General features: G+C 40.5%; 4 protein-coding genes across 20 annotated transcripts in view; 2 read left to right on the forward strand and 2 right to left on the reverse strand.

Annotated features, from left to right (window-relative positions):
• The window catches only part of Ppm1 (PP2C family serine/threonine-protein phosphatase Ppm1), an 11,957-nt gene extending 7,160 nt beyond the window's left edge, over window positions 1-4,797 (reverse strand). For 6 of the 7 annotated variants that reach the window (XM_022850099.2, XM_022850096.2, XM_022850098.2 and 3 more), the window contains exons 1-4: window positions 4,297-4,797; window positions 994-1,090; window positions 357-514; window positions 63-154 (exon numbers count right to left, since the gene is read on the reverse strand). In XM_022850099.2, the coding sequence (XP_022705834.1) occupies window positions 63-154; window positions 357-514; window positions 994-1,062 (319 nt within the window). In that variant the 5' untranslated portion in view covers window positions 1,063-1,090; window positions 4,297-4,797. Of the gene's footprint in view, window positions 1-62; window positions 155-356; window positions 515-993; window positions 1,091-1,381; window positions 1,521-4,296 lie in introns of those variants that run through there. The other variant, XM_022850095.1, reaches the window with a different exon arrangement.
• Window positions 4,798-8,384: 3,587 nt separating this feature from the next.
• Window positions 8,385-23,126, reverse strand: LOC111270074 (signal peptide peptidase-like 2C). Of its 8 annotated transcripts, XM_086972354.1 has the most exons (12): window positions 22,826-23,126; window positions 21,768-21,884; window positions 17,349-17,482; window positions 16,244-16,453; window positions 15,159-15,354; window positions 12,188-12,327; window positions 11,234-11,354; window positions 10,794-10,942; window positions 10,035-10,267; window positions 9,455-9,638; window positions 9,026-9,176; window positions 8,385-8,460 (listed from the first exon to the last, which is right to left on the reverse strand). In XM_086972354.1, exons 2-12 carry the CDS (start codon window positions 21,832-21,834, stop codon window positions 8,408-8,410), a joined length of 1,638 nt encoding a protein of 545 aa, XP_086828480.1. In that variant the 5' UTR covers window positions 21,835-21,884; window positions 22,826-23,126; the 3' UTR covers window positions 8,385-8,407. The 8 variants fall into 8 exon arrangements, with proteins under 8 accessions (XP_086828480.1, XP_086828479.1, XP_022705815.1 ...); XM_086972353.1 differs by lacking the exon at window positions 21,768-21,884 and having other exon boundaries at window positions 17,349-17,664; XM_022850080.2 differs by lacking the exon at window positions 22,826-23,126 and having other exon boundaries at window positions 21,768-22,362.
• Window positions 23,127-23,244: 118 nt separating this feature from the next.
• On the forward strand, window positions 23,245-24,887 carry Taf13 (TATA-box binding protein associated factor 13). Its single transcript, XM_022850101.2, has 3 exons — window positions 23,245-23,381; window positions 24,017-24,170; window positions 24,585-24,887. The coding sequence occupies exons 1-3, from the start codon at window positions 23,334-23,336 to the stop codon at window positions 24,734-24,736; spliced, it is 354 nt and encodes a 117-aa protein (XP_022705836.1). The 5' UTR covers window positions 23,245-23,333; the 3' UTR covers window positions 24,737-24,887.
• Window positions 24,888-47,653: 22,766 nt separating this feature from the next.
• The window catches only part of CaMKII (Calcium/calmodulin-dependent protein kinase II), a 66,986-nt gene continuing 60,144 nt past the window's right edge, over window positions 47,654-54,495 (forward strand). The window contains exon 1 of one of the 4 annotated variants that reach the window (XM_022850089.2): window positions 47,654-51,770. In XM_022850089.2, coding sequence (XP_022705824.1) covers window positions 51,703-51,770 — 68 coding nt within the window. In that variant the 5' untranslated portion in view covers window positions 47,654-51,702. The remainder of the gene's footprint in view (window positions 51,771-54,495) is intronic. The other 3 variants (XM_022850085.2, XM_022850087.2, XM_022850093.2) reach the window with 3 other exon arrangements.

Below are 54,495 nucleotides of genomic sequence, written 5' to 3' on the forward strand. Positions count from 1 at the left end.
AAGAATAATACCAGTTTAGAATAGTCTGGTGTTATTTAGTATCAACTGTGTACAACTTGTACCGTTTAACATGTCCTGATCAACCTCGAGAAAGGCCTGTTGAATAGCCCTTACATAATTGCCTTCCTGATACGCTTGCTGAGAAACAATTTTCCTGAAAAGTACAATAGAACAGATTACATTTATATCGTCCTTTTTGCCAGCTGTTCTTATAGAAGATCGTTGTTTTTCCAGAAGAGAAGCCCTACACTACTCGAACGAATGCTCGCGTACATGACTCAACATACAATCGCCTTTCAGGTTTTAATAATTCAGTTTGGACAAAGCTTTAGTTACTTCTTTGTGTCTTCACCGACCTGTGCACATGACAGCTTGCGTACTTCGCCACCTTAGCGCCACCATGACCGTCATACACTGCAAAGAAGGCAGCGTCATGATCATCGGGCAGACTAAGTAAATGTGTGTGAGCATCCTCCATGTTGATGCGCCATCCCTGTAGACAAGACGCCCCCACCTATATCATTCCGCCAAAAAAGGTAACAGTGATCAATAACGTACCGTACATTTTTGACGCCGATTAGAAGATTAGAAAAACACTGAACCTGCTAGTTCATTTTCGTGAAGTGTATTACATCCGTTTAGCAGAAGATGAACAGATGATAAATTATTATTCTATTTATTCGCGCCATTACGGGTCATTCGTGGGTCTCGAAGCAGCGACGCCTGGGTTCCTCAGCCTGGAGTCTGGTCGTCCAAGCTAACGCGTCGACATTGTGTTACTAGGGAAAAAGTCAGTAACATTATGTGAATTCGAGCCACTGGCTACGAGATTGATTTTTGCTACTTTCAATAGGCCCTAGCATTTGTCGACCTAAAAATTCACATGATAACATAGTACAAAGTTGGTCGCGCATCAGAATGATTCATTAGCTAATTCACCGTTATCATGTGACGTGAATAATTTGTACCGCGAAAAACCATGATTATATTGACCTTGAGCAGTTCGTTTCCACAGCATGACGTTTCCTTGACAGTGACTGGTTCCGAAAGAGTTTGTCCCATAGTTTTCAGACGGTTCAGTTGGTGGTTGCTGAAAGTCAAAGATTACCAACGTAAAAAGACTAGCCGTATTAACGAATACTACTTGTACGCTAACACAATGATTTCTTGATGCGTTTCCTGCCATGCAGGTCCTAGCTGGTAGGCGCTACTCGCCTGAGTGTGTGCCCCTTTAGCACTGACGAAATATGGGTGTAATACATATAAACCTTCAACGGACTGGCCTTAGAAGTAAACTGTATTCATAGACACTACGACACAATATTTTTTATGTTGATGGAAGAGGCGCTTGTCAAATAAATGTATAACAGAATTAGCTTACGTTGTGCTACGTGCCCTTGCGCATATTCGGCAAAGCAGCTTGCGTAGAACTTCGTATTTCGCAACTAGCTCTCTTTGGCTCAGCTAGACGTACTGAACTCGACATTGCACTAGTAGAATACATAGCCTAACGAGCCTGCTTGGCGTGGCCTTCGGACCAGATTCGAAGAGACTAGGAGGAAAGGGAGGGAACTATTACAGGATTTTCAGAGGACTCCACACCCTGCTTTAAAATGGTTAAAAGGAAGTATTGATAGACTCATTGCTCTCCTCTCAACAGAAGCTGCTATTATTATTATTTGTGATATACGAATGTGTCGGTTGCTGCCGGTCACTTATACATCCTAAACCCTACACACGGCATTGCTGTGCAGGTAAGAGTAAAAATATGTTAAACGGGTAAATCTCGAGCCGATTCCGAAATCAGGTAAGTAGGTAAAACCTACTGAAAGGAATGTCACTCTAAAATGGGTATGATCGGTGATAATTCGCGGTTACGCGCGTAGTGGTCAGGCGCAGTAGCGTTTTGTTTTGCATTTTGTTAAGAAAGAGGCTCACTGCCTGATATCTGGTTAGATACTAACGCAATATGTGAGTTTGAAACACATCGACGATAACTTAAAACTAGAATGATCAAACTTATCGTACTTGAGTTAAGTATCCCATGGTCCGTTAGGTCGGTGCTAAGTAAGCGACCAAGGACCTCCTTGGAGACTACCTGCATAAAGCAGCTATATCACAGATTAGAATTACGTTACAAGTATAGTAAATCATAATTAATTTACTGAGTTCATCATTCATACATCTATGTTTTGTTGATGGGTGGTTTCATTCATGCGGGAACTGATCCGGTGGACAACATTTGATCGCCTCGGAAGAAATTCCTTGCTTTAGCAACAGCCGGCATTTTTTGGTTATCTATCTAACACAAAAACGAGCTGTGCAAGTAAAATTAGAAACAATACTTATGCGGCTAGCGTTCATAGAATGTAGCACATCGTTAACAGGCGGTTGACGATATTCTATATAGGAGCAAAACACTTATGCTAATATGAGCAGCTTTTCTTAAAGATACAATAAAGAATAAGCCGTAACTATTGTATAAGAGCGGTTAGCACCTACTCACGGTAAAACAAAGCGACGCTAGCATATCAGATCCCATGCTGTTGAGGTTAAAATGGTACAGAAACAGTACAACGGATATAACAACAGTGGCAGGAGTAACTACATGAACGACAAACGATCTAAAAGGGATTCAACTTCAATAACTAATAATACTTTTCTTTAAGATAGGACTAAGTGCTTGCCTGTTACGGATTTTTAACAAGCAAGGATATTTGTTTCATGCGACATTGTCATTCAAAGTACATACGCGATTTGAGTCTCATTACAAGTTGAATGTCGGTGCTACAATCGTGACGCTAGAATGTTTACTAACGTACTTCATAATCGACATGACAATATAGATCCTTTAAGATAAAGGTACTTCGTAAGCGTAGGGTTGATGTCAGAGTTTTTGAAATAAAAGTGGCTTCAGTATCTTGTAGTAAGTTTTAGTTCAACTCCCATAGGCTCGACCAATTCGAATTTCGCCATTTTTCTAACGTTATGTCGATCGAAAGGCATACACGACTCTACCAGCGACAACAAAATCTAGTCTTTACTTCGGTCACGCTTTTGGACGCATAATTCTCTTTTCTTTGTTTTACCTATTGAGCAATACACTCGATCCTATGGTAATTTCCTACGCTGGCATTGGCGCCGTTAAATAAACAAAAACTGTATGCATCGCTTGAGCAACGGTTTACCCAAATAGTTGATTTCTTACGAATCAACAAATCGTATTAAAGCTAAAACGATGTTTTATTTACGATTAATAGGAAAATATATCTGATCGGAATAATCTATGCTGTTTAGACGCATTTTTGTGTTCGACGATTACGTAATCTGTGCCCTCTGTAATTTTTTTCATTGCGTTGCAGCCTAACGATACCCCTTAATCAAATGTTCCTAGCATAGATCACAAGGCCAAACTGCAACGCAGCCATAATCCCCGGGCTTCAGCAATACAACAAAAGCTTAGGTTTACCGCCGTGACCTGTTTTTGTTACTCCTTTGGGAACCTCTCGCCACTAGCTTTAGCTACTATCTCTGATCGGTAAGCATGAGTTCATGATGTCAATCGAGCACGATTCCCGCAATAAATGAGCAATAATCCAAGTCCTGCTTTTTATGTGGGATTTTATGACATTCATTTAAGTCGATATTTTGTTGCAACTGATACCAGTAGAATTAATTGGGGGCTCAGTAAAAAAAAAGTCATATATTTAGTTGCTGAAAGGCATTACAACAAACCCCTCGATCAGTTTATATCAGGTTTGGTCGAAAATTTACTTTGGAGCAGCAGTATAAACATTTCTATACAACGGATTCTGATCAACTTCTTTATATAGAAACCCTTTCATTGTCTATTAGACGTTAAGACCTTGTTTTAACCACGGTGTTCGGCTCAACTAAAGGATAGGGCTAGGCGAGAAGAATCAGCGCTGGTAGATGGGCGTATAATTATCAAAACATGCATAGCGGAGAGCACGCAGAGTAAGGGAATGCCCCTGTTGATGACCTCTCATTATCATCACTAAGTTTTATTTCACTAGGTCATCAAGTAGCGTCTATAGATTTAACATAACTCTCACGCTGTCTATCGGCACTAGCCATCATTTACTGACGGAACAATAATTACATTTTGTCGCTTTACAAGAGGACAAACTTGTCCGCAGCAGCGACATGAACTTAAGGAGCACACACATCACGTACATAAAGGCACACATTTCAGCTAAGGTATCACCCAGTGCAGGCACACCTGGGCTCGACCACAAGAAGCCGAATTGTTTCCGTTATCCTGGTGCGATCTACCTGTGTTTTGCTTGGACGTCGTTCAGTCGCTCGTATCAGTAGTTATAGTACCATAGCTCCTCCATACGCGAGAGCAGTGCAATCACCGCCGAGAGAATCAGAGCCAAGGACATGGATTCACGAGGAACACAAGGGCGCGCGCCACACAGAATGCTCCGCCGCTACTCTTGACTGTAGAATACACAATAAATACAAGAATTAAATAGGCGAGTGAACGTTCGCCTTCACTAACGAACGAGCAGAGAGAGTAACGAGACAAAACGTAAGAGATGACGATCGCGATGTTGATGCTTCGGCACTACACTAAAACAGTGCGTGTTCCAGGCTGTTCGTCGATTGTCGCCAGTCAACAGCAAATGTCTCTGCGTTTATAGTACCCCTTAAAGAGGCACCAGTGGGAGTCCAAACTGGAATGATTCCAGTAGCTACCGACTAGTAACCAGGAAGACTTAATGCTACCTCCTCCACATGAAGAAAGGGAAAGACCCACACAGGAGCTCACAGGTTGCACTGTGTATAACGGCTACATCAACAGCCAGCTTACATAGTCAGTAGTACACAGAGAACACCGAGCCGTCTGCTCACATTGTCCTCGCCCCCTTATGACTTGCTGTGACGGCGCAACAACGCAGAAGAGCGGCCGCGATTGTCAAGCAGAGACACAGAACCTCCTCACTCGACAGTTACACAAAGCCGACCACCTACGCCCTTGTCCCGCATGATTTGCCTCTTGCAGTCACCAACAACAAAGGCGAAGAGCCAGCCTGAAGATTTGTTGTCTGAAAAACGAGTTTTTGCCGTAGGCGTTTGTGACCGGTTTGTTCATGTCGTGGTTCGACGGCTTTGTGAGATAAAGAGAGCGAGAGGGATGACTCGAGGGCGAGGGCGGCTAAGGTAAGGGATGCGCCGGTACGCCAATGGGAAAAGCGATTTTCACAGGAGGAAAAACTTACTGATTATACATTGATAATATAATTGAGTACAGTGCAAGCGAAAGAATCGGAGTAGACAAATGTAGATATTTAATTGTGCCAATTAGTTTTAATACTGAATAAGGTGAAGTCGTATAGTAAGTATGTTATGGAATACCGTTGAGACCGAGCAAATTGATACGTATGCTTCAAAACACACTAGCATAGAGTTTAAGCTGTGCCCTTAACCGTAATGTCTGTTGGGTGTATGTCTGTACGACTATGTGTGGTTAATGCAATGAGTGCTGTTAAAAATTCTATAATAGTATATTCTTTATAAATAATTCCCATCTCATGCAGACCTATAGAACCCGCAAATTATGACTGAAATATAGTGGGTGTTAAATTCATTCTTTTTATTGTTGTATTTTCCCTCATTTCTACGCTATTTCGAGGCTCAACATGATAATAATGGATGTACGAAAATATATATTATATCAGTTTTGTTCCTTTGCGGACACTTGGTTTCAGAACCAGAATATCCCGTTCTAAGCTCTAACAGATCCGGCGATGACAGTAGATGGTATTCTAAATCGATTGGCACCGATTTAAAATACCACTGTTCCACAACATTCGGGTCCAAAGGTGTTTTTACTAAGATATAAATAAAAAAATTAAAAGTTGAAAAAGTGTGCCTCTCCGAATTACACAAGGGCGTTGTGTTTGTCGAAAATGGCACTTATGACGACATAATAGATGAATACTTACACCTCAGCTTCATAGTCTTCGTCGCAACGGCTTGTCCTTTTGGTTATCCTAAGTTGGCGTCATCAGATAAAACCAGGAACCGCCACTATACATAAAGCTGTTAGTATTATATTTCTGTGCGGAGTTAGTACCGAATGAAGACAGGATTTGATACTTGAGACCCTTACTACTCCGTCCGACTGCATGATGCAATACGTGAGACGATCGCTAATCGACAGTACCATCACACTTCGGCAACTTCATACGTTTTGTCAACTAGTAATAACGTATCTGAAGGATACGTAATGTAACACTACATTGTAGAGGCCATCCTTTTATGGTACCCAAAAGGATTTAGCGCAAAGCCGATGAGCTATCACCCAATGCATACCGCATTATTAACATAAACATGCTCAAATTCTCTAGTTATTAACAGATACCAAGCTACTTTTGTAGAGCGCAGTACCGCTTAATTAGGCTTAGCTCTTTAAGTACGGGGTAGAATACAGAACGCATTCAACGAGTTGCTCCCACGCGATACATGATGTGTGGTCCAACAGTTAAGCTACTGTTTACTTCTACCATCATACGTAACGACGAACGATGATAACATTCACACAAAATAGGCCAATGATGAACAATGCAGACCTTAAACCGCGAAGAAAAACAATGAAAATTTCAGTCTTTATTCGGCACACGAAGCAGTTACGTGAAACAATTTTGTCGAGCATCTAATAGATTTTTTTTTAACGAGAACGCCAGCAAAATTTTCAAATGATTATCGCTATTGCAACCTCTGGTTAAAAAAGTTACCTCTTTTGCTTTTCTCGTCCAATGTTGTTTTAAGGCTTACTTTAAGTACTATAATGTGATATATTTCTGCACGTTGGTGTGTTATTAGTGACTGCCTTTTAAAGACATAAACGCAATTGCCATTATGTAGCTCCTGCAAACTCTTCAAATCATGTACATGTCCATAACGGATACATTAAAAACTTGACCTTTTTACACCGGAGGCGGCATTGGAAGCAACAACTGGGCTGCCAGTGGTCGAATTATAGACGCCAGTAATCTCGCCCATACTGTTGTTTTTCTAATCAGTATCAAGCTTAATTAGTGATAGCGGCGTTTTTCAATAAACATAAGTAGACAATCTTTTTTAGTACACATAGTCGGGACAGACTGGCTATTTCCATTAGATTATTATGGTTCATCATTAAAATTATCATTGGGATTGTTGCTAGCAATTCTATTTTGATCATGAAGCATATCTATATCCTGTATTTACTAAACGCAAAAAAATGGTAGTGGTCTACATAAAGCTTAACTTCACTTTCGTATATATTACATTCATTACCATATATGAAATAGCGTCGACAAACTCGGTCTGATGCACCACATGTTTTGTCATGCGCGTACGTACTGTAGGAACGTCGATATAAAACCCATCGATCAGGATTTGATATCACATCGCCCAAGGATACTTATCAACGGGTCATGAAAAAACATAAAAGGGTGGAACTGGGTTTTCCACCAACTGACTTGGCAGCAACGATAAGCGCGAAACTAAAACTCACCAACTTTATTGGACCGGTTGAAAAGATTTTGAAAATATTATTGAAGTTGTACCGGCTATGATAGGTGAATTACTTACTCCAGTCCCTACGAACGTTTATAATAAAATGTTCGAAAAAGTAACCCTTCATGCTCTGTAAAATCTAGAGAGAGTGCTAATATTATCCTGAAAGGATTACCGTAGAAAGGTTTATCCAACTAAGTTGAACGGCTCTGCCGGATAAAAATGCATTTTCAATCTCAAACCTTACAGAAACGTAGGAAACACAATCATCGTAAGTCTTGCGGAGACAGTTCACTTTACGGTGTTGTCTTGCCCAACTTCAGATTGCCACTTTTTTTAGTTCAATGCAAAACCTGTCACGAGCGGTTCTTAATAAGCCTATGGTGGCTCTGTTTATCGAATGAGTCGCAAGTACCGTCAGTAGGGGGTGTTTGAGCTACTTGATAAATGAGAAAAGGTCCTTGATGATGACTGCAATTGTTGAGGTCTGTATACTGCTTTACAACATCGAGTTAGGCGTTAGTTAACGTGGCCGAGAACGTAGGCAATACTATAATCGAAAAAATGTCGATTGTAGTATTACCTATGCGCTGGATATAAAAACAGTAAACTAATTAGTCAAGTTCATATATCGAAAACATGACTGCGAATAGTAATACAACAAAGGTCTCCGAGATATTTTCACTAGATTATTGCTTTTAGTTATATACGTAGCTAAATGCCAAGTTGCGCCGCTAGAACGGTAATGCTTCATTCAATGAAGCTATTACTAGGCCAGATACGTGCCCATTTTTTAATCAGGAGGATAAAAATATTATTATTAAGGCATTTAAAGAGAAGAGCCCCGTAATCCATGTATCATACTGCATAAATTTTATTTTTTTTCTGAAACTTTTTTGTTCCCGAGAAAATCTCCAGTCCAGACTTCTGAAATTAAGAGGCAAAACGCACCCGGCTCAGAATTAAAGCTGTAATTATTCGGTAAAAGTATTTCAATATAAAACTGAATGTCCTCCTCCTGAATGCATATATGAAAAAGGATGTTTTCGAACCATCAAAAACCGGTAGCCTATGTGTACAATGCAATCTTCTTATTATCGTCAAATACAATTTTGCCGTGCCGCAAACATACAGAAATTAAACATCGAAAGTCTTCCCAGTTATTCTCACGTAGGTCACAGTATTGTATATATGGAGCCAATCAAAAGCTAAAGGCTTGTCGAATACCTAGTAGCTAGCCACCTTTGTTAATACTGGGCATCTCTATCGAAATTATGTACTCCCACCATAATAATGTATATAACATGCAGGCCTTAACATACATTTCGAGCAAAAATATAGGCCGAATTAGTGGTCTGCGCTTGCGCGCAATGATTCATTGACCAAACCATAAAAATACTCCACTAATAGTGTAACCAGCATCTTCGCTGAACACATATTATTTATCAATATCCTCCTGGTACTATGAGAGCTATAGGTGTAGCTTACTGACCGTGCCAAACCCGACTGATCAGAGCCGCTGGAATGAGTATGATGAATAATGAAGGTATTATGTAGACTAGAGCCGGTTGTGGTATATTCATTATTTCCTTGGCCACCAGTGACAATACGTGAAATCGAAGCAAAAAACAGAATAAAAAAAGCTTAATTTTTTATAAACATGCATGCAAATCTTGACCCGAATGGTGACTTTCGTAAGGTGTATTTTTATTCAGAGAGTGGTTATAGTTCTGTATTGAGTGGCAAGCAGAACCGAAGAACATCCAGATTTGAGGCAGTTATTTTTTGTCTGGATCCAGGTGTTTCGCCGTAATTTGCCTTACTATGCATTTTTGTTTTACTAGCTGCAGACTTGTGTTATGTGGCGTCCTGTGTGGGGTTCACAATAGATGACATGAGCATGTAGTATGCGGTCGCTTACCTTGACGCCGTATGTCACGAGGAGGCCGAGAACATACGCTGCCATTGCCAAATAGGTGAACTTAAGCCAGTGTTCTCGGCGACACATCGCATCGAAGGCTCCAAAATAGGCTACAACAAAACCGGGTATAATAAAATCGCCCATACCGATAAAGCCCTGAAGTGGCCCTGTACACTCTGGATAGCTGTACACTCAAAAAAGGCAAGTATCTAAATGTAGAACGTCATTACATAGAGTTAAATTGAACTAATTCCATACAAGCCATCAATAGTGTATATTTAGAATATTTTCTTTTAATAAATCTGATCACACATGAACCGGTCACAATTTAATGGAGAACGTTATTTAGACACTGTATGTTACACTAAATATACACACGTTGAAAATACATATCATTAAGGGACATTATTCGAGTTTGTTCAACGTGTTGTTGTCTTCAAATAAGCTATTATCGTGGCAGTGCAAAGGTAAAATTTGCTTTCATATCTTGATTTTTGGTTATCTACAGACTCGAATGGTCATCTTTGTCTTGCCTAAACCTGATTCAAACGGCAAAACAGGCTTTTTTTGTCAAACTTACTTTGCTCCATAGGTAAAGGGTGGCATTTGTAGAACCATCGGCATCTGTTCGCCATTAGTGCCCCTTGCCACAGCCTCCATGACGCTCTTACCGTCGTACGTGAATAGTGGTGTCACGTAAACCATAAAGAAATCATATAGGGCAAGGAGTACGGCAATCACGACGGCTACAGACAGCGAGGGTAGTCGAACGAGACTTATGAGCCATATACACATAGTAGAACCCATGAAGTTCTGCAGTTAAAGTAAACGCAAGAATGAAAATTCCACCAGCTGTGCGAGAAAACCAGATCTTGATACAACAATTAGCGCATGACCTCCGAACGAATTATTTTCACCACTCTCACACCGCATGCACGAATACAACTTTTGCTCAAAAGTGTCAATGGTGACAACTTACTACCAACTTACTTGACAGCACTAAAAAATTTCACGCATAAAAACAAAAATCATAATAATAAACTTATTTTTATAGCATAACTTGAAACTCTCCTTTCCATAGTGAGCTCGAAATCTATTAGGTTCGTTTACGATATTTCGCCATGTTGACTAAGGAACGTTGCCTTTGTGTTCTGTGTAATGTTATTAAACAAGCTACAATCTTCATGGACCTTTTAGCCTATATATGTATATATTGACTTGAACGAAGAAAGCGTTTCTTCGATTGCGTTAATCGCTGCAAATAGAGAAGACGATGATTGTTGCGTACGAAGTACTACTGCGAATTATAATAGCCTGTTATTTCAAAGAGAATACGTACATGCAGAAGCCATATTTGGGTGTACTTGGTTCGGTGAATATACCAGACAATCGCCGACGTAACTGGCACGGCAAGAAACAGAAGACGAATTGGATTACCCCGGCTAATGCAGGGTAATGGTACGTTTCGATTACCGGGAATGTAAGGGACTTTAACCGAAAAACGAATTAGTCACGATTTTATTTCTCTATGTTAAAATGTCGTTAGTTTTATTGGACGTATTGTCTATCCCTTCCTTAATTTGTAATGGTATTCAACGGTAATCATCAAATAATCATGATAACTACTGTAAGCAGAAAGTAACGATTGTGCAAAGTTGCTCGGATCCGTTTGCTTGCTTCCCCGTTTTTTTTATGATATCTGCTAAAATAATTTGCAAAATTTTTTTTACGGAAATACGTTACGAAATACTAAATTGCTTGTTACCACGCCGATGTTACCAGTAACGATTAACGGTCCCAATAAATCGTCAAACGCCATAATGAACAAAATAGGAAAGCCGAGGTTGAGTATTGTAAGTGTCCAATTGAAATAGTACAGCACCAGCAGCATCAGGCAGATCTATGAAGAAAAACAAAACGACCGAAGGAGAGGAAGCAAATGTAAGATTAACTATCGCGCAGACCAATCGTATAATACGCGGGTTCGAATCTTTTGAAGTTACGTTTCTGAATGCGCGTAGGAAAACCAATAACGATAGTCTTGCAGATGATTGGCTCTGTAACTTAAGTTCGAGCATACCAGATATGAGCAGTCCTCTGCCTATCTCATTCCTCTGCTTTGGTTTGAGCAACACTCTTAGGTACCGTTAAAGTAAACTATTTTTTTGCGGGCCAAACGTGAGCCTCAACCCATAAAAAATGACCTTTACCTCAGCTCGGTTCAACTGGCCCCATTTCTGCCGAAGCTACCTGTTACTATGCCTCACCTCAAACTAACCTGGATTTTCGCTTTATACTAACCTTACCACTAGCGGTCGATCTAATCGTTTGCGAACTTTTTTCAGAAGCTCATATGTAAATATTGTTACATATTGAACTTAATGGCATCGAGACAACATCGAAAAAAAAACGCTAACTTTCATTGGTCATTTCGATCGGGCACGGTTGGGTTAGATTTATGAAAAAGGGCGGTCAGTAGATTTACTGTTGATAATACGACGAGACACCTCGCACCGGTTGTAGTATTGTACTATTATCCGAGACGCAAAACATAGTCATTGCTATGCCTTAGATAACTGCAGCAACAAATCATATCAAATAAGATCATAGTGTAACGTATATTATCTATAAGGCAAAGTGAGCAGTTCGTATGTGATTACTCCATTCCAAGAAATGAATGGCTTCTTAATTGTACTCTGCTATTCCGTTCTAACGTTTCCCTATGGTACTCACTTGCTGCAGTGTTACTAGGACGTAACCTAAGTTCATATGAAGCATAACGCCTTCCCATCTGCCCAAAAGTCGAATAATTTCTGACTTTTCCATCGACCTTTGGCGTTCCTCTTGCCGGTGTTGCACGTAATAAAATTCGCCTTGCCGCAATTGAAGTATTTATTAATACATATCCGTATATATTCAGTAATTGTGTTATATAATATCAAACGTCAAATTTGGTTTATAGTGTACAGTTTAGTTGGCAGCCAAAGATAAAAAAAGGTATAGATACCACTATCTTGGTACCATTTTTCACCGATTTCGTTTTACCTTATGTGGCTAATACTGTTTCAATTAGACGATCCTACTGATGCAAATGTAAACCGGGAATTAAATTATGGCTTAATATAAAGTTTTGGACACGAAAAATTATCATATATTATTTTTTCAAACATAAAGAAAAACCGCTTCAGATAGTCTTGCATCACTCTTTGCTAGCACTGAAGACATTCACTATTTTCAATGATTAATTTTACCATTCTGAAAGCTGTTTCGGGACCTATTAAGCTGCACATACTGTATCAAAAGCTTCCATATTCCACCGTAGCGATTGCCACTAGCCTAGAACGGGGCCAATTATATATCTAAAGCTTGAAACGAAAAGTAGATATTTATTGTCCTACACATCGTCACCGTTTACCTTCAGCCTGTTCAAACTGTACTGTAATATATTTACAGTAGGTAGTACCTAAGTAGATCATAGGTATATATTACCTATGATCTACTTAGGTACATCGAAATAGCCCCAGTTTAGATCTTTGCCAGGCGAGCTGTCCTGAATGATGTGGCGTAGGAGACGCATAACTGCTTGCCACTCCGTTGGGCGGGGTTCGTATCGTCGAATAATGGGAGCGGATGGGCGAGTGGGTCGCTCCTCCGCAGACGATTTACTTACAATGTGTTCTGCTGCAATTCAATATTGAAAAAAACTAAAATTCTAAGTGGTCTTAATTATCGCTATTAGCCACCGATATCAGCTTTTTCCACCCTGTGGGACGTTACAATGACGCACCTATTGACTTCTTGTCGCTACAAGGGGCCGTTTTGCAGCACCAATACAATCAACCGGCATTGTGGTGGTGCTGTAACTAATGTAAATGTCTGTACATTACATTATACAAATTTTGTACTTTCATGTATCGTGCATGAAAGGTTTGCGAACGAAAATCAGCGCAATTTTTCCAGGTCGGTTTCTACATATATTCTGAATTTCCAACTTCCAGGCGATTTAATAAGATAATATATTTAATAAAATAAAAAGTTCACTACACATCTAGTCCAGAAATTGGCTAAAAAGATTGCGAACAGTGTTTATAGCTGAAATGGGTCTAAGTAGCGCGAAAATATCTTTCATCTTCTGGGACGTCTTTATGTGACTGACAATTTAACACAGTTTTTCGAAAACTTTGCAGTATGGGCACTCTGCAATTCGATTAAAGTGACAAAAAATATAGGCAACCTTAGGCTTTTCGTACAAAAGAGCCAAGGTCCACTTCTGCTACCGCAGAAACTACAACAACAAGATTTACCTTTTGGAAAACAAGTACGACTATATATATAAAGTTTTTTATAAACTTTATATATATAGTTTTATACTTTCGATGTGTAGGCTTGATCTGATGATTAAATACATTGCTGACGACACGTGTAAGAAGAACTAATTTTATGCGTACAGTTTAGAGAATCTCGATGCCTCTAATATAAACAAAAGGAAGAATTTTAAGCTATTGCCCCGTGACTAGCTGTGAGTTGACAGCGCCTGTGAATTCGTGTCGGACAATTCATTGTAAATTTCGTGCACTTTTTTTTTCCTAGTTCTGCGAAGTTAGCGCAAATTTTTATCTCTAACAATAGCCCTTGTACTTATATTGACATCGGATATAGTACAGTGTCTTTTCTAGAAAACAGCGGTGGAAAATTTTTCCGAAAAAATTAACCGTTTCGCGTTGATTATTTGCTTGGAAAGCCGGGCATTTAGATAAAATGTCAAAAGGCGGGACACTAAGTAGGATTGCATCCGAACTATAAAGTTAACTATAGCGGGCTAACGATAGTAGTGTATACCAATAAAATAAAAAAACATCCACATCGGAACGAAATAGCCTAAACCTAGGTTGAGACCAAACAGGTTTGAATTCGATTCACACATTTCATTTCCCCTTTTCAATCAAGGTGATAGAATAGTAAGATGGGGTCCTGGATCTATACATAACGAAATATATGTGCAAATATCAAATAATTCAGTATTTGAGCTTTGGTTTTTATACACCATAAACTTGGGCTGATTTTGGCCATATAAATCTTTGATCTCCTATGATAAGGGCTATGTAAAGACCGGCAACAAATCGACAATATTAAAAAGACGTGCAATTAAGCGCTGTAGGGTGAACTTAAACATACGATTGCGTCGAACTAACTAGCTACACACGCTTTTTCCACATATTACAACCTACGAGAAAGATGATTTTCACGGTGCACTGACATAGCCCCATTTCTGACTAGAGTTATACTTCTATAAATTGGAAATTGCAACTTTCTTAGAAAGTTATAATAATTTCCAATTTAATATTTTGATATTTTTTGAAACATGCTTTCAGAATCTGGTGGTCAAACTTAGTACACAAAAACATTAACATATAATTTTCCGTCGGAAAGCGAGCATGCAGTCTTGCGTAAGTCGTTCTCAGTATTAAATTGCTATGGTTATATGAGATCCTTCATGATAAGCTCTTTATCTCTGGACAAATAGTCTATTTGTCACTTTCAAGATGTGGAACCGTAGTTACGCTCTTTAACAACTCAATACAACCCAGATTGCTTTTTGTTCCAAGGATGAAGTTTTCGGGTCAGTATTTGCACTGCCCCTACATTCTGCCCCAGAGTACTATTCCTATTCAATTAGAATCTTCAGAGTCATCGAATCACTTACGGTCGGCTTTGAGGTACATTTTTGCACTGCCAATACCAAGGATGAGCAAAGCTATAACGCAGAAATACATTAGAGCTAATGTCTGGCTCGCAGCCGTTTGCGCTACTACTTGCACTTCCACGAAGCCCTCTGGATGAGTTGCGTTTTTCGAAAGCAGATCCAATGATGGACCATGTAGCGGATTGTATATTCGAATCTAAAAAACGCAGACACATTTTAATGCTTAATTAGGACAAGAACTTTCGATCTTATGTCGTCGTGCTTTGACTACACGAAATACATAAGGTCGTTTAGTATACAATGCAAGACACGTTAATTTCAAACTTTATTTTAGTAGGATCAAGTATGATTTTATAATTGTATTTTGTTGTTGTTTTTTTATGAGTCCTAGTTTTTCGATTACGGCTAAAGTGTACTCCTAACAAATGGTGACTATGGTGAACTAGCTATGATTTACACATCTATGACTACTAAACAAAGCTAAGCAACTCCTACTGCACGACTACGCACTCAGGAATTGCGGTATTTATTTGTAAATATTTGGTATTGTAGGCTCTCTGGAATTACGGCAGAACATTATCTTTCTTAATTTCAGCAGCTTAATATAAAAGTTGTTCAAACCTCGACTTCGTTCAAATTCTTTTTGTCAATTTCATATATCTTCGTATACCATACGCTTACAACAGCGGAACAAGAAAGTACCAACTTATATTGAAAATAGAGATACTACGCTTACAAACAAGCGTATCATTTACTAATCGAATTATGTTGAACAATCTCAAAGACATGACCAAGTGGTATAACTACCAAGAGAACGTATCGAGCGCGCAAAAAAAAACATGCCTGTTTAAACCGATAAGGGTTACGAACGAAAATATGCCGTTTATAGAATAGAACATTTTCCATGTAAAATAAAATTGACCTTTAACTATTTAGATGATGTCATGGTCAAGTTAATGTCATGTTAACTCGATATAATGCGATAAATAAGTGTGGATTTGCAAACATTACGTGAACGTCTCATCTAAAGAGAGCTCATGAGAACCTGGTAATATCTACTACTGAGTACCAAAAACACTACATACAGGGTTTAGCCTTAGAATATCAGTTCCCTTGTCGACCGAAGACAGCCAGGCGAATTCTGCTAATAAACTCTTACGTAGAACATTCGCAAGCGGTAGAAATGAAACAACCGAATCTGCATCCGTCTTATAGAGTATTAGCAGACTTTTCTTGCGACTTGTCGAAGTCGAGGCAGATTCGAGAAACACACGAAGATCTGTCCAGTTTTGAAGCTAAAAATAATCACCCTGAGCTAGACAGTGAATTTCTGTTCAACATAGCAATAATCATAATAATGATATTATTCTTAAAATAGTTTAGTAATAGAATTAATAAATATACAATATTAGTGTCTTAGAAATTGATGTTTCTACTTTTCCCTTGCGATGAGGTAGAAGCTGGTAAATCCAGGGAATTGCCACTAGAAACTGCCATATAATACAGCGTGCATAACATCTCTGGATAGTTAAAAAAAGCCTCTTAACAAAGGAGTTTCCATCCTACATCTATTTCTTTTCATGTCTAGCAAGAGGACGCAGATTACTGTAATAAAAAGCGAATTTAATTGTGCAACATTTTTGCAACAGCTTTTTATTTGTACATTTAATACCTTTACAACATCTGAGGACAGTGTCGATATTGTTACAACATTGTTACAATACTAGATCATATGATTATATAGTTTGCGTATCTACTGCTGCCTTTACAAGCATGGAATCAAATGAGTCTTGGCTTATTATCTATATATGTGCCTTGCAGTTATCCTTATTGGTTTGTATTTAAAACAAATAATCTGCATAATTTGCTCTAAAACAACAAGCGTTCATTTAAATGATTCACTACTATGATACGTTCTAGTAATGTGAAGACAGCTTTAGGTTTTGCCGTATTTTATAATTCGGTATAGATCACATGTTTTCAGATTAAATATTAATGTATTTTCATATTTACAATACAGTCTTTACATATATCCCTATTTAGTAACCATAACATTTCTCGTACATGGAAGTAAATAGCATTATAAGGGGAAGTCAGAGAGGTGAGCCATTTTATGCCGTTATTGTTTGGTTAAATATTGAGAAGTTGTAAACAAGCAATAGCCAGTATCCATACAGATGTAATACTAACCACATAAACCGGTACAGTGCCAGAGGGCACTCGACGACGATTATCTTCGACACATAGAACCCCTTTTTTTGACGGGATAATTATCACGCCTTGATGTAAGCCGGTTGGCGCCGCCACAGTTGCTGTTCCGCGTACTACACAAAGACATAACAGAAAAAAACCAACTTGACACATCGTTTCCCTACTGGTACTAGGAAACTGTATCCACATCGGTAATACATAAATCTGTCATGCTATTAATCGAGACGATAACTTAGTGAAGCTGGCGTAAACACGTTTTGCGTGCCGAAGTTCAGTAACACCTGTAATTGGTGAACTAAATACCAAGAATAAGGGCGGTTTCTGTTAGAGAGGTGGCTCCACGATGCTGTTAATAACGAACCGCATCGGCACGAACGCTCGTTAAATACGAGGTTTTGGAATTAATCCTTGATCCCGCTAAACTGACTTTGATAAATTCTGTTTAATTTAGGACAGGGCGAACGCTTTCAGATCCGAATCTTCTCGAAAAGGCTTTTACATGGAGCCTAACGCGAGAGACAGGTATAATCATATCCACCCACAGTTACTTGACAGACGCGAGCTTTCAAAAATTCTTTTTCATATCAATATATGTAGACTGCAAATTATTACATACAGAACCACGTAAAAATTTTACTTAATCGGCTGCAAGCTCAGGCGTTCCGGATCTAGCTAGCTGCTTTGTTGGTTACTAATACCTGCACAAGAAGAAGAATTCTGTACAAGATGTAGCGAACCCTGCAAACGGTAAATATATTTATGCAGTTGATACGCGTTGTATGCCACGTATGCGTATCCTTGTTTTAAAGATTTGGCAAATTTGAGGGCTGCCCGTACAAGCTGATTCAATATAACATTATCAAAAGACAAACCACAGAACGAATGCAAGGCCCTATATATACAAGTACTATAAATAAGATTTACTTAACACTAAAGTGTAGCAAAACTAATATAGTAGATGAAGATACAAATCCAGAGTTGAAAAGAAACTAAAGATTATAATTAAAAATTCGCTTGCAGTTAATCTCTTCGAACTACAAGCTTACTATTCTTTGTAACTCGAAATCATTTTCCTTCTTGCTTGGTTCATTGTTAGCCTACTTTTACCATATTCTGTATTTTACTCATACATTCTATTTGCACTCGTCTTGAGAAAGCATCCGAGATAGAATTATTGAAGTTGCAACGATATAAGCTGAACACCGAAGCTCACATAAACCACATACAAAAAATAAGTTTATTTACTTGTAACAGTCAGAAAAGCAAACAGTACGTTCTGATATAGCTTCAAGTGCTCGTTGATTTACCTAGTTAACCTAGTTCCACTGCTGTTCTGGCTAGACATACGAATCAGAGCCACCCACTTTCGACTCTGCGTTCCTCAAAATATCCGGCATGTTGATTTGCCTTATAGGAAATCAGCCGCATTTATAGTACCATAGGCATTTGTTTATCTTAAATATCTTTCGCCACAGCCTCCACGACGCTCCTGCCATCGTGAGTAATCGTTATTCGTACGAAAATAATGACGGAATTATAGACGCCTAGCAGAATTGCAAATACGACAACAATAAGGCAGCCGCGTAATGCTTATAAGCCAATATACATAATGAAGTTTCGCGGTGATAGAACACGCAACAGCAAAGAACGCCCAGCTTACAGGGAACACCCTCGTGGTTTATTATGAAAACATACCAATTCATAAACGAGTAACTACTTAGATTTGCTTTAACTAAGAGTATGTAATTTTTGCACAAATTTTTTGTAACAATTAAAAATAATCAGATAGCACGGGCAGGTGGGGAATTGGGAGTATGTATCTCTAAGTGATGTCAACAGTGGTAACGACACGCGTTCACCATACAGACAAACAAGTGTGTTTGCAAGCAGTGTGATAAGTGCTTCCGACAGTGCGAAGCTTCCTACATAAAAATCAAGGTCAGGAAATATAGACACGATACATTAATATTTGTATGCTAATAGGCAATGTAGCCTTTTTCGCAATATTCATTAGCAACATTGGATTTATATTGATGATTTTAATAGAAGATCTATAATTATATTATATATTAGATTAAAGCTGTCGGCATCTGCACATTACGGTTACCAGGTAAATACATTTAACTTCAATACAGTCAGAAATTAAATTGTGATCACTATTATCTGCCATTACTCTAATAATTCTTCATTATAAAACAAATAACCCTTTCACTGTGTAATTGGTCCAATCAAGAGTTCTCGTTACAGCTTAGGTTTATATACGATAATAATCAAACCCACAAGAGCTTATCCTGTCCAGCCTTTGACTGCTGTGTTTTTATTTATATTCGTTGCTGTTTTTTTAACATAGTATATGATAAAAACCTATGTTAAGTTTAACTGTGCACTTACTGGCAACATTACTGTAACTGGCAATAGTATCGGCATAATAAAAAGGACAAACAAAATGTCTGTGCGTCATTCTGCAGTGATTCATTAACAAATAGTAGATTAATGAAGCCTTTGGTGACTAACGTTTCCAATAGAGTGTCAAACGCGAAGGCGAATGTTAAAGAGGAACTGAGCTTAAATACTATCATTATCCAATTGAAAGAGTACAGCACTAGAAGCATCAGACAGGTCTACAGAAAAGAAACAGCAATACCGGCAGTAGTAATGGAACGAGTTTGCGCCATGATTACGAACTCCCATTAACGATTCCAATATACAGTCCACCATATATGTGTTAGCTTTCTTAGCGAGGAAGATAACAGTTTCGCTCTAAAGAGCTCCATGCCACCTTCCTCATTATAAATGGCACTCAGAAGGGGAGCCAACACCTTTAATAAGCAATATTTGCCTCAAGTCTGCGTGAATCTTGCAAAACCTCTCAAATCAAACGCAAGAGTCAACTAGGGCAGCGCCCTGGTCGATCTAAAAGGTACTAGGACCCGGTATTTTTTTACTCTGTTATCTTCCTCTCTAAGAAAGCTAACACATATAAGGTGGACTGCGTATTGGAATCGTTAATGGGAGTTCGCAATCATGGAGCAAACTCGTTCCATTACTACTGCCGGTATTGCTGTTTCTTTTCTGTAGACCTGTCTAATGCTTCTAGTGCTGTACTGTTTCAGTTAGATAATGATTTGAATCCTGTTCTTATAGCTAAGCTACCTAGTAAAACAAGAACATTTAAAATAAACACCAAAGCATTTAGAGATAAAGCAAAGGAAGCATTGTTACAAATCTTCGAGAAGGCACAAACCGCAATTTAGAGACTCGAAACCTATTCTGAAGATATGCAAACAAAAGGCTCCATTTCAAATATAAGATTGAAATCATCCAAACAGATAGACAGTTGATAAAGAATGATTCTAAAATAGAATAGTGACCATATTTCAAGAACTTTGACGAAAAATATAATAAGTAAATAGCTTAAAGTCGTAACGTAACCACTTATACGGCAAGCAAAAGATCGTCGATCCGATAAATCATACGTTTTCATCCTTATCCTTGATACAAGCTTGAAATTAACAACCAATATCAGTTTATCATGTAAATCTCTACGCTAAGTTAATCGTTTTTCATGAAAACGAAAATTCACATCAATTTTCCTTAGGTGCCTGATAAAATAATTATAACATTTCGTCCTGCAAGCTTTTCTTTACCTAGACGTTGATATTTATGATTTCACATGAATTGTTAAGCTATTTTGAATTGAGTGAATTGTGGCCGAAAAAATCTTAGACCTATAAGATGTTTATCTACGAATAGAGGTTCCGAACACATGTGATCATATTGATCACGTGGAGTTCTGCAAACGCACTTCTGGAACTGGCCAAAAGGTAATCGACAGAAAGTATAAACACCCGCCTGTAATACATTACTTCAACAGTGTGACTTTTTTTTGTTCAGACGATATTTCCTAAACAAATATGTAGAACCTTGTTTGTGCACGAAGACTGCTCTAGTCTTTCGAAGTTACTGATGGACTGTCATTAAAACAAAGCCTGCGTTCATCCATAGTGGAAATGTACCCTAAGAGTCTCAAGCTTGGATGATTTCCATTTTTATTTGCTTGTTGCGGTTTGCCATCCGTCGCTGAATGCTCACGAATCTACTTAGTCATAATTAAGGTGTAATTATAAACGAAAAATGATAGAATTTTCTTTAAAGGGCCAGTAAAACAATTACCATTCGGTAAAAATAAATTATTCTTTTATCCACAACCAAAGATAGAAATCCTGTCATTATGAAATGCAAATGTATCTCACGGAGTTTCCTTTTCGTAGTGCAATAGAATTAAGTGTTTAACAATCGGCCTATTCGTAATTTAGAGTGCCAACTTATTACCACTACATCAAACAACGAGATACAGCTTATTTGTCTTAGAATTCTGCGGCATAAAAGAGCACGTACCTGTTATCGTCCAAAGGGTCTGTCTAGATTCGATATATCTTCCGCTTCGAACAGCCTTACTAGACATAACGACGAAGTTGTCACTAGTCACGCGTCAGGCGCTTTAGTGAAGTATAACTGTACAAATCAGCTTTAAGTAGTAACGAAATACTAACGAGCCTATCGAATCACATTGGTTCATTGTTTATGGTACATGCTGAAGAAATTACTGGAAAGGTGCGCGAGGGCAGTACTTCTCTCAACTGTAGCACCCCCTAGATCTCGAGCCATCTGAGTTACACTTTAAGCTAATTTGAAATTAGTGTCTTCAAGGCACAAAATACCATTTTGACCATTTCTTCGGTGCGTGCCTATTCTATCATATATGACACATAAATTTCAGGCATATAAAATGCATAAGAGAATCGTGACCAAGTTTACACATAGATTGCATACAATAATAGACACAGGAAGAAACCGGGGAATATTATATAAAGATAGGCTTTCATAGCGGACAGCGCCTCCCTAATTTTAATAAAAAAAGTTGAGGTGGTCACACACGCACAGCGTCAAACCAAAATGCTTGCATCGAGCCTAAATTGCTGTCATGTTTTCATGTAAGGCCTCATGGTTTACACGAAGGAAGTTATGGTATCGATTTTGATAACGTGAAAAAACGTGGACGCATTGTGCTTACGAGTCAGTGCCCAGTCATAGGGAAGTTTACAATACTTGAGAAAAGGTTGACCTCTTTTTAATGATACACGCAAGTGTGGATCTACTAGGTTTCACTCGAAAGTATCCACCTAACTGATACTGGAGTTGATTTGACCATGAAACTTGGATGGGAACCACAGTCATAGTTTTCATTCGACTTTTTATAAAGTACTTTTTATAAAGTACTAGGTAGATCAGCCGCTGTTAAGCTTACTACAGACCGACGAAGTAAATAAAACGCTTTTAGCGTAGAATATTACGCATTCGAATTTAGGCTATGCATGTAAACAAAAGCGAATGCTACATTGTGTCTGCAATATTTTTCCTCGATTTAACGTTTAACTGTTTGTTCTCATACTCACAAAAATATACTGCATTCTTAAGTGTAATTTGTCAACAAACGTGTAAATTATCTTGATCTCCATGACAAACAGTCAAAGGTCTATGGCAGTTGGCATCATAGTAATATGATAACGTATGGTAGGTAAGCAGTACGATAGATACCTTCCGTAATGTGTGTGCGTGAGGCGAATATTGAATTCTAGTTAGGGTTAAATGCATCGTTTTCGTTTAGGTATCACCTCATTATAATACATTTAAAATCCTTTTCAGTTCGCATACATCCTGTCGGCGGTAGGTGCTTGTCATAAATTTCGCAGTAAACATTTTTGAATAGAATGACCGCCACTTTTTGAGCACGAAGCTTCTTTGCTCAAAAAGCTGTTGTCGTCTGCTATAAAAATCACGTATGTCAATAAACAATCCTATTCTATATTGTGTTCCAAACCTATGTGTTAAGGGTCTCCGATTTGTGGATTTTATTGAAAGAATTTGCCAGTGTTTGAAGTAGCTCTTCTCAATCCTACCGAAATGGCAGACGATTTCGACTATGAAGATGATGACGTAATCGACACCCAGGTAAAATCGACACCTTTGTTGATGAAATATATTATTATGTGAATACTAATATTAAGAGCATGCTTTATTTTCTCTATATCTATGCTGTTACCCTTATGGTCATTGATTGTTTGATTATGTATTGACAAACTTCAGCTATCATACTATGATTGATTTATCGTGCAAATAGTTGAAACACTGCATACATTTCAAAACAACTTATGTCCAAAATACAATATTATTTTTTGAAATAACTACCAGAAAATAAAAACCATTGTCATACAGCCTTCATGCACAATACTAACACACCGTAGCTTACTTTTTTAACGCCTTCGTTACATTTTAGTAACTATAAAGTAGTTCCTTGAGAGTACTTGTTCGATTTGTTATGTTGCACTTCATTTGATAAAGTAGATATCAAGCAATCATGTGCCTGCCAGGCCGGAGTCGCTCAGTTTTATTACTATGCATACGATGTGAATTAAAAATAGGATAAATATTTCTAGATCTAGAATATTGTTGATGGGATTCGTCAATTGTTAAAAAGAAGTTGAAAATGATCGTTTAAAAATCGTTATCTTTACAATTTATGAAATCACACTATATCCGTGTATTTTTGTATTATACTATATAGAATTAACATTTTTATATAACAGACAGCTCAGCGGAAGCGTCTGTTCTCCAAGGAGCTGTGCGCTATGATGTATGGTTTTGGAGATGACCGACAACCGTACATGGAAACGGTCGATTTATTAGAAGAACTGGTTATTGAATTCATCACAGATTTGTGCCATCGCGCCATGGAGATCGGTAAGTAAAGAGGCTTTTGTTTTGTTTGGCGCTGTTGGTGGCGGTTTCGCTGATTTGTTCGAATTAAGGGAAATTGGCTTTCTACGGAGTGATTTGACAGAAAAATGCACACACATAACTGAGTCTTCGGTATTGCGGTGTTTGGTATTTGTCCTTGGCAAAGGGGTCCTCTATGGTGATCATGGCCAAACTTATTTCGCATTTACTTGACTAATCGTGTGTTGCTGCAGCTTTTTTTCTGCTCTGGCAGAACAATATTCACTCAAAAGGTCGCATGAAACTGGAATTTATGTTCATATAATCTGTAAAGTTACGGGATAGAATCTTCGGAGAGACAAATGGACAATACAAGTTCTTTGCATACTGCATTATGTACACTATATCTGAATCGGCTGCTTCGTATACCATTTACAGGTAGACCAGGTCGAATTCAAGTAGAAGATATAATATTTTTGGTGCGGAAGGATCCGCGTAAGTACGCGAGGGTCAAGGATCTGCTAACGATGAATGAGGAGCTGAAGAAAGCTCGGAAAGCATTCGACGAGGTTAAATATGTTCAACAATAATTTTATTCGTGTTTTAGTTAAATTATGATCTGTATAATTTAATAGCATTCCTATAATGATAGGGAGATGGTGTGTAAATATATGAAACACACGCATAAATATTGTGTACATAGGGAACGAATTTAGTAATAAAACTCAATTTCCGAAGTAATTGAGATTGCAGTTTTATTCATGTGACTGGGAAATTTTTAGAGGAACTTAGTCTGTATTTTGTAAAATGAAAAAAGTATATATCTATTGTTTAGAATGTTGCCTTGCTGTTAAATCAGAACCGGTACCTACTTTAGGGTGTACATTTTGTAGCGTTTATTTTCAACTCAGTCGGAATTCATGGTTTTAGCTATAGAGCTTTAGAGATACCTTGACTTCAAGTTGTATGTAATCGTATGTTTTTAAACTGAGGGGCTGACATACAATCTAGGCAGAAACATATAGTGCGAATGAAAAATATACCTAAATGAATTTTCAAATTTATATTGGACTCTAACTCAAAATTACTTAGTGTTGAAATTAGATACATTTAAGGATAAAGTTTCTTTCACATGAGATACCGGTTATTTAGCTTCTCAGCAAGCTGAATAAGGATCCCAACGAATAAAGTGCAAAAAAGTACGATGGAATTTACTCCGTCGTTTCTATTAACTCAAATTGTTCTGTGGTGTTTTTGAAAAGTTGAATGATTGATTTGGTAAAGTTTTGAAGCGAAGAACAGTTAGTTACACTAGAAATTTGTTTCGAAAAATATAGGGCTGTTGAAGAACCGGCTACATTTATGAACAGATAATAAGGGTCGATAACTTTCAATTTGCACGTAACTACTACTCAGCTCATTTTGAAATAGTTTGCAGCCTCTTCTTTCCGTAGTTTAATCACTTCGAGATTCGGACTTCTTTGTTTAGCGAGCTTTCTAAAAGTTATACTCCGTTTAGAGTTAAATATAAATTTTATGATTGCGATAGATTTTAATAACCAAATAGCGGTTAATATTTTCGAAACAATTGATCGTTTCTAGTGACGTCCTTTATACAATTCTGCGGCGGTACCCCTAAGATGAGCGACTGTAAAATCAAGCGAAGTTATCGTAGTTTTTTTAGAAAGTATCCGAGGTCAAAGTCATTACATAAATATCCAAATGTAACGCTTACTTCTACGGAAAAATGTAGGTACTGTGCTAATTGAATGGAGATGTTAATATCTGAGGTATGTTGCTCTACGAAAACACGTGTGTAGGAACCAGGGAAACCAGGACTCGTACGACGTGACGAACGCGAGTTTGGCGCTGTGAATGCCTTTGTAACTTTGATATACGCAGACGCCTCTTTAAGCAGTCATCATTCGGCTCAAATACGTCAGGTACAATGTCAAAGTCCAAAGAGAGCTGGCTTGGCGAGGTACGCGCAGCAGAGAAGTGGAAACATCCATGGCACTATTTTTAGCCACAGTCGTATAAGTTTTTGTTCTGGTGCTATAACTGTTTTTGTCAGTGTATACATTCTTGATCTCAATGTGATAGCTACTGCCTAAGAAACTATTAAACGTGCGTAAGTGAAAGGAATCGGCTACTGCGGACTTGCGAACCAATAATTGGTTATTACAGTCGTATTGAGCGTTGAAACTTGGTGGTTAACGTATAATTAATGTCGTTGCTGCAAAATTGTTTTGTACAATCTTATTTCTTCCAATATTGGGGCGTATGTAAGATAACGATGTAACTGAATTCATGTATACAAAAATGAGACATATCGTGATCGCTGGAATTCTATATGTTGGTCCATAAGATGTTCATAATTATTGGTATATGTTGGTCCGTAATACGAAACTCACGTAATCTGTACCATACTGTGCACAATGTGTATTATTTGAAAAGTAAAGATCAGGGATTCCCTCTTTTTTGCCAAAAACGTCCCTGAACGCTACTTGAGTGCTTAATCGGTTCCCGCTGCCTAATCCACTCTGTTAGCATGTCTTATCAGCATCATACATTAGCTCCATCACCTGAACCATTGGTACGGCAGAACGTCGGTCTACCGCTGATGTTTTCGAAAATTTGTGTATCACTCAACAGTTCTTTTAGTTAGTTGCTGACGCATTAGTGCGTTGGAATAATCGTCACAAAGCGAATTACAGTAATATATAGCAGAACGTCCAACATTAGTGTAATATGCTGAAACTTAGTCCATCTTCGTAATACCTCTGGTTTAGCTGACTGTTATCGAAAGTGCAGATTATTGGAATGAATATCCCTAAATCCCGTTTGATGGAGAATACACAGCTTAGGAATATAGACTTCAACAGCATAGTGGTCATTGCCTGTTTATCTTATACTGGCGTTGTGTCTCGAAAACTATTTGCTGCTTATCTTGCATACCAATATTATAGTTGAATAGACGAATATTGGCTTAAGTTATTTTAAAATAAGGCCTGCGTCGTTTATTAAATTAATGGCAAAGCCGTGACTTAACTTAATGTGCAATACAGTGTAGAAGAAAAAGTGATTTGACAGATGTGTACCGTGTATAGATATATACATACATTATTATAAAAAATATAGTAAAAAAAATAAAATGAATGCTCTCAAACTATCAAGGGGCTTTTGCCCCATCCTATGCTTGACTACTTGAAATCCTCGACTAAAATTGATCTGCTGACATAGTTGAACAGGTCTCCTCTCTTGGTTTTCCCTTTTTATTTTATTTTCTAACGTAATATTTTCAGCTGTTCCCGTTTAGTCAAGTAATAAAGTTCCAGCGTTACGCTATAACCTAAGTGAAGTTAATCTAAACCAATAAAAACTGAATAGTCGTTTTAAATATTGGTCCTATATACGGGATTGGAATTGCAAAGCCAAGTTGCTCACGTTGCCTACCCGCGCCTGGGTCTCAACGGAAACGGGTGTAAATTTCGTAGCCCTTGATCTATCGTCTCTCGGTCGGGCCTTTGGCACTAGCTAAAGGTACACAAAAGATAGACTTTTATCGTAATGTGATTAGTGTATGCTCTGCCGTTAAAGAAGGAGCAGGGCGAAAAACAGATATTAGGCGAGGTAAGTAACAAGTAGAGGCGCGAAGTCAATTCAGGCGAACGAGGTTGCCGTTTGATAAAATGCCTAACGGCGATACCGGACATAAAGATCGAAACATAGGTGTGAATAAGGTTGAAGTTCTACTAAAACCTACGCCCTGCTAACAGGCGCTGACGTCCTGCGTAGATTCTACCGCGAGGGCCACCCTGTGGTTACGGTAGCGAACTCAGATTAAGGCTGACAGCTGCCAGCATTGCAGGTCCCTTGGATTTGGTCGGCCTCCGACATCAAGGCAACTACCCACTCAAGAGTCCTCTTTCCGTATTTGGCGAACCCGAGTTCATCGATAACTGTGGTAGAGCAGAGCTTTCTCGAACGATCACTTTGCGATTTTTGAGCAATTAAATTAATTCATGTTCCCACCTTATAAATGTATAAAGTGTTACTGTTTAGGCTGCCGCGATTTCGAGTCATCTCTTTACTGAGAAGCCGTCTGTTGATGCGATCGGCTGTATTTCCTTTTAAATGAAAATGCTTTTTAAACGCTATGGACTGGCTACATCAGATATCTGGGATATTGGATCTTGGAATCCAAACGAAACAATCACAGCACTAATCTGGTCGGACTCTTATTGGCTAGTTAATGATGTTCCTAAGGGTGGTATTGCACATGCTATCAGTGTCTAGCTTGTGCATGGGTTCTACCATTTTAGCTTATTTGACGAGAACGAAGAAGAAAAAGCGAGATAAATGCAGATAAAGTCAATAATATAGCATTTTGAAAAGTCTTGAATACCTTGTTGAGAAGAGCTGGTTGTTCTATTTCAGCGTTTCTATAATTTTGTTTAATTCGATTTTGAATGTTCGTTCAGCATATATGTGATCTTTTGATGCATTGATTGAGTGAGCCATTTAGTAATTAGAGTCCTTCCATAGAGTAGGCGAATGGGGCATATCCTCTTAATCTTAATACAACTCTGGGCCTTCTAATAGACTTGAGGCTTTTACGACTGGCAAAAAATATATAAACATATATTTGATAGAGTATTAATCGTAGATACCGCCGGTACTGCCAATTCAGGAATATTTATGTGCTACGTTATAGTTCTAAGAAGCCAGAATAAGCCCAATTATTCAGATCCCGTTCCTACTGGCATTCGGTCGTGAGTACTGAGTACATAATTTGGTGTACTTAATTCCTTTGAAGGATTTTGATTTATGACGTCGGACAGTTGTTTATCAGATCCCTTTTTTTGAGGGAATTTTCCTCTTCCGCAGTGTGCCGACCAAATCGATCCAAGAGGAAGCTAGGTGATTACTTAGATCATATCAAATTTAGAGGCCACAGTCGCTCGACTTCGAGCAGCTGTCTGTTGGCTGTTCAAAATTGATTTGGAAAACATGAGAGCCTTTAAATGGCTGTGTGCCTAAGGCGAATGGCTGCATAGTTGTAAGATGATTGGACGTTATTCCAGCCTGTCTCTCTTAGCCGCTATACTTTTAGTTAAATTACGAACAGTCGTGCATTGCCAATTAATATTCAGGGACAGCCGAAGGAAATACGCTATAAGGAAGGCGGAAATAGTGAAATATTGTGAGCTTATATTTGATTGCCTTATTCGATCCTGAGCTAATAATTCAGCTAATAATTTAGTTCGTCGATTTTCATTAAGGGCTTTGTCATCGTCATCCATTTCGTCATCTTTTTTTAAATGGATTGAGTTGATTTCGTTAAGAAGCAAACGCACTAGCTTATACACAAAACCGAAACACACAGATGAATACCGGCAAGGAAACACATATTCCGTAGTAGGTGGTAATGTTTCAGTGCAGCTCGGCAGCTCAAGTGGTTTTAGGTCGAGAAATTTCGTTGCTATTCTAGATGCGGCTATCATTTTTATTTGCATATGCTTCAGCTTGGTCTTTTGCCTTTATTCCGTTTCCTCTCACTCTCTGTCTACGTTATAGCTAGTTGTAGTTATAAGAACTGGCAAAACTTACCGGACAAGTAAACCGTTTCGCCCATCTCAACTGAACCCACTAAATTGAACGTTACCGATATTATTTTGTTTCCTAACAGAAGCAGTAATAATATATTTGAGTTATGCGCAACTGTAATGGGCTCATGTCTGATCCGATCCGATTAGCCATGGTCTTGTTTTTAGGTCGTTTCACACATTTTCAACGTAGAATCTATCAGTTCAAACCCAACGACTATTATCTATCCGGTGATAGATAATGTTTTTACCATCGTTTTTTCAAGTGGAGCTAAGTTTCATTATTATAACACAAGAGCTTTTGTCTTTGAACATTTACTTCCACAGCAATTCAATACTACGACCACAAAGAAATCGATCTGTCGCGTTGTCTGAAGTACTGAAGCTTCAACTGTCTATTGCAAAAATGACCTGGAATCATTAACCAGCTCATTATTCCACTCATATACAGTAGCCGCATATTATTTCCTAAATCTTTTATAGACAATATAGTAAGATACTAAATTATCCTATAAGGATAGTTACGTCAAGATAGCTGTTGACGTCAAATGCACGTACAGACGGCTTTAACGCTATTACAAAACACTATAGCTATTGTTGTTATTATTATTATTATTATTGTTCAACTGTTACAACATATATACATTGCTGACACTCACGTCATTCTTGACCCATAAACATATTTGAAGGTTTACACGAGTCTATCATACACAGTCTCAGAAACACCAGACGAACAACTTATCTTGAACCAAACTTTCTTTCAAACGGCCTTTCTGAAGATTAGACAAAAAAGATCCAATCTGTCTAAAGAAGGTTAAGAACAACTAAGCATATTTCATATGCTAGCACACGCTTTTCACTACCGGCTACTCACTGCTGTTTTTTATCCGGGCAGTCGCATGGTTCGTTACCTGCGACTTAGAGGGCAACCACCATTCGGTCTTCAACTAACTATTTTCGTCTTTGTTTTTTCTTGGTTATTTTTTTCCAACCGCATTCAACATCGGTTCCTGGCGTAACCGTGTGGGCTTTGGACCGACGGGTCCTATTATAGCTCTTATGAGTGAATCTTTTATTCTAAACTGCAATTCTGTTCGCCGGCCGCCTCCCGTCCGAAAACGCCATCCAACTCTCAGAGCAGTTCCAGCAAACGGACACGATTCACTAAGGTTAGGACGTGCATGGACAGGAATGAATTGAATTGAATTTGTTTTTGTTCATTTAGTAGAACCCCACAAGAAAAGGCCATTTTTGTCAAAAATGTGTACTCCACATAGAAGCAAAAGGAACAGTCAAGAGGCATTTCTCCTTCGTTAGGACCTTCTGTCCTTGCCATCGAACATTGTAGCTAGGGGCAGGATGTGTCATTTTATAGATGAATGCTGCAACTTAACTAACGAATAGAATAAGCTATTCTTGAAATGGAAGAAAGTATGGCGGTACTTTTGAAAAAGTGTGTAACTATCGATTTGCTCATATAAACTGCTATCCCACACTGTACCATACTGTCCTATGTGAATTTATTTATTCTTTTTTCAAACCGACTATAATATGATGAAGCTTAATCATGACTGTAGGTGTGTACTATTATGGTCGAATTCATGTTTTTTTTAAATCCATTGGCAGGATTGACGTTTCTATAGGCTGGCATGGTAATAAGTTTGTTTACCTTACATACAGTAGAAACCAGCAATGAGATTTTCTAACGAGCATAAACGTAAGAGAATGTCAGTTTTATCGGTAATGAGTAGTAAATCTCAAAGCCATATGTGAGGCTAGTCCAACCTTCAGTCCTCATCTAAAATAATAATAAGCAAGACATGCTAGACAACTCAGCTACATAACCTATAATCTCTATTGTCGACGAATAAAGTATGGGTTCGTAACGGTTTTCAACTTTAAAACCCAGTCTACCCATTGCGTTATCTAAAGTAATACATTACTTTCGGCAGCTTGCCCTCTAATAAACACACAAATGCTCTTTCAATGGTGAAAAGCACTGAATACTCTGCGACACATTTCTATTTATAGATAATTTTATTTAATAGATAGTTTATCATAGAGTGCAACAACGCGAGATACACTTGGCAACGGAACATCCAATATACAATTCTCAGATATTATACGAGCGTATGCTGGTGGGTCATACTATGGCAATTTACATTATTTGGTTAGAGAACTTTTTATTCCTTACTATATTATATACATTTATTATATTATTTGTGTGTTGACAGGGCTAGCTAGCTTGAAGAGAACGGACGGTGCAGCTCTTTCAAAACTATAACTTAATATTAGGCTCTACGTTCACGATATTAGCCGTTACTTAAATTTTCAATAGAAAAAAGTTGAATCTACAAGGATATTATGTATTTCGTCATTACTTTTATATTGACCAAATACATGTAACCCCTTCTGGGTAACTTCTGATTAAAAAAAAAGTTTCTGTTTTGTGAAGTTGCGACTCTTTTCTGAAGCCCACCGTGGTTATTTGTGGTCACAAATATAACCAGCGCTCTTACCAGTAATGAAAGCGCAGTCTTAATTTTCTATTTCGGTACCTTATTTTCATGTTAAACCTAGAGATAAGTGGCTCAAATCTGGATCTTGACACACTCTGTTTCGTGCTGGGAGCCCGCCGTCTGAAGTAAAGTCTAACAGTTCAACTACCGGAAACGCCATTACAATACGAGACATTTCAAATTTGAAAGTAACAAAATGCAATTTTTTTTAACATATATAATTTTATCTGTAGAATGGACGTGTCTCTTGCCATAAACCGAGCTGACCCAAAGAAATTTGATTTTCTGGATATAAGGTTCCGGTCTTGAAAAAACTGCACTTTCAACAGCGCACCGTATAAGATTCGGCCAATGAATAGTAAGTGGCCATATTTTAGTGCGTCATTTTTCGATGTACGTTAGGACATTTTGGTAGTACGCTTGGATTACATAGGAATTCTGTTTCATCCTTGAGACGAATGCTGCCTATTGTGCAGTATGACATCTGAAGCTACGAGGAAGTGCTGGCCAGAATAGAGGAAGCATTTGCAAAGCATAACGAAACAGTCTATTCTCTCATAACGTCAAAAACTTTAAAATTTAGGTCTGTCATTTATCAGCTCAGGTTTACAGCAGACTAAATAGTTCACTGGGAATACTACCACCATCGCTAATGAAGAGTGGAGCGGTAAGATAGAGATTCCTTTGCCACTTCAAAGCGATATATATATAAGAAGACCTAAACAGTCAACGGAATTAATTTGGGCTAATAATAGGCCAAAATGATATATATGTATATGTAAAACAACAACAAAAAAAGTAAACCGTTTATTAACCATTACAACCGTTAAACAATTTAAAGAAACGGCTTCCGTTTGTCTCTAAAACTTAGATGTATCAAAAAGGGCTGTGAACTGTTTTGATGAATTCGCGAGCACTTTGAATTCCTGTAGAATACGAATTGTACAGGAATTGTTTTGGTTTGCTTCTGGAAGGTCTTTGTTGGATTGTTCTGGCGCCACGTGGAAACTGGCCATAATATATATCGTTGATTTTGGGCGAAAAAAAAACTTCTGGTCTTGCTAGGTTTTAGTCCCGCGTGCAATATTGCAAATTGCAAGAACTACGTACTGTTTTCCGGTATGACGAGTATGTTGTTTTGTTCTGGGAAGAACTGACTTTCTTCTAATGTATCAGGAATCGCAGATGAACGCATGCCCTTAATCGAAGCATTAGAATGGCAAGCTACATAAAAAAACTTTTTTCCGTTAATTGTAAGTAGCATGCGTAACAATATGGTGACATCAAGCTGAATATATATATATATGTACATATATATGTAAGAAATGCAAGGACTTTTTCAAGCTTAATATACGCAATTATAAGGTATGATTTTTTGCTATTCGATGGTAACTTACTTATTCTATTGCTGTTTGGATTTAAGAGTTTATAAGGTTTCGAAACGCAATTTGGACACCATGTCGAAGTCCTTATAACTTCCCTATCAAGAAGGTGTTGAGATTAAAAAAAGAATTGTAATTTGTCGTAGCATTGTCAGGTGAGCATGGTAGATGACCAATTCTTGCATTCTTACCGCCACGATCTTCGCGGAGTGCGGTCAAATGCTGTCCTATAACGGGAGTTCTTCAACGGCGTTGAATAATGTGCGCTGTTTAATGCACAGTCTGAATATTAACTCTTTTAACTTTTGGGAGCTTGAGTACACTTGAGCTACAATTGACGAACCGAAAGTCACGGAGTTGTGGTGGATAATATTTGCATTGGATTACCAAATAGGAAAGGAATTGCAATTGAATATTGCAACTGTACAATGTACCGAGTGATGTTCCGCCGGTACATACACCTGCTGATCTAGCCGTTTGAGAGAATTATCAATTATCTTTCATCAAAAGTCATAACTTGATGCAAGAATGGCTCACTATTATAGCATGAAAGAGAAAAGACTCGATGTCTTCGTTCTTGACCCGCGCTCAAATTATGTAGCATTTATTTCTCCAATATGTTTGCCTTACCAAAATTCGGGTTGACCAAGTGTGTTATTTTTACGGATGCTAAACCTGAATGCTAACACCCGCAAACTCTGAGTTGAGGCAGCTTCCATTATAGTTCTAAATACTTCATTACTTATTTTCACAAAGACTCCTCTATGAGACTCATTTTCGAGTTCGAAGTTCCCCTTGTTTTTTAAAGCAATCACTCGCGCAGTTTCAATAGGTAGATCCATCAACGAAAAAAGGGTTGATATGATGACCTGCTCCTGCCACTGTAGTTCTGAGGCGAAGCTCCTATTCGTAGACCACTCAAATTATCTTCACCACCATCCTAAATGGCCCACTGCAATTCGCCTGCTAACAGTTTGAGTGAACGGTCTCAGTCTTTAGAGTGTGCAAGCGTATATCGAAAACAAGAAGAACGCAATTCAGCAGTACATACTTTGAAATAACATTTTCGATATAGCAAACAATTGGTGCGGAAATGCTTGTATTTGTCGTACAAATTTCTCCTTACATTGACTCGATAATTAATCAAATATCACCGCATGTTTCTCACGTGGTAGACAACAGTATGGCGCACATAAGCAACGCATTAAAACTAGTTAGTCGACTTTGCTCAGAACAATAAGCATGATAGAGGAAAGCACAGATAGATTTGTTGATTGGTTATGTGTACTTTTACAGTAGCACCTGAATGCATAGATGGGTCTCTTTCTACCTAATTTGTGTAGGCTTTACCGCCAGTCTATTGCTCTTGAAATTATACCAAAAACGATTCTTTCTGCCCTATGTCCTAATTGCTGGAACGCCTCGGAACTCCAATATATAAACAAGGCCACATCAGGTTAATATTTGATTTACCGCAACACATTTCTCTAGGGAACTAGTATAGCTCTCGGTGGCTTGTAAATGCAGATCGGGGCCCCCTTCAGCAGACCCCCAGATAGCAGGCACAGTCAGCCAACCCCACTCGCGCTCTTTATCCCGCCATGTTGCTATCCTGCTACAAAGCCTCGAATTAGACAATCACTAGGCCTTTTTTCTTTTGTACTTACCTGAAAAAGCCTGCTTATTGCAGAAGTCAAATATGCAAAAGACAGGTAGTGCCAAGAGATGCAGCGCAGCACCTGAGAAAGCTGCTGAAATATTTTTAGCTTAGCGTACACCACACATAAAGGGCTATGTAATTATCCAGGCAATGTGTGCTACCATTAGTAAAATTAAGGTCTCTGTATCTTTATCGAAAAAAAAAATAAAGAAAAGATGTTTACCATGAGACAATGAGTTTTCAAACGTTCTTCGGTTGGAATAAAGGTTAATTAAAAGTGAAATCACGAAACAAAATGGTAGGTTTGATAATTCATAAACAATGCTATAAAGTACGGTGCTTCTACTAATGTTAAACCATCTCTCTACGCACGCGTGCATCAACTATTTTCCCCGATATGTGCGGGTTTGGTAGCCCATATTAAACATAAGTGGAGGAGGTTTATAATTGGAAGACGTTGGTTTTTATCTGTGTGTTTTTGTGATTAAGAAGTAAGTGGTTAGAATACTTCCTTGATAACAATTTGTCTAAATAAAATAGGCAAAGAATTAATTTTTGGAGTCACTTAAAACAATGAGGGAACCAGATTAAGCCGCATGATTTGTTATAAATGAGGAAGTCTTTACCAGCGTTCATTATATAATGTGCTGTAATCCTGATCAGTAGGATCTACAACAACAATTCGCTTAGTTTCACGAAAAATTAGGGAAATAGCAGGATTTGTAGCCTGGCCTAAGATGAAATGTAGTCCTATTAATTTGGGGCCGATGGAAATTAAAACCATAATTTTTCTCCTGAAAAACAATTGAAATTCGCAGAAATCATTTCTTAAAAAAAGATTACCTCTTACTTGAGTCATCCCGGCCAGAACTGGATTTCTCTTTACAATTTGCTCCTGAATTTCCTTAAGTTGGCGATATAGTCACTGGCGACAATAATAAATACCGTTTGTTTGGTAAACGATATATAGAGTTTGCAATATACATCACAGGCCATTTATGTCACGGTCAGAGATGCATACAAAACATTCTATAAACATTATATTATAATATACCGTTCTTTCACTCATCATTATAACGGTTTACCGAAAGTAGCACAAATGAGCCTTGCCAAAGGCAACCACATTGTGTGCATGAAGCTCGAACCCGGAAACATATGATTGCATAGACATAAGTACATCATGGCATCGATACCTGTCTGATCTATTCATATGCTACTGGTGTACATATATTAACCCTATACAATGCTACTAATTCTCTTCGGCTGAAAAACTCATCTGCGTTACAATTGCGCGCTCTAAATGAATTCCTTCCCTATTAAAATAGTTTCGGCCTTTTCTGTTAATGGTAGCTCCTGTGGGAGACGGCCGTACTCGCGACACACAGCTTCCTTAAGATGCAACCGTGTTTCTCTCTAAGCATTTATATGTGTTTTTGCGTGTGTATATGATATGTGTCTGAATGATGAGAGCTGACCCAAGCGAAGCAGTATATGTCTGTAGAATGAGCGGGCACGCTCTATAGTACCGCCCTCTATGGTGAATTACAAGGGTTAAGTAGCAGTACACTAATAGGTGGTTGGCTAGTCGACGGACCGACCGCAAGGCGCCGCTTCTGCACTTGCTTCGCTCTCAAATTATGTGCGAAAGCATAGGAAAAGAATGCCATTGGCTGTCCAAAAGTCGAAAGCAGGTGGGACCTACCAGCAGACGGGATCCTGATCGGAAAAAGAAATTGAAAAAGGTCCTCGAATTCTGCCGTCGCTACTGGCAGAAAAATAGGAGTCAGGTATGTACAGAAAATGGACAGACGAAAAAGTGGAAGCCTGGAAAATTTAGCCATTAGCTTCGAAGCAAGCTCAGCATTGAATTTTTGAAAGTAAAAGTTTCGAAGAGTGTTGCACACTTTTGCCTTTATGAGGCTAAACGAGAAAGGTCGCGTGCCGTGATATTCGGAGCAGGCGATTCGTAAAGGCGATAGGTTGTTGTTGTTGTTACTGGAAACATGCGTTGTGTGAACATGCATAGTACGAATATATCGCACTAGTAGATGTATGTGCAGTCAAGAAAGCTGTAAGATGCTTTGAAATCGTAGTGAAAAGGATGTTGCTATTAAAAAAAAAACATACAATTTTTATGTATACTGAAATTATTTCTTTTAAATTGTCTTTTTTAAAGCTATTACCACAACAATTCCTCTAGTGTTATTTCGTTTGTACCCAAGCAGTTCTTTATCCGTTAAGATTCCACGATACCATGGCAGATGGCTTATTTTGCATGAAGTGCCAGCGTTTAAGGAGTAACGCATAGAGCCTGGTTAGAACTTCTACTGTATATTGTTGGAAACTGAAACGTTGGACTTGATTTATTTAAGTACTCTGTACAATCCAATTCAGCCAGAGTAATTTATACTAAATGTATCTCCAATATGAGACTTGACATTCACGGCCGAACAGTATATAATCATTTGAACAAGTCACTTTATGAAACCATATTATATACTTTGCCACTTAAAAATCAACATTCATTTCAATGAGCTCATAGTACGTACTTACAAAGTTAGAACTTCAATCGAAGAATGTGTATATGACTAGGACCCATGGGCAGCGTAATCATGGTTTTGGCCGGTCAGCGTTGACGCAAACCTTCTTGAATAAGGACCCAAATTATGTTATTTAACAGTTATACGTATTGATAAAGAAGGGCATAGACATGCTAACGTGCTCACCGATATTAATGTTAGTAGAACCTGTAGAAGATGCGTGTTTGCCTTACGTATCGACCGTCATCATCGTTAGCACTACCATTTTTACCTTTTTTTAGAAGGGAAGTAAATACACCGATAAACGTGGAAACAGAGGATAGCAAAAATCGAACGAATTCTACAGTAAACTACTTAAAGCGCGCTTAAGCGAGCAACGAAACCCATGCAGTGAATAAAGGCCTTGACAAAGGGCAATCCATTGCCAGGCAGATATCCCCATCCAGACCCGTCAGACCCCTCCACAGAACATGTTCTTCTTCGTTGCAAGTCGTGCCGAGCCTCGTAATTTGGCGCCTTTTTTCATCCAAAACAATCAACATTTCAGTTTAAATTTGTTCTCGCCGGAGTTCAGCGCAAGTGATTGCTAATAAGTACAGAAAACAGGGTCAATAATTCTTATTCTCAAGACAAAAAGGTAAAACAAACGATAAATATAAAATAAAAAGGAAGCGACCTGGGTCGTTCGCCGTTATGTTAGGTCTGTCATCGCCGATACTCTGGCTGATTTTATCGGCTCTGTCTGTTCGAGAAACGATTTACCTTGGGCTGGATGTACCTGTCCATTTTCGTTGACGCCACTTTGCTAAAGACATCTGAAGACAAAACATTGTCTGCGTCTGTATGTGCCAATCTGAAACACTTTTTTCAAGATGGACATATATTGAACCCTTCATTCCACTTTTCGGAACGATTCTTTTACTCTTAAAAAGAGGTGCACTCTAGGTTGCGTCTAATCTCAACCAAGCGAGATCAACGAGACGTAGCTGCAACGGTTAGCACCCTTTCAGACATAGAAGCGTTATATAATGAAAAGCTACTTTGAGGAACGCAGCCATCACACCATTCAGCACCGTCTATTCCGTTACGGTCCGAAGTTTCAAGGGCGCCCAGCTTCTCCTACCGAAGGGCTCTTGGTCAGTAAACGCAAAGCCCAAGTAAATATATAAAGCATCCCTAGCCACTATAATGGAGACCGGAGACCCGGTATTTTAAGGGCTTGCAGATAAAGGATAATTTCACCAGTCTGCTCTTGCAGGCTGTGGTTAGATTTTCGAGCGTATCTTAAGTGGCCATATCTCAGGTTACCCTGTAGATAAACCCTCACAGAATCAATACTTTGTAATTTACAAAGAAGGACGGGCAAATCCGATCAATGATGATAGCTTGTACACTACGGCGTCAGGACGAAAAAACTCATAAGCTGAGGAGACTGTGGAGCATAAAGCTAGGGCCTTTGTTGAAGTTCCTGTCGGCAATAACAAGATAATTCTGTAATTGAGTTTAGAAGATATTTGCAACTCTCTCGTTCAAGACACGTAATGTTCGAAATTGTTGGAGCACGTTTTCTAGCTGATTGCATAAAAACAGGTCTATCCTAGGCTAGGTATTTTATCTTACCAATTGTCCTTCTCAACAAAGAAATGCGGAAAGCGCATAATTTTTTTGTGTCATAAATAAAACATCTGCTCAGGAATCTAACTTCAAACCTTTATACTTCCCTAAAACATTTTCTGCAGCCCGTACTGCAGGAGGCACAGAAAGCGCGATATTTCTAATATTTACTTGGATGACGAAAAACCCGAGCCTATTATAATTACACAAGAAACTAGGCCGTATTTTAAGGTTTTTCTTTTATGCGCTTCGCCAGACTGGCCGTATCCACTGAACAATTTGAATCAAGCAATACAACATTTCCTTACAGGCATCTTCAATTTGTAAGCTCCAAGTCTTGCTTGGAACTCAGCATTGCATACAGTCACAGCTGTGGTGTTGCTGACTAATGTCGCACAGTGCGTTTTCTTAGCCTCCATCACTGAGTTCAAAGAGCTCATGATCTAACTTTGTAGAGTGTTTTAGGGATTATCTTGGGAATGTCTGAATTGTTACTTAGTCCAGCTGGGAGATAAGCGTCCTAAGATAAGGGAGTTACCTCAGTGCGATTGTCGAAAAGACGTAACACATGATATGGATAAGAATAGCTAGCAAAACTCAACGTTGACTTCAAATCTTCAAACGGAAAGTACCTCTAGGCCATTCACGATCATGCTAAACAGTACCAAACTCCGCATCGTCTTGGAACTACGGCTAGGGCACCTACGCAACTGTACCCGTTGCGAGTATCGGGGCCCAGAAAGCAGCAAGTCCGATCCTAGCTGTTCTGAGCTCTTACAACATTCGGGAACTGGCAACTTTTCGTCAGGGCTCTGCAGTCAGTCCCTGTAATCTTCTTTAATAAACCGGTGGGCCTACGGGCCAACTCAGCTCCTGCAGCGAATAGAATGACGTTATCATCGTGGTCTTTCGGGCGTTGTTCGATGGGCGTTGTGGATACCACAGTTCGAAATAGTTCAGCGTCATTAGTGCCTGGATATTGTAGCTAATGAGAAGCTCCTTCTCTGCTTGATCGTTTAATTCTTGACTTCGTAGGCGACAGCGTTCGTAAATTTGCTTATGTTCCTATTTATTCATATTCGTAAAGTACTTATAGCGAAATCAAACTAGTTAAATTGAGTCTTTAGCTAGGAAGCAATCTTTTATGTCCATTCTAATTAGAATTACCATCGAGCATATACATATACATGATTAGGTATCTGACTTTATTATCAGATAGTTATTTAGATGTTCTTAGGATGCTTTCGTTGTATATTATCGCAGTAGATAGATTCAACGAAACGTTGCAGTCACTATCTGGCAAATGGGTCTTACTGCAACTGAACTGAAATCTCTGACCGAACAAAACGTTCCACCAATAATCAAAGCATTTGGCGTGTAGCTACTGGCGGTAATCTCATTAATAAGTTAAAATATAAATTATATTAAGTTACTACAATGAATAGTAACTGCTTGTCTACGAATCGACAATTAAGCCAATATTTACTCGCAACGAACGTGTCGTGTTTGTTCCTCGTGAATTCGTCCATATTATTAACTGTGTTGTTAGTATACCGCACGAGGATGCATTAACGAGAGATTTGCAGAAGCACCTTTTTTTTGCAGAAGGGGTAGGAGGAATTCTGTTTGAGTCTGGTTTCTACGAGCTGCAAAAATTCGCAGCCAGCACGTATCGATAATTTCCTATAGTAAAATATTTCTTTTTTTTTTTTTCTTTTTCAATTCTTTTTCAATTTGGAATTATTCACGCATGGCCGAGCTTCTTAAGCTTTTGTTTGTTTTCATTCGATTTTTAATTATTTTATTAGACAAATCTCATTTGTTTGCATAACTTTGCCCGGTGCTTTATCAGTCAACCGAATGATAATGGAATAGCAAAAAACTTCTTTCTTACGCTCGTATGAAATCAAACAGTTTCAGACGTAGAAAACAATGCAAAGCTAGCGTATAACTCGGAACTTGTAGTACAAATAGAAAATATAACGAACAATTTATCTAGTGAAAAGTGTAGAGGACTGCTTTACAGTCCAGGATAAAATTGTTTTTGTTTAATATTTTTGAGTTTACTCAAAACTTCTCTGTTGGCCAAACGGCAGTGCGCGAAATCAGTACGAATCAGCAGCTGTTTTTACAGCGTAGCTGTTGCTTTCCTGACAGATCGTTCGTTTTATTATGACTGTCGTCATTGACGAAGGCCATTTGCTGAGCGTGGACCGAACAAACCCGAACTCTGAATTCGTGCAATACACGTCTCTAAAAAGATGTCTCGTTATGAAAACTAAGCCTGGCATACTCTTAGTAACTTTTTTACTGAGTATTTTTATGACCCGAGTAAATTTTATTGCTTTTTTTATTAAAGAATTGCTCTTGTCAGTTCATATGATGGCTAGATGTGCTTTCGCGCAAACTTGAATCTAGCTACCAGACTGAGTAAGGTGAGGTACTGATAAACGAAGTGGCATCCCTTTGCTACTAGCATCAATGAAGCCTGGGGCGCAGGAGTCATCTCTCTAGCAACGATTTGTGAGATGTCCAAAAAGATATGTCTTGCAAGCGAATTCATTGACTCGTTTACGGATCTTGAGGCTTGAGCACCACTTCAGCAAACTTCAGTGAACCGGCTGTTACTTCATGCTACTTTCAACTCACAAAAATCTCCACTTACCAGAGCTGGAAGAGTATAAAGCTATTATAAGGGGACTCCGGCCAACAAAATAACTTTACTACGTTTCGTTTGTCGGCACTGACATGTTTCTGTAACTCAAATATGTTGCCTTAACTGGATATTTATTATCTCCGCAGTATACAGATAACCAACCCATCTAAAAATTGAGTATGTTAAATTACAAGTGATCATAGCTCAACAAATACACTGCATTTTTAAATCAAAACAGAAAACGTAAATGGGGCGTTTTTATTTCAGCTCGCTAGACACCAGGTTTTCGCTTCTTCGGCATCGTTGTCATACAAAGTACATTGGACATTTGTGCCACATATACTCGTAGTGCAAAATGCTTGAAAGCATTTCTGATACTCCTATCCTAGGTACGAGTCTCGAGATGTTTTATTCGCTTGCGAGCCACGATAATTCCCCGTACAAATCCCTTATGTTATATTATTGCACCTACCGCGATTTCGAAAACCATATTGTGTGCGTCCGTGCAGTTCTCAACGCCCTTCAGCAAATTCCTGGACACTCATGCTTCTTAGTCTTCTTGGAGTATACTTTGTGCTGCGACTTTCACGTAATATATCGCGAAATCAAAATTCAAATATCGTCTTTTTAATCACCTATTGAGTAATTTATGAGGACAACCTTTAACTAGCTACTACTAAAGAGCTTAGTTTGCTAACACGGATGCGATAGAAGGGAATAGCCTTACTCGAAAATCTGTACATAATGCAAAAGTCATAGATGTTTTACTGTGGTTTTTCCGAGTTCGAAATCGTGCGCATACGCACACGTGCGCACTAAATAATAGGTACGGTCATAGTGAGTTTGGCCTTTAATCGTGAGATCTTGCACTCGTGTCGCTTCACGATGTGCATACGGAGCTTGTACAGCACATCACTTTTATGAACTGGTCCTGACGAGCTGCCTCTGCGCTCTTCCACGTGCTAGCAAGATGTGTCCTACATAGAACACGTCTTACTGCATTAGATGGCATGTGAACTCAGCGAGGGAGGCTCGTGCCTTTATGGAATCTTAACATTTTTTAAGGCAGAGAAGAAGAACCACTACAGTTGAAATGGTTTTTATATCGTATTTTAGTAGAGCTCATCGCTATGCCTCTCTGAGCACCGGTCAGAGCGATAGGGGCCAATCTAAACTCAAAGATATTTCCAGGTGTGGCGATTTCAATAATGAGGCTATAATCTCGTTGCAGAGGCCTGAACACAATCGTAATAGAACATTTTAGGTTAACACGAAGCTTGGCAATCAAATGGCTGCGATTTATTCCTATCATTTCTTTAACTCTCCTAATTGAGCTATATATTTGGGTACCTATTTTTTAAGAGTCTGACACGTTTAATAACCTGTAATATCAAGGAGTACTGCGAGGACAATTTTTCAACCTGCTTTGTTAAATCTGATTACTCTTTATATTATTACTAGACATAGACTCTGGGTTTGCTAGTTCTAATGATAATGCCACTTATTGAAAAGCTGACCCGAATCATCTATGACGAACGTTATTAGGTTTAGTCAGAGCGCCCAACTCGAAATAACTGATTTTCGTCTCTAGTAGCTTAAGCCTGTTTGGCTTGACACTGGTTCTCCTTATAAGGTAAAGGAAGAAGGTTACCGTATTTTGCGAGCTTAGTTATAAGTTACACGAAATAAACTGACGCTGCTTTAAATCAACTCACAATTAAATATGGAACAGACAAATACTTGCAAAGATGCTCAATTATGAATTATATTAACTATTTAAAAAGCTTCATAGTATAAAAATTGGAAACCCAAAAGGTTAAATCGGTAGCAGATGGAAAAAAGTAAGTTATTTCTCTAGCGGCTTCGATTTTTGATAATATGAAGCTTTTTTAAAGATATAGTAAAATGTTTATAATCGTACATCTTTGGAACCAATTGTTTGTTCGATATTCAGTTGTGAGTTTACTCATTAATTTCTCGAGCTTTACGATTATAACGTCCACGATTTGTAACTAACTATGCAAAATGTGCTAGCTGCCTCCCTTTACCTTACAGTGATATTTACACCTTAGTTTTTGCCATTTAATTAGGATGCTTATAGTTATCAAGGTTTATTAAAAAAAAATTGAGGACTCTTCTTTACCCTATCCTTAGTCCTTCAGGGAGATTGTCGATCATTGTCGTTATAATCAAGACGCGCTATCACGTTAAGGTGTTCGAAAGCACACACTGAAAATGATGGCGAAGGGAAGTTAAAAAGTTCTCGTTGTTACATTGAACACTCACATTTCGTCTGTGGTCAACTTTTAAAAATTTGCATCTTTCTGAGAATTGTGGCTATGTTCGTTAGGAAACTTAATTATAAGTCAGATCCAAATAGAAGTATAATTGTGCCTCAAATACAAATCAATACGTAAACGAAAAACCGCGCGCATTGCATGCAGTCCTACATTGCACCCAAATTCACGCTCTAATTCAGCATCATTTACTGTTTTCTCTTTGGTAAGCCGCCACAATTAGCGCTGTCGTTCTGTCGTCTGCTAAGCGGAGAGCAAGCAAGTTTGTCATTCGTCGCACGAGACGCAAGTAGACGTTTGGACAATACAAATAAACCGAAGAGGCCGACATCTGATTGTCACTACGCTGTCTTTCTATCTACTATCAACTGTAGTTTATTGTGTGTTTACAAGATTCTAGGAGATCTGTATAATGAGACAAGCCACGTCCTTGGAAGCCCACCTGGCCAGCCATCAGCATTACGTCTAGCAGCGTGGGACGCCCGTAAAGCCGCCGCTTGCTACCGCAAGCATTGTTGTCACCGTCAAGCAGGCCGTTGCTGTGCGACGTTTTCACTGCGCTCCCCACTCCAGTCGCTTGTCTGGAGCGATTCAATCTGACCGGCCTTGCCTGGTTGCCCTACGCCGGTCGACTGACCCTACTCTGCCTATCGGTGATGGTTGTCCGCGATGTAGGGCCTAATACACCAAACCTCCGCTCGTTATTCGCACTCTGACATTCACGAGCGTACTCTCAACGATGCTCGTAGCTGTGGTGCTCGCGGCGCAAATAGGGCTGTTGAGATCATTGTGGTAAGGGTCAGATAAGGGCAAGGGCTGCTAGTAACGATGCTGGCAAGGAGAGAAAGACGCACCAGGGGAAAGGGTGCAAGTGATGCTGCACACCCGCACGCACCCCTTGTTGAGGGTCTGTTGTCACGGGCTGGGAAGGATGTAAAGACTACTGCGGCCTGCTACCAACCACTGTGATTTGCTGCCGCCGCAGTGTACGTTGCTGCCATTCGGTTCTGTTATGCTGCGATGCGCCACGGCCGCGAGAGGGCGTCCACTGCGTCAACTAAGCAGCAAAGTAGATAGATGAGTGAGGGTGCTTGCCTAGCTGTTAGTGGTGCGCGGATCGGCAGCCAGGCGATGCAATGGTGGCAACAGCACTTACTGTGCGGCAATCCTGCGCGAGTGGAGGGGAGGAAGAGAAGCTCTGAACGCTCTCCCGTATGCGAGCTCCGTCCGCTCCCCTCGTCTGTTCCTATCATTCCACTGTATAATATACGAATACAAAATATATTTACACAAGTAGCACACCGGTTCGACAGTACAAAGAGTAAATATGGTTGGCTGGCTGGTGAGCGAGCGAACGAACGAACGGCCGGCTGGCCGACCGACCGACCGATCAACCGATAGGGAGGGTAGGAGCTACTACAGGTTCCCTGGACAGCAATAGCAGCCAAAGGGGAGAGGGCCAATAAAAACAGCAACTCTTAGCTCAAAAGCGCACAGCATCGTCGTGGGCGCCTGACATTAGCACCACCAGTACCCATTCGCCCCGCAGACGCAGAACGGGCGGGCCAGATCCAAAGGACATGAACAGCAGCACAGATAACCTTTATGGACGTTTGGGCTAGGGGGAGAGGTAAGCTAACTCAGGGTCCTATAGCAGAACAATCAGCAGCACTCACATCTCTTTTTCTCCCTCTTTGTGTTTCTCTGTACCGGCTTAGACGACAACGGGTCACAGACGCCGCAGCCGCAGTGCGTGTGTTTGTGTACGTGTGGGGGCGTTTGTATGTGACCGGAATGGAAGTGTGGTTGAATGCTACTCTATGTGTGAATCTATATATGTCGGTCTGTGCGTTTGTCTGACCGTGTGTAGCGTGTGAGCGAGAGAAACAGAGCGTGGGTACTGCCTAGATGCAGCGAGCTGGTTCCAGCCGTTGCGTTGGACCGTTTTCATTGTAGCCGTCTCTATATGCCTGTATATGCGTGTGAGTGTGTGTACGTGTGTGTATTCAACTCAGGCTGTGTACGACTGCTGAAATATATGCTGGCGTACAGTGGTAGAGTGGCGGCAGCGTCGTCGCCATCACCGCCTAAAGACGCAGCACCACGGTAGAGGCTCTGACAAAAGGAGCGTGCGATCGAACCAACGAAACGAGCGTCAGCGCGCGCAGTCTACGGTGATGGTGGCGCCTGGCCGCTGCTACTACCGCTGCTGCTGCTGCTACTACTACTACTACTACTGAGTTTTCCGTTGTGCCGTGCTGTTAAGACGTCTGAGGGTGACGTTGGGAGGAGGCCACTGCCGTTGCTGACTAGAGTAGCTCAGCTATGAGTGTTGTGCTTGGCTGGCTGCTGATGCTGCTGCCGCTGCTTATGGTAGTGGTATGATGGCAATAGGGTCGACAATAGCACAACAGCGGATGTGCGAGTAATAGGAGGCCGCGAAGAGCAGCACAGCGTAGAATGCTCGCTGGGCAACAGCCAGGTAAAAGCAGTGGCCGCCCGTCGAAGTGGAAGCTGCTATTTAGCAAGGCAGGCAGACAAAAGGAAAGTGGGTGAGCGAGTACAGCGCCCTGGCCGATGCTGTTGTGACGGCAGCTTTCACAGCAAGTAGCAGCCCAACAGCCCAGTCTGCTCGCAGCATCTCCGCCGCAGCAGCAGCACGAGTCGTTGGGTAAGCATAACAAGATAAAAGAGTGAACATACAAAGAATTAGTCAACTTTAGCCTGCCCGAACCAGTGATACAGAAAACATAAACTGCAGCAATAACAGCAGCGGCGGCGGCAAGAGGGAAAGACAACGATGTCCACCGCCTAACCGACAGATAGACAGACAGAGCCAGTAACAAAGGAAACACCGAGTTCACTGCTACAGGCAGTGCACAGTGTCACCACAACAACAGCGGGCCAATGCAAACGAACATCGAGATGCTATTGCTGTTTCTTTTTCTATTGCTGCAGTAGCATCGGACGGAAATAGCACCAAGGGCTGCTGTTAGTATTCGTGGTCGTGGACAGCAACGACGACTGGACAGATTTCAGCAACCCTCAACCACCCTCACCTAACCGGCCAACGTGGTGAGCAGCCCACCCCCACCGATTCTGCGCGGTAGTAGGAACAAAATGCTGCTGCTGCTGCTGCTGTTGCAGCATTGCGGGCAGACAGGCGGGCAGAGAAGGAAGGAAAACGAGAGGCTGGCAAGAGAGAGGGCAGCCATTCTCTAGTGGCCGCCGTGATGGTGGTAGTAGGGCTGGTGCTGCGAGAGTGAGAGAAACAGCACGAAAATAAGCTGAGAACGACGGGCGGATTAACTGACCGACAGACTGAGATCTCCCAGCAACGACGATGTCGTTTGAGCTGCTCGACGGCTAGATACTCTGCAAATAATATAGTAGCGGCAGCAGCACTAGCAGCCGTGAGTTGGTACCTGCCGTGAACTGAGTGAGTGGAAACGGGCGGCGGGCACCGACTGGCATCCACCTGCGTGCGTGCGACAGACAGCAGCAGCAGCAGCAGCAGCAATAAAAACAGTAAGAAATGTCGATGGAGTCAGTAGCGATGATGTGTTATTAAATAGACAGAATCAGCGAACGCAGAGCAACAGCAGCTGAAGTGGTGAGACTGCAGCAGGGGCAACTGTGCTTGCAGTGGTGATAGTGCTGCTGGTGATAGAAAAAGTAGAAGCAAGACTGTTGCAGCAGGCGCGAACCATCGATAGACGAAACTGATTGAAGAATTTGACTCGACTCTGCAAGAGCAACGGACGCCCGACTTCGATGTTTCGTCGCATCTGCCAACAGACGAAGAAAGGCAAGCAAGTTAGCTGGAGACAGTCAGCTAGGCTTGCTTACCGATACAGAGACAAGCTGTACACGCGCGAATGCACATACACACACGCACATTTATACACAAACAGGTCGACAGACAGACAGGCAGTCGTCATATTCTGTGTGTATCCTTGCACAGGCTACAATTGAAGCAAACTGGCCACAGCAGCATTACCAACACGAGCTGAGTGTTAGGATCTAACAGACGTTTGTTACTCAGCGAAAGCTGATTACGACGCGCTTGTTCGCCACTCACAAACAAACTGTAGCCTACCAGTTAGCAATAGCAACAACAGTCATCCTAGTCCTGCGCTCTACCGAGTGGATCATCTATATAGTGTTTCCGCAGTTTCCTTGCGACGGTCCGCTGCTGCATGAAACGAAGACAGACAGATAGGCAGAATGTATGTAGCTGCTGAATCCCTACCAAAAGCCCAGAAGGTCGCAAGTCACAAAATAAGAGCTTGAGGCTCGAACCAGCTCGAAAGCACCGCACCAGTAGCATCGTCGTGGTGTACTCATGTCGCCAGTACAGAGCCTGTGCGAGCTGCGTGGTGCTGCCCTTTCTATATGAGTGAGTTCTAGTGCAGGCGACGACAACGGCGGACCGGTGAACAAGGCCCTACCAGACAACGACAACGGCACGAGGAGTAGCAACCAAATAACGGACAACGGCAAGCTTTAGGACGAGCCACAGTCGCAGGCAAGCAGGACAACGACCAGATCTAATAGCATACCCGCGAATGCAGGTCAGCACACAGGTACACTTAGACACACAACGACAGTGCGCATTGTCTCGCTGAGTGAGTCTCTTTTGCGGTGGTGCGAGTGCGTCTGTCTGTGCTAGGCCACTCAGAAAGACGAGATTTTGGAGGACGACTCAGCAGCGAAAGACGACGACGACGGTGGCGGCGGTGGTGGCGGCGACACCAACAGCCCGCGCCTGCTCGCGCTCTTTTTTAGCATCTTGGTGTGTGCGCGCTATTTTTCTACAGCCACTGCCAGCAGCACGGCATACACAGTCACTACAGCTGCCACTGATATATTGTGGCAACGCTTGGATGCAGCAGCGGTATAGATAAAGCGGCAATACCAGTGGTAGTAGCAGTAGTGGAAGCTGGTTGCCTGTGCAGAGGGCATCGAGTAGTTGAGAGAAGGCGACAGAGAAGGGCAAACGAGGTAGAGAAAGAGAGAGAACAGCGGAAGCAGCACCGAGGCAACAACCTACGGTGGCCGTGTGCTTACGGAATGGCCGGACCGAACAACGGCGCACTGAGTCTAGGCCAGCGCCTAAGCGCTGCCTCCAGCCTGAGCTGAGTGCGTGTTCTCTTCTGATCGAGAAGGGTCCCTGCTCGGCTGTTTGCAGTGTGCCACAACTGCAGTGGTGGTACTAGCCGCGGCAACGGCAGGACAAGCCGCTACTACCAACTAGTGCTTGCGTGCGTGCGTGCATGCATAACAATAAAGCATCGGGTAGAGTAACTAGCACCTCGTCCAGTTAGTGGCCATCCAGTTGTTCATCCAGCTGGCCAGCGCACCAAGCAATAACGAATCCCAAAAGACTGGGCTTTGTGCGGGCCGCTGGAAGTCACTGTGGCCTTTGTAGTGCACAATCGTGCGCACCGTGATAGCTACAACAAGGGCATGTGGGCTGGTGTTGGGCATCAAAGACAGCGAGTGCTTCTTTTCCCCCCGCTTTCGGTCGGCACAACGCCAGCAGAAAAAGACAAACTGTCCGAGCAAGAAAAACTGAAGCAGCAAGATTGAAGCCATCCTACCCCCCCCCCCCCCCAACACTCGACATCGTGGGGTGGTTAGTATAATTAATAACAGCATCCAGAAGCACAATAAGCTACAGCGTAAGTGCGTTGGGCGCTTGGAGAGCTTAAAAAACGCGTGGAAATCGACGACGGCAATAACAATAATACAATATTATTCGGTGGATGTCGGTCAGCCAGGTTTCTCTCCTACTGTGTTATTGTGTTGAGTGTGTGGGTGCGTATGATTGTATCTGGTCAGAGCGCGCGGTGCGACTCCATGCAACGAAACATCGGCTGGGGCGGTGGCATCGTAATAGAAGGCGAATCGCCGATGGACGATAGCTTCCCCGTTTAGCCACAATTGACGACACGTTGTCGGCAGCGTTGTGTTATTGCTTTTGTAGTAGTTGTTTTCGTTGACAGGATCTTGACATCGAGTGCAAAAGGAACGAGACAAAGACAAAGAAAATGACATTCAATTAAGTAGTGTGCGTCAAACGCGAGACACAGAGAAAAGACGAGCCTGACTTAGAAATCGTTCAGCCCGAACGCGCTAACTCGAGACTGGCACTAGTTTGGAGATGGTAGGACAATGGCGTGCGCCTATTTGTGGCTGACCACCAACTAATTCAAACCGGAACACTGCTTCTCTTCTACAAGCAGATAGGATAATAGTCACAGCCATATGCGAAGACCGACACGAAGTTCAACACACGAATCCGTTTGAAGCAGATATCGCTCTTACCAATGGCTACGTTCTCGTCTGTCACCCTACACGTCTCCTACGCTACGCAGACAAAACGAAAGGCTCAGTTTTTAAGCTGAGTGCGAAAATCGACGATTACAGCAGTTAACAATCAGCAGTGGCAGCAGCAGCAGCACATACATACGTATGCGGCATGATGGGCTAGTATTAATTGGTCGCGAAACGCCTATTTGAGGACGCGAGACGAGGCCGAATAGGTAGAGAAAGAAACACAGCTGGCATCGCAGTCTATCGTGTAACGATCAATATCTGCACAATCAGACACGAGACCACCGGTCGCAAATTGCGTTCGTTGCAGAATCAGAAATTATTCTATAGCTCGTTAGTCTGAGAAGCGGCTGCGATTACGACATTGCCTGTGGGCTTTGCTATATCAGCCGCCAGATGAGAACGTGCGTGTCAGAGTGCGAAAGAGTCGTGTACAGGACCCGAGACGAGAATTATACATGATCGCACCGCACTAAACAACGACGACGACGACGACAACGATTCGTGTTTGTGGTTAACAAGTCAGCCGTCGCTGGCAGCAGCGGCTGGAGAACCATCACCTAGTACTCACAGTAGAGTAGTGCTGGTGTGTACGAAGCCACTAACAGCGCGCATAGCGACCGCTTTTGCGACAGCAGCGACAACACGACAATACCACCACAGCGTTGCCTCGAGAGTGGCCCCCTGCCCCATTGCGGCCATCAGGACGGCGCCGTCGCTGGCCACGACAACAACAACAACAACATCGGAAGCTTAGCTCAAGCAACAGTAATAACAGCAGCGGCTACAGAAGCTAAAGCAGGAACAGTTTCCAAGCTAATCGTATAGAACTTCTAGTCGTCGGCAGCGGCAGATTGTAATAGAATAGTTTTATAGCAGAAAACGTTCGGCATAACGAGTGGAATAGAAGGCGGCACGAGGTGCCTGGTGCAGTGCAGCCATGGCCGCGCCACCCACACCAACGACGCGGTTCAGTGATAACTATGAACTTAAGGAGGAACTTGGAAAGTAAGTTCACGTAATGTGTAATAGTACGATATATGCATACTTACATCTTGCCATCTTGCACATCGGTATGTAGAAAGCTATTGTAGAAAACGTGGTTTTGAAACAAAAAGCTGGCTTGATGCAACGAGCAGCATGTGGTAATTCATTGAAAAACAGATAGGTTAATAGCTGGTTCGTTTATAGCGGAAAGAGCCCCAGATTGCCAATACAAGCCCCGCTTGCTGAAGCTTGCCTAAAAGGCATGAGAGTCAAATTGTATAAAATAAACCAACCTTTTTCGTAAGCTGTTGAAACCCCCTAAACCCTGACATTACAGACTGCTAGGTGCGCTGTGGTTTATCTTTGAATGGCAGAAATTCGTATTCCACTGTCTTCTCATGGGCGCTAACAATCAGCGTTGTTTGATATACGCGGATGCAAATCTGGCTGACGGAGCGCAAACTGACTGGCTGTACGCATCATTGCTTTCTTGTCGCACAAAAGAAACAAAGAGTCAAGACACTACCGAGTCGACTCTAGAATTGTCGCGTCAGCGGAGTGTAGAGAAGCTCGTGCACGACGCTGCGATAATTGAAACTTCGGAACAGCCATACTTTTAATTAGGCCTCGGTTGTGTCTGTTAGTAGCAGTGGTACGATCCATTCTAAGGCAGACGCATACGTACGTTTTGTCGAAGTTTATTTCTATAAACATCTCATATAATTAGGTAGAGCCTGCCTTTTACTAGTCTAGTATACGATCTCCTTTATTCATTCAGAAGCATCTTCTTAGCATCTTTTTCAAGGGATCTAACAGTAATTCTGTGTATATATATATATATATATATGTGTGCGTAGTGTCAGTCTGTAAATGTCGTTACTTACGGCTAAACGCTTATCTATAGATAAAGCTGGTGAATAATTTTGTAGAATTTTTATATCCGGAAGTTTATTATTATTAACTTGCTAGTTAATTAAGCTTGTCTTTAGCACGAAACGCGTGCGTTTCTTCTAACGCTTGAACCCAAGAAACCACTGCATCATCGCGAGGATACATAGATATAGGTACCAAAATATATTTTAGCCACCAATAGAGTTCTTAATAGAGTATTAGTGAAATTATTAGGATATGCTTACTAATATTTAGTTTATAAGAACGTAGGCATAGTAAGCATTTCGAACATGGCAGGGTCCCTGCTTTAAATATGGAACCTGCTTAATTTCTCTAGTATCATTAAACGCTTTAAAACTGATACGTAGCGCGAAGGCGTCTGTAGAGCGGTCGACTTTTGTGTAATTCCACATTCAAACGTAGGCCTGAGACGGCAGTCCTTAAATCTGCACAACGCTCTTTTGTGCTGGAATAAGCTTGCATTAAAAATATCGAAATCCTTTTTGGCTGTGGAGTGAATACTAGTGTTTTTCCTAGCTGCTAACGGCGCCTCCTCCAGACAAAACAGATCAGGTATCTCTACCAAATCACTGAAAAGGCGGATATAGTGATTATACACAGATGAACTTCCTTATAATTCGTGCTTTCATCGTTGAGTCATTCATCTGCCGCAAGGTTAGTTAACTTGTCTGCTCGACCCAGCATTTGCATGCTTGTCCTGTACAAATATTGGGTTTGTTAAATCGTGGTTCACTCTATATGCATCATAATATGGTGCATAGAAATTCTGTCTATGCGACAGTCTTCACATTCTGTTTGACGGTGTACGTTTAGCCCAGCACTTTTCCGCTGTCGACTGTCGTTCGCTCGTTGCGAAATCCCTAACCTGCGAAGTAATTTCTTTTCGAATAGTGGCCGTCTTCCAGCCACCGGTTGGTTTTCTGCATGAGCTGTAAACACTTCAAAAGTGTTCTTTGATATGTTTTGGTCTACGGACAATTTCGCGTTGCTCATATGCTTCACAAAAACCATTAGCAGCAGCAGCAGCAGCAGCTTCCGAGCCGCAATCAGATGCGACAGATCTAAATGATGGCAGCCACAGCAGCAGTAGCGCCTCAAGACTGTCTGCGTAGCCAGGCGACGACCCGCTGGCGCTCGGTCAGGTGCATCGGCTGGCTCGAACTACCGTGGCTACAAGGAAATGTTTCTTTGACGGAAACAGGAACGGTAGCAGCCAGCCTTCGTTGACTTCGGAACAAATTCCTTGCCTAGCTGCCCGTATTAATCACCAAAACAAACACACATACACATACACGTATACATGCACAGTCATTTGATAGACGGACAGGTAGGTGGAGGCAATATGGACGCGTGGTCGTCGTTATTCACAGCGCCACTTGGTGTTCTTCGCACAGATCGTTCATGAAATATTATTCGTCGGAAGATTAGTGTAAAAGATTTTCTATGAAAATTGTGTGTGTTTCTCGCAGTTTAACGAAACGAATTTCCGGCAAGAGGGGACACAAAATAATATTATAACAGTTAAATGGAATGAAATGCTAGGCACAGGGAGAAGCAGGTGGAAATAGAACTAGTAGTAATACAAAAGTAGCACAAGGTTCAATACGTATGTGCTGGGTAGTTCCGGTACACCTTGCCGGACAAAGACATAGGACGACTGATGGCCATAAATTTGTGTTGCGTTGACGCGACGGTCGTTATGTAGCGTCTGGCAGTTACTACATCCTTTACCGATGCAACAATCACGTTGCAAAATGCTATGGAACGTCGATTGATCTCAAGCTTTTGCAAAAGCCAAAAATTGAGTGTGTAGACAGAACGAGGGACATGACGA

This window comes from Varroa jacobsoni, unplaced genomic scaffold (genome assembly GCF_002532875.2).
Source record: "Varroa jacobsoni isolate VJ856 unplaced genomic scaffold, vjacob_1.0 scaffold_1443, whole genome shotgun sequence".
Lineage (NCBI taxonomy): Eukaryota > Metazoa > Arthropoda > Arachnida > Mesostigmata > Varroidae > Varroa > Varroa jacobsoni.

Bases quoted from the DNA above. Each gene is read 5' to 3' on its own strand.
- LOC111270074 (XM_086972353.1), bottom strand. From the start codon at position 17,558: ATGTGGATACAGTTTCCTAGTACCAGTAGGGAAACGATGTGTCAAGTT. The intron at 15,355-16,243 runs GTATGTAGTGTT...TGCGTTTTTTAG, and splicing joins ATATTCTAAGGCTAAACCCT to ATTCGAATATACAATCCGCT. The intron at 12,328-15,158 runs GTAAGTGATTCG...AATTGCGGCAAG, and splicing joins AATGTACCTCAAAGCCGACC to GCGAATTTTATTACGTGCAA.
- Taf13 (XM_022850101.2), top strand. From the start codon at position 23,334: ATGGCAGACGATTTCGACTATGAAGATGATGACGTAATCGACACCCAG. The intron at 23,382-24,016 runs GTAAAATCGACA...TTTATATAACAG, and splicing joins ATGACGTAATCGACACCCAG to ACAGCTCAGCGGAAGCGTCT. The intron at 24,171-24,584 runs GTAAGTAAAGAG...TACCATTTACAG, and splicing joins CCATCGCGCCATGGAGATCG to GTAGACCAGGTCGAATTCAA.